The 70280-nt window shown below is 40.8% G+C and overlaps 1 protein-coding gene across 3 annotated transcripts; it reads right to left on the reverse strand.

The window, feature by feature from the left end:
* Nucleotides 1-1820: 1820 nt before the first annotated feature.
* On the reverse strand, nucleotides 1821-53357 carry sgms1a (sphingomyelin synthase 1a). Of its 3 annotated transcripts, none has more exons than XM_084077269.1 (6): nucleotides 53012-53357; nucleotides 17858-18807; nucleotides 14895-15012; nucleotides 11332-11485; nucleotides 9551-9717; nucleotides 1821-7182 (listed from the first exon to the last, which is right to left on the reverse strand). In XM_084077269.1, exons 2-6 carry the CDS (start codon nucleotides 18493-18495, stop codon nucleotides 7006-7008), a joined length of 1254 nt encoding a protein of 417 aa, XP_083933395.1. In that variant the 5' UTR covers nucleotides 18496-18807; nucleotides 53012-53357; the 3' UTR covers nucleotides 1821-7005. The 3 variants fall into 3 exon arrangements, with proteins under 3 accessions (XP_083933395.1, XP_083933396.1, XP_083933397.1); XM_084077270.1 differs by lacking the exon at nucleotides 53012-53357 and adding an exon at nucleotides 33635-33755; XM_084077271.1 differs by lacking the exon at nucleotides 53012-53357 and adding an exon at nucleotides 33664-33730.
* Nucleotides 53358-70280: the final 16923 nt, after the last annotated feature.

Genomic DNA, 70280 nt, shown 5'->3' on the forward strand with positions numbered 1-70280 from the left:
GCACTGTGCCCTCACGCTTCCAAGTCTCAAAGTAAAAAGCAGAAACATAAGATGGCAAAATCAGTTTAACTCTGAATGAGTTGAGTGATAATGGAGCTGTTAAAAGAAGCATGATAGTTAACAAAATAAAAGTACTCAATCCAAACAAATTGTGTAATCACAAAGGAATCCACAAAGATTATTAATCTTTAAAAAAGGGCAGGCGTAGTATGTCAAAGCTCAGCCTATAACCTTTGTCTTTTTTATGATACAAACATGAACTGTGATGAATTATTTTATTTAAGTGTATTTGAAGTTGATTAGGTTGTTGGGGGAGGGGCAAAATAAACAAACCAAATTAAACTAACTTTTTTTCTGTGAGGTGAACTCATGTATATTGTAAACGAAGGCAAATATGGTCTGAATATGACTATGGCTCCATCTGCTGGTCAGACGACAGACTATCATGACATCATCCTTGCAACTGTGTTTGCTGAATGCAATATAAACAGATCTTTTACTTAAAGCGGCACTATGTCACTTTTTTAATGAATAAAACGTAATTGTGTCCAATATGTAAGGTAGGGTATGTTAATACAATATAACTTATACAATTGAGGTGGTTGTATTTTGTCTCCTTGCTCTTCTATTGACATTTTAGACCGTGTCAAAGGTCATGTCTCACCTAGACACAGGATCTAGAAGATTTTGACCTAAAAGGTCAAGATTCAATTTATCCCCTGAGCAAGCAGGCAGGCTCCATTAGCTCAATGGTAAAAGGTTCAGCACTTGAGCAGGAAACCGGGTTCAAATCCGGGGTAGAAGAGGAAAGTTACATAGTGCCGCTTTAAGTAGTAGTTTTTTTAACAAGTAAAAGCTGTGTATCCCAAATTTTACTTGAGTAAAGGTGCAAATTAATTGGCATGAAAATAGATCATTACAGAAGCAAAGTAAAACTACAAAATATTTTCGAACACCAAACTTTTGAAAATAGCACAGATTAAATAGTATAAAATAGTGTAATTAGTTAATGTATGTTTTGTAATAATAATCTAAATCTGCAAAGTAACTACCGGTAGTGACAAAGCTGTCAAATAATTGTGTAGTGCAGTAAAAAGTGCATTACTTGCCTTTGAGATGTAGTGGAGTAGAAGTATAAAGTAACAAAAAACTGGAAACACTGAAGTAAAAGTACGTCAAAATTGGAAGCAAAGTACAGTACTTGATGATTGATTGGACATATATACCACTGATTACAGCAAAAAGGGTATATGGACCTTGTATCTCCATATTTCACCTTTATTTCGTAAATGAATGCCCTACTTCACCATACAAGAGTGTCACATAAAAGTAGTGAAAAATGAATGGTCCTTGGATATACATGGTTTCCACCCGACAGCGACAATATTGAATAAAGGAATACAAGAACGCTCGCCCAAAAACACGCTCGCCCCAGGTCAAATCCGGCGACCTCAGAATGGTCGCCACCAGGTATTCCTAAACGTGACCTCAGTAAAACTATGCCTAAACCTAACCTTATTCCTAAACGTAACCTCAGTAAAACTATGCCTAAACCTAACCTTATTCCTAAACGTAACCTCAGTAAAACTATGCCTAAACCTGACCTTATTCCTAAACGTAACTTCAGTAAAACTATGCCTAAACCTAACCTTATTCCTAAACTTAACCTCAGTAAAACTATGCCTAAAACTAACCTTATTCTTCAGTAAAACGAATACATGAATACAAGAACCGCTGGGGGCGAGCGGTCTGTGAAAATGGGGGCAGAGTGTGTTTTGGGTCGAGCATTCCGGTTACCGAATAAAGACCACAACAGTAAATACTGAATAGTAAAAGGTTTTTATTGAAAAGCCTAAATCGGCAGAATACTCTGTCACTTATCTATCATAGTTTTACAAACATCTGGTATACACACACACACAAAAAAAAGACAAACTGATTCACAGAGAAACATGACATATGACATAAACATTCAATATGAGGGAAAAAACAAAACAAATAATTAAAATTAGATTCCAGCTTGATTGGCAACTACAGGAGATAAACGTGATAAACATTGTTAACAGTACGACCCCCAGATCACATCCCCTAAAAGACGGACTTGTACTGTTGCATCTACCCTGATTTTCATGAAATGTTCAAGCTAGGGCTGGGCGATATTATATGCACAATAGTTTTGACCGAAATAACTAGATATCAATATTGTGACAACAATATCGTATGAAATTACGTACCCATTTTACCACAACATTTCCAAAATATTCCAAGCGTCACAATGTCACGATGTGATGCATGGTTAAGCTTGTAGATCAGCTATTTTCACTTGAGTGTTTGGACAATTGTCTTAAGTATATAATGGGGCTTAAGTGATTCAAACCAGGGAAAAGACAACACTTATGCCATTTCACGATATTTATGATATCCAATATCCCTGACAATATGTAGTGTCGTATCACAATATCGATATAGTCTCTTGTCGGGCGGAAACCTCATATCCAAAACTGTTACTTTTCAGGATTCAAATTCAAAAATAGCAAAAGTAGCAGATCGACAAGCTCAAAACGCGTCGCTTCGCGCCAAAACGTTAATAGGAGATAGGCGGTTTCTGCCCGACAACAGCGATATATTAGCAACATATGGCCCAGCCCTAGATCAAGGTACAGTATCTTATAAGTGCACATGTCCCTGTTGCAGGAACATCCAGTGCTCATACTAAGGCCTTGTTTGTTTCTCAAATCTGATCTTTAGCACTGACTGACTGTCCACACTGTTATTTGCAAGTGATCAGGTTGGATTTGCGTATTTAGACGGCACCATAAACAGCTATATCTACAAGCTATTTTTGGCTAGCGACACCATCTTACAATAAAGTATAAATCAGGCCTCATTGTCCAGACCAGAGACACATCCTTAGAAATCAGGTTTGAAATCGCATTTCAAACCATCTTAGGGATTGGGACTCAAATCTTCATTCACAAAAATGAAGTTTCCATGTGTTTTTTGGCGTTCAGACTTGATGATTAAAATCAGATTTTGGGCTTTCAGTGTGAACATAACCTAAATGAGATGAGATGTACAGTTGGATCAACTCCAGAGAGCTGCTGTTGCTCATGACAGGGAAATGCTATGGACAAGGACACAGGAAGGAATCTAAATTAGCTTGTTGCCATTTTACAGTCGATGGCTTAATAACAAAACAAAAAAAATGATACTTTTCACAAGCTTACACCGAGACGTGGTCAAACCCGTCCATTACTCCCATATCACACAACTTAAAAAACAACATTTCTCACTTATACAGTATGCAGGTTTTCTTTGGGGGGAAACTGTGTTAAGTTTTCAAATTTTGAACAGAACTCGGGCTATATCGGTTGTACATATTGGTCAACACAGTTGGTTTCATCAATTATTTGAGCAAGAATTTAGCCTTTGGATGAGATTTCCACATTAGAAAGTGCTAGGAAATTACATGTTCACTTTTTTAGCAATATTATTATTATTATTTAGACAATTCAGTCATTAGTTCAAGAAAGAATAGGAGAAGCAAAATGTCAACATGCAAGTGTGCTTATATGACCATAAACAAAAGACATTTTCACATTCATGGAAGCTTGTTTTCCTCTCTGTATGTATTACATTTGGCCAGATATATCACCAGCCCTGTGCCACATGCTGCTCACTTGTTTGTTCACTTATTGGTTTCAGGATATTTGGCCAATTACACAAGCAAGTGGTTATATTTTTTGGCATTGCACTAGGTCTGCTACCATAGCATTAGCAAGTTCTCTCCAGCGCTATGTGTGAGGGACTGTGCATTTCCTCATTGACCAGGTCTACTGTTGTCTAAACTGTAGGAAAATAGAGAAAATAATGTCATTACTCACCCTAACAAGGGTGGTTTTGTGGTAGTGAAAGCCTCATCTCTGCAGTGGGAAGCTTCTCAGAAACACCACCTTTGTGTAAAATCCACTTTTTGTCCAGAAAGATCTGTTCGATGTATTTTACTTTCTGCCCAAAAAGTGGATTTTACACAAAATGGTGGGTTCTGAGAGGCTTTCCACCGCAGAGAAAATGCTTTCAACACCACACATATCGCCTTTGTTTTGGTGAGTAGCTAAATGTATATCATTTATTTTAGTTTAAACATCAGTAGACATCGAAAACCTGGTCAATGAGGAAATATATAGTCCCTCACGTAACGTTAAGAGAGAGAACTCGCTATGGAGGGACCAGAGTTAGCATTGCACTTATGAGGCATGTTGAACATATTATACAGACGTGCCTTCAAAACCGTCAGGTAACATGGTAATGTAGTACATGACAAACGCAAACCACAGCTATACACAGCATACAGTACCAGAACCTTCCCAAAACATGCTCAGAAACCTTCCCCGAAGCTTCAGTTTTTAACGAGGACAACATTTCCAGGGCTCAACGTGGTTGCTACATACATTTACGAAATGGCACAAGTACACCGCAAAACTCTGAAGTGTCAACTCTGCGGGTGTTTGCAGTGTATTCAGTCGTCTCTGTCGGGTGTAAACCTCATATGTCCAAAACGGTTACTTTTCAGGATTCAAATTCAAAAACAGCAAAAGTAGCAGTTCGGCAAGCTCAAAACACGTTGCTTCGCGCCACGTTTCAAGCTTGCGGATCTGCTACTTTTAAAGCTTTTGTATGACGCTGTAGGATGATCAAGTAGGGCATTCATTTACGAGAAAACACAAAAAGTTATAATATGAAGATAGGAGGTTTCTTCCCGACAGAGACAAAATGAACTTTGGATACCTCTCTCTCTGGCCCAGTCCAGGTACAGAGACAATGCATAGTCAGTCCCCAGCAGATGATGCTAAAAAGACATTCTGCCAGGGGCTGCATTGATTGATTCACTGACTACCTGGCCAGTAGAGGTGAAGCTGAACTCATTATGGGGGACAAGAGAGGCAGGGGCTCATCATCTCTTTTGGAGTATCTCTTGAGTAAAGCCTCGTAGTTCGTCGTTGCCAAAAAAAGAACTGATTTACTAAGAGGAAGAAGTGTCACATCGGAGTATAAATTAAGCTTAAGAGTTGCTGCAGTGATGTACAAAATCCAGGACCGGAGCAGTTTTGCATAATTTTTCCAACACACTTCTTCTGAAATATTTTGTCACCAGTTTCCATTAACCACATAAATAACCCTAACGTCCACATTCTAGGCATATTATAATAGGCGAATATAGGTGAACATTCGGCAAGAGGTTTAGTGTAGAGGGGGGAAAAAAGGAGGCGACCAAGTAAATACCCCAGTGGGACCCCGGTCAACAAAGTATAACAGGGTTCGAGTGGCTAAGGGATATTTAACAGAGCATATCGGGGCGATTGAAACCAGGTGGTGAGGTTGGATTCCTCAATGAGTAGCAAAGACAAGGTTTGAGCATGGAGAGGACAAGATCAAGACTGGCTGAGGAGGGTCACAAAATGACAAAGATAAAACATTTATAAAAATGGTCAAATTCTCTGAGGACAAGGACGACCGAAGCACAAACCGATACCCCCGAAGCATAAATAAACAGGACATTTCACTCAATGTACTTAACTTTGGGAAGGAAGACCAATCTCCTGGTAAGGCTGGCTTAATTATTCTTACATTCATGCGAGCAAGACTGTTAGCGATCGTTTCGGTACCACCCCGTGCCTCGGTGTGGACACCCCCCGCACACAGGCAGGGGAACACAATACCCCCCTGTGTAGGGATGGGACGATGATCGGTATTATCGTTTATCGTGATATAAAGAAACGCTCACAATAATCAATATCGCAGAGATTTTGATTCATGGTGAAATTATCCTCCGTCATACACTAGGATGAATTAGCTTTTGTTGAGCTGCAAATTCAGTACCACTTAAACTCTCTATACTTGATCAAATGGACCTGTAAAGAGCGCATTTGGTACGCTCTTATTTCCCTCTACACAAATACATTTGCAAAAAAATAGCAGATCTACTAGCTCACAAAATGTGTAGTGGCCTTGTAGATCGGCTATTTTTGGCAAACATTCCCCACAGAATAGGGATGCTGGGGATTCGAGTGGTTAACAAAAGTGGCATTTTAAGTTTTAAGCTAAATTTGATTATCGCGATAATATTGTTAATCGCAATTATTTTTGACGTGTCATTTTCATATCGTCCCATCCCTACCCCTTGTGCCATGGTGTGGACACGCCCACACACAAAGCAGAGGAACACAAAGACAACGGACTTGAACTGTTGTACAATCAAGCTATAAGGAAAGGCACTGGAATAATGCTGTACACCACAATAGATTATTTTGCTCTCAGTTCTGCCATCTTGAAAAAGGTAAAAATCTAAAAAATCTTCTGTTGGACATCATTCATTTTGAAAAATAAAGTTGGAGTACTTAGAAAATTTTCTTTTTTTTGCATTTAGATTTTTGTTTTTAGCAAGTTTTACAAAAGTAATTCACTATAAAAAAGGAAAAAAGGGAACTGATTATGGCATTTTGGTTATTAAATAAACGTTTCACGTATAATTTGATTGAAATAAATCTTACAGGAACATGGATAAGAACTGTTGAAAACAAAGTCAACAAATGAAAGTCCATATGGCCATTAAACTGAATAAGAGTGGAACTAAATGTCAGTTGAAATGCTTTCTCGATCTACTACACAAAGCAGCATACCTGCAAACATGGTTGAAGGAGAAAAACGAATAAAGATTAGTGCCGTTTCACAAAGAAAATTGCCATCAGGAAGAGAGCGACGAATGTAGAGAAATTGTTTTTTTTTAAAGAAACAAAGTAGTGAGTTCACAGTGCTAGCCATTTAGATATGGGGGGATGTGTCTACTGAGCACTAGCGAGGAAAAACGACAGCGCTTAAGTGTCACAAAGCCATCTTTCCCATGGGTGACATTGCCACTGTGGGGAACACTCTCCTCCTTGCCTCCTTTCACACAAGTAGGGAGGAGGGAAGGGGCGAGGGGGAAGGGGGGGGGGGGGGGGGGGGTCAGTGCATCTCTAGTCTGCTGTACTTGACACCACGGGTCCACGGTGACGCTCTCCATGTGAATGGAAGCTGATAGTTCCGTGGGACTATGCCTTTGACGTTCTCCTCAAAGTACTGGAACATCCGGTACCACCAGACTCGGGAGAAAGGGTTGCTCTGCGATGTCTCCTTCAATGACTGAATCAAAACAAATGGGACACATTTATTTTTATTATGCACCAGGACCAAACCAAAAGGCTATTATTATGAACCGGGATGTAGGATATTTTTTAACACGTTTTTTCTTATTTCTCCTAAATGAGTTGTTGACGGTACAGGCGCCCTTGACGAACCAATCAGAGTTGCTTCTCTGTCAGGGTGGAAACCTTATATGTCCAAAACTGTGACTTTTCAGGATTCAAATTCTAAAATACCAAAAGTAGCAGATCTACAAGCTCAAAACGCGCCGTGGTTTTGAGCTTGACGCTGTAGTATGATCAAGTAGGGCGTTAATTTGCAAAACAGCACAAAAAGTTAGAATATGGAGATGAGAGGTTTCTGCCCAACAGCGACGATTTGTAGGAGTGCTGGGCTCACGCTACCATGCTACATCATCAGGCTTTTCATGCAGCGTTTTTCCTAACTGACCAGTGTGATCTGGTCTGGGCCACGGCCACTCTAGAATTCATGAAAGGGGTTTCCGGGTGCCGGCGGTTTTTGTTCCCCCACATGAATGCCGAATCAAGTAGTCTAGTCCACTGTTTCCCAAACAGTGTGTCGGGACCCATGTGTGGGTCGCGGACCAATTTTTATGGGTCACTAGTAAATATCCCTTTTTTTGTTTCCTACATATAAAAAAATATAAAAAGTTTAAAGATAAAAACAATCCCAACAATTTTCCAAAAGTATTTTAAAAAACAAACAAGAAAACAACAACATTTAAGAAGTAGTGAAAATAGCAGATATACAAGCTCACAACGCGGTGCAAAGCAACCTAGTTTGGGAAACATCTCATTTCTCTTTTGGGTCTTGAGCTAAGAAAGTTTGGGAACCACTGGTCTAGTCTCGCCAGTCGCGCTACGAGTTGGAATAAAACATGGATATACCCAGTGATTATTATGCCAAACAAAACGATTATACCAAATAAAACACATGATGATGCCTCTGGCCGAGGGGAACCCTTTTGAAGAAGCACACAGGCACTCTTGGCCTCATATCTGCTCTAGACTCTCAGGAAACTCAAAATTCATTTGGCCCACAGGTTGAGAACCACTGCTGTATGGCCATCCAGATGCCAGGTCAACATGACACTAACGGAACACGTTTTTACACAAACACATGTACGGTCTGTTAACAGTGAATGACTCAGGGGTAATCAGGAGTTTATGCATTGTTAAGCTTGACCCATCTATCAAATTTAACAACTTTTCCCCACCTCCTTTTATAGTTCTAACGGGGCTTATTATGCACGTGACGTTTGTGACACAGTTTGCTGAATACACCCAGGCTGGGTTTTAGCTGGAATGCATGCAGGATTTGTGGCAAGCAAATACAGTGAATGGAGCACATCCCTGAGTCCCAATTCCACACCGCTGTATTGCGAGCAGGCCTAACAGACCACCCAGCTAAAGGCTTGGCCAAAACCATTGAACATAGGGCTGTGAATCTTCTGCTATCTCACGATTAGATTTCGATTCTTGGGGGTCACGATTCGGCAAAATATCAATTGATTTGATTCTCATTTAGAAATGAGATCAGTTTTATCTATTTTAATTCACAACAGTTGTGACACACAGCTTAGCTGTGATGAACTGAAAGTGACTGGCGTTAGTTTAATTTTTCCCCAAAAGCCCTTGAATATGACTGAAGACATGATCATGTTTACTGTGATTATGGTAGGCTTACATTTCATATCACATACACACCATAGAGTAAGAACTCCTGTAAGTTTTTTTTTATCGATTTCTGGAAATTGTGAATCGTTGATCATAAGAATCACGCTTTTTACATGAATTGATTTTTTCCAACACCCCTAATTGAACATATTCAGTTCAGTCTAGTATCGGCGTGTGCAAAACAATAACGCATCCCCAGAACTTTTAAAAAGGCGTGGAATAAAAGGTATTAGCCATTATCCATGTGTTTTCGTTGGGTAATGTACTTTTAATCGTAAATATATTCTTGTATGGCAGCCATTGCGCTTCGACAAGTGTTACAAACTACAGGATTGCTGCCTTTGCTGCCTTTAGAAGGTAGCCACCAAACAGTCTAGTACAGATTACTACAGACTGGCAGTCGAATGAAGTCAGGAGATCAGTTGGTTGGAAGGTGTGAAAAAGAGTTGCTGAATGCACCGACACGGCTACTATGGAGCTAAAAATAGCCTATGGTTTGATGTTTTTTTAAACAACAAGCCTGCTGCTATCCGACGATCGAAGGCCTTTCGACGCTTCCCTTCCACAGTGTACCCATTCAACAGCAGATTTCCGTCCACAGACGCTTTGCAACACTTACCACCGCTGACGTCGGTGTGGTGGTAAGCTACCTTAAAAGGTGCTGAACTCACCTGCTGGTTGGCCATGGTGTGGTACCACCAGAAGAGACGTGTAGTGATGAAGTAGGCCACGACCACATCCACAGTGTAGTGGTCATGAGCCAGCAGAATGCAGAAGATCCCCACTGCGCTCAGGGTCCAACAGAACCAGTGGTACCACCAGAACCGCTTTGGGGAATCTGACAAGTTCAGAAGGAAAAGAATAACAAGGGTTAATAACAATACACCCCAAAAGGAAACAGTCGCTAACAAACCTACGCATCGCAATCATCAATCAATGTCATCTCTCTTCCGTCAATAAATTGGATGGAAGAGAGATGATATTGATTGACGATTGCTAATCCATCTATCGCGGGGCTATTGTCAATAAATGTGATGTCACAGATGTCAACAAGACATGTGGAATGCAGCCAATCTGACGTCAGCAGGGCAGAGCAGCTACGCTGTAGTTACACAAAGCTCTCGTTCTTAAAAACTGCTTATAGAAAAAATGTCACCGTTGAATGGAAATGCTCTGAATATTTCCAGCTTGTCGGATATATCATTTTAAAAAATGGACTAAATTATGTCAAATATCATAGGCTTACAACAGAGAGATACACACACACACACTTTTTCTTTTTCCAGTTCAAGCCCCTACACTGAGTTTAGATGTCACCAGACAGTATCGGCAGGTGAAGATCTCCCGATATGCGTGGCTACGTGAAAGGTGGCTGGCTAAGGTGAGATATGGAACACATGTTGGACTGGTTTTCCCTCATATTTGATGTGAATGATCTGCAAGTTTCTTCACATGAGGGCAGTATGGGGGGGGGGGGGAGCAAGGCTCTGTAAAAGTCTACTATAAATTAAGCATGACAGTGACATTTCCCCTTTCGTTTTAATAAAAAGCCATTCATTCCCCTTTGTCGACACTAGATGTCACTGTTGTATCAACAGGGCTTCTGGTCCAATGGAACCAGCATTGCAACATCAACATTGTAGCTCTGACTGAGGCAGGTTCAAAGATGAGTGAATTATGAACAGTTAACAACTTTTATTGAAAATGACCAAATATTAGGCCAGCAGTTTTAATTAAACGGCAACTTTGATGATCGATGAAATCGAACTTATTGTGTGTACAACTTTCTTTTTACTATGAAACCCTCTTACTGACAGTTCCCTAGGTAGTTTAAGTGATATTTTGTTGAAAACAAGTAAGTTACATCTCCATTATTCTGATATTAATCATCGTTATAGAGTCTTTGTTCAGTACCAGGGGTCTCCCCGTCTCTGCAGCTCTTTAATAAACAGAAAATACATGTTCAGGCGGGTTGCCAATTTCATCCAATCAGGAGAGAGAACCCATTTATCAGCTTCAATTTTATAATGTTCCCGTTCCAATTTTGTCTCTTAATGTTTTGGGTTTTGTTTCATCACTACTATTTTACTTGTTTATCCTGTATCCTATGCGAGTCCTCTCTCCTGATTGGATTAAATTGGTATCCCGACCTGAAAATGCATTTTCTGTAAGTGACTGTGGGATACCACTGTTACTGAATAAACAACTCTATATAGCAATGATTACAATACAATATAGAGCTATTTAAAACTTAATTTAACAAGACTATATCACTTACACCACCTTTAAAGAATTTAACCGCTTAAACCCCAGCATCTGATTTTTCACCATAACAGAAAACAGAAAATACACCAGTATAGAGCCCTGAGGGACTCCACTCAACCATATTGGGTGTAAGTGGTTAAACAGACATAGACCCAAGAGCAGAAGCCACACCATCACTGGTACTCACATTCCTTGATGAAGAGATAGGTTAGTGTTAACATGACGGTGTGCCCGCTGTACAGATAATCTCCACACATAGTGTGAGACCCTGTGATGGACAGACCCCCACCGGCTATCATCTTCATTATCCTCCTCATCTGAGCCTCCCAGTTCCCCAACAGCTGCAAGGAACAAACATTATACATTCATTAAACCCACTAAATCCTAGTCCTAAAATGTGAATAAGTTGTATATATGTTTGACAGACATAATGAGACTTTAAACAGTGCATGTTTGTCCTCAGAAAACATTTATAAAACAGGACAAACAAAAGAACGGATATACAAGCATGCACTAGTTTGCATGCACTAGCTTTTACTTAGAGGACAACTTCACCCATTTTCATCTTCATATAATTGGTCCTCACTAATGGTCATGATAAAAAGGGTAAACAAATCTGTGGTCTGTGGACACTTCAGAAACCCACCTACCAGTGACATCATCGTTAGGCAGGTTTTTTTCTTCACATTTTATTTCTATTAACACGAGAACAGTGGCTTCCATTATAGCATGCCAACTTTAAAGGAAGAGAAAGACTGCAGTTTATATTAGCTTGGATTCCCCAATGATGTTGTCACTGGTAGGCGTGTTTCTCAACTGTCCACAGAACTCCTCTGAGACACAGACTGAGAAGACAAAAATATTATAAAATATTATAGTGAGAATTAGTGAGGACCAATTATATAAATATATGTTCAATGTAGCCACTTCACCCATTGAAAATGGGTGAAGTGAAGTCACCCATTGAAAATGGATGAAGTGAAGTCACCCATTGAAAATGGGTGAAGTGGTCCTTTAATTAAAAAAAGAATCTTCTTCCACCACTGAACACTAGAGATGTGCAGGTCAGCTGCGTAGATGCCAGAACCCCAATGCAGCTTTTATGAGCCTGCCCGCAATCCGCCTATCTATCTAATCTATTTCTAGGAAAGGCTTTTTTTTATGCTTTGAAAACTTGATTTCTTTTTAAAGGGCTCATAAATTTAGCCTGTTTTGAAGCCTACAGGCTACCATGGGCCTAGGCTACTGGATGAATATTTTCTTAGCATTTAGGTCCATTGTTGAATCACAATATTGTGTGTGCGATCAACAAACTTGTATTCTGCATCAACCTTGTACTTTGTCTTACTTTGTGGTATCTTGTTTTTTGTTAGGTCAGGGACTACGAATGAAAATGTGCATTCTTTCCAACTCATATACTGTATATCACACTGCATTCTTAACTATACTGTACTATACTGTACTGTATTTGAATGCCCTGTTCATTAATATGTATCTTCCCACTCAAATAAATGAAATGAAACAGACAAGACATGCTAGATACAGTAAGCTATACTGAACCCATGAAGTAAGAATTGTCTATAGTTGGAGAAATAATCACTGTTTGTGTAAATCATAAGACAAATTGCTGTGAAGTGTGAACATGCAGCTACATGTAATCCATTTGTTTCAGATGTGCCAATTAGACGCACATATTTATTTCCATTCCGAGGTCATTCTGTTGATTAAGTTGTGAATAACCATGTTCTTTGTGGAGTGAAACGAGCTGCATGCCTATTGTGGAATTATGAATTATTGTGGAATTGATGTGTCTGTCTGACTGATAACCTATGGAAAAGCTATTGGATTGCATAGATTTTTGAAAAGGAAACAAAAGGGATCAAAATAATCTTCAAAATATTGAACAAAATGTGGTGCTTTTGGGTTTCTGGGCTGGCACAACTTGTCGTACCAGCAAAACATTGATAGAATTTTTTAGGCGATCAAAAAGATAGGCCTGTACGAATACATACATCCACAATTCTATACTGAATTAACACATATTTCACAAACAAGCTGAAATCGCAGGCTCCACAAAACGCGGGTCCTGCAATCACCAAAGTTCCATTCACACGTGAGAGGAAATGCACGTGTAAGTGAGATGCTTCTGCTTTGTGGGGATGTGAGTTAGAGTTCCCATAGAGATAACCCACTCATCACTACCCCTTCATTGTTTCTCAATGTCGGGTCCAAATGGACACGTACGGATGGATCCCTTTGGTTCCATTTGTACCCTCTCAAGAGTTAACTGAACACTTACTGTGAGTTAAATGAAACGGATGTTGAGAAACGGGTTCACCAGAGTTCCATTCACACTTGAGAGGAAATGCAAGTGTGGTGAAGTCAGTTAGAGTTCACAAAGATAAATAGAAGTGGTGTTGAAATTCCCTTACTCACTTCCGGTTTGACTTTAATACATAGATTAAATACGAACGCTTCACAGAGAAACTTTGGTTTTGTCTTGTGTTGCATATGAAAACTTTGGTTTTGTCTTGTGAGTTGCATATGAAAACGTTGGTTTTGTCTTGTGAGTTGCATATGAAAACGTTGGTTTTGTCTTGTGAGTTGCATATGAAAACTTTGGTTTTGTCTTGTGAGTTGCATATGAAAACTTTGGTTTTATCTTGTGTTGCATATGAAAACTTTGGTTTTGTCTTGTGAGTTGCATATGAAAACGTTGGTTTTGTCTTGTGAGTTGCATATGAAAACGTTGGTTTTGTCTTGTGAGTTGCATATGAAAACTTTGGTTTTGTCTTGTGAGTTGCATATGAAAACTTTGGTTTTGTCTTGTGTTGCATATGAAAACTTTGGTTTTGTCTTGCGCTGCATATGAAAACTTTGGTTTTGTCTTGTGTTGCATATGGAAACTTTGGTTTTGTCTTGCGTTGCATATGAAAACTTTGGTTTTGTCTTGTGAGTTGCATATGAAAACTTTGGTTTTGTCTTGTGAGTTGCATATGAAAACTTTGGTTTTGTCTTGTGAGTTGCATATGAAAACTTTGGTTTTGTCTTGTGTTGCATATGGAAACTTTGGTTTTGTCTTGCGTTGCATATGAAAACTTTGGTTTTGTCTTGTGAGTTGCATATGAAAACTTTGGTTTTGTCTTGTGAGTTGCATATGAAAACTTTGGTTTTGTCTTGTGAGTTGCATATGAAAACTTTGGTTTTGTCTTGTGAGTTGCATATGAAAACTTTGGTTTTGTCTTGTGAGTTGCATATGAAAACTTTGGTTTTGTCTTGTTGCGTTGCATATGCAAACTTTGGTTTTGTCTTGCGTTGCATATGAACCTGTGTTCCAAAGGATCCAATTGAGTTATTTAGTCACAAGCTCTTGCTAATGCTTTTCATTGGTTCGATATTCATAAAACCCGCAGACCACTTCTCTTCCCTTTTTTAAATGTAAAACACAAATAGCACACAAGAAAAAGCCAAACTTCTAGCTCACAACACCTCGCTCAACTTGCTTGTAGACTATTTGGCACAGTATATTGTATACAATGTATATTACATTGCTTGTTTTTTTCCCTATAATATTATTGTTGTCTTCATCACTGTTACTACACTGCTACAAAGTTAGAGGAGCCCAACAAAAAAAGATTGTTCTCTTGTATATCTACACACAATACATCACAATATGAAAAGAACCTTGAAAGGAGTATTAATACCCATTGTCCACTGCAACAGATATACAAGTATGTATATAATATATACCTTTGGAGAACATTTGAAGTGCATCCCGGGCACAGGCAGAGTGGTGATGTACATTGTGATGCACCGATACAGGTAGAGTGTGCCAACAATGAAGAAGAACCGACGGCCGACAATAGACCTGGAGGAACAAAGCATGAGAGAAATGTAAAGAATTCTCATCAGATATTGATCACAGTCAGATGTACAAATGACAACACCGTGACGGTTCAGAACCCTGGGGACGGAAAGTTAAACGGAGCATGAACGCAAACACGGTCTCACTTTAGCTTCCTGAAGCTGAAACGTTCGCCTCACCGTGCGCTCATACCGACAGTGACCGCAAGCGACTAAAGCTTGATTTATGCTTAGTTGCACGCTGGGTGTTGCATGCCATAAATAGCAGATGTACAAGCTCACGACGTGTCACGAATGTGACACGTCGTGAGCTTGTAGGTCTGCTATTTACTGAGCCCGACACCGGCACGCAACTAAGTATAAATGAGGCTACAGCCGGCAAGCAGGTATTCATTTTCATTGGTACTTAATCCACAAATGTTTTGTCTACTCTGCACAAAAACTATATCGTCTCATACCTCATACGTCCAAAACAGTTACTTTCCAGGATTTTCGAGATTCAAATTCAAAAGCAGCAAAAGTAGCAGATCGATGAGCTCGAAGCGCGGCGAGAGGATCTGCTACTTTTGATGCTTTTGTGTGACGCTGTAGTATGATCCAGTAGGACGTTAATTTACAAAAAAAACACAAACAGTTAGAATATGGAGATATATTGTTTAGTCATACTGTAGGTGAAGTGGGGACTAGTAAAATGGACTACCCTATACTCACTGAATGGAAGATCCCCAAACATTTTAAACTAGCCTGTGTAAAAGTGAAATTTATAAAAATGTTGAAATAGGCAGTGCAATTGCTGAATGTTGTCATCAGAATGTCCTACAATGTCATCAGAAACGTTTCTTTTGTACTGCCATCTTTCTTTAGAAGTCCACAAAACTACGTAAGCAACACCCAAAAGCTGATTGATTGCAGCGAAAGTCGTCTCTCAAGCCATATTAATCTCTTCCACAATCTTCTGTAGTCATCTTCAGTAATTCTGGCCAGTAAAAAGGTTTAGAACAGGAAGTCGTCATCTGCTCCTCAGACTCGGAGGGCAATTAGACCAAGTGACAAATAAGCTGCTGTGTGAGCGGCGAACCCTTTTTCTACCCCTTGTTTTTCAGTAGCGGGGGGCGGGGGGCGGGGAGCGGGGGGCGCCCTAGTCCCTACGTCACATCCTAGACGGATAGCTCCGCCCACACTGGGCGAGCGCTGTCAGTGCAGCGGAAGTCGATGCGCAGACGGCTTTGTTGTTGAAGCCCGACTGACGCACGCTCATGAGAAACAGCAGAAATGAAATCTGGCGAAAACAGTTGCGTGCATTAAACTTTAAAGGAAACATGCAGTCTAAATATATAATAAATATCCATTTGCCTAATTCACCACTACTTTTGCGTTTGAAACTTAGTATTTCTCTAAATATTACACTTTCACGACAGCCTAAGTATAAACTGTTATATTAGATGAGTGAAACAGCTGTCTCACCACTACTTTTGCGACTGTGTCTCAACGTGGTTTTACTGGTTAAATTAAAAATAAAATCTGCGTTTGAAACTTAGAATTTCTCTAAATATTACACTTTCACGACAGCCTAAGTATAAACTGTTATATTAGATGAGTGAAACAGCTGTCGATACAGTCAATATAAGTAAATCATTATATGATGATAGCCTTATGAGTAACTTTTTTATAATTTCGGGACATTTTGTTATTTTGCACAACACCTTTGTACAACGAAGTATAAAATAGGGTTGATTAAAGTGTTTAATCAATGTATTTGATAGAAAAAAATCTATAAACATTCTTTTTTAAAGAATGCGGTTCTATGAATTGGTCCATCATCATCAAGATGATCAACATTTTTTTTTGATGATGAATGATTTACTTATATTGACTGTATCGACAGCTGTTTCACTCATCTAATATAACAGTTTATACTTAGGCTGTCGTGAAAGTGTAATATTTAGAGAAATTCTAAGTTTCAAACGCAAATTTTATTTTTAATTTAACCAGTAAAACCACGTTGAGACACAGTCGCAAAAGTAGTGGTGAGACAGCTGTTTCACTCATCTAATATAACAGTTTATACTTAGGCTGTCGTGAAAGTGTAATATTTAGAGAAATACTAAGTTTCAAACGCAAAAGTAGTGGTGAATTAGGCAAATGGATATTTATTATATATTTAGACTGCATGTTTCCTTTAAAGTTTAATGCACGCAACTGTTTTCGCCAGATTTCATTTCTGCTGTTTCTCATGAGCGTGCGTCAGTCGGGCTTCAACAACAAAGCCGTCTGCGCATCGACTTCCGCTGCACTGACAGCGCTCGCCCAGTGTGGGCGGAGCTATCCGTCTAGGATGTGACGTAGGGACTAGGGCGCCCCCCGCTCCCCGCCCCCCGCCCCCCGCTACTGAAAAACAAGGGGTAGAAAAAGGGTTCGCGTGTGAGCGCACAGCTAGGCCTGTCACCATTATTACAGAATCGCTTTATCACAACTATTTGAGATAATCATAATCGTTTCCATGTTGAAACATTTCATGAATTAGCATTTTCCAAAAATAGCAGAAGAGATTGCTGATCTACAAGCTTACAACACGTCACTTTGTGACACGTTATAAGCTTGTATCAGCTATTTCCGCAACTTAAAAAAAAGATTATCAAGTATGAAATTATTACATTTCAGTAAAAGTTATTTGTCATATCTGGCCTGAGCAATTTTTGATTATGAAGCCTGAAAGGCAACCAGATGTAATTTGTATTCATACAATGGCAAAAACAATTAAATCGTAGTAGTCTTTGTATATCATCTTAAGTTTGGTAATGGGGACAGCCCCTACGCACGGCCAACCTAAAACAAGGCCCCCTACCCACCTGTATTTGAGGAGAGCCCACTGTATGAGCCAGAGCAACACCAGCAGCATGCCGTTGATCTCGCAGATGGAGAAGGCCCACTCCACGCGGTTGAACAGGTCGAAGAACTTGTCGGGCAGCGGGGGCGTGTGCTCCTTGGTGGGCACCCGCTCGTGGACCACCGAGATGACCACGGTGGTGGTGACGAAGCACACCACGGCGTACACGAACGCCACGGCTGTCTTCGCCCACTCGGCGGGGAACGACGAGCGGGTCGCCTCGGACGCCGCCGTGGGGATGGGGATGAGGACCTCCTTGCGGAAGCCGTTGAGGCCCAGCGTGCCGTTATGCAGGGGCCTGGTGCCGCCACCGCCGCTGGCGGTGCCGTTGGGCACCAGCCCCGCCATGTGTCCGTTGGCGTGGCCGTTCTTGTGCGCCTCGATGTGCGTCTCGATCCGCAGCGTCTCCAGCCGCTCCAGCAGCTGCCGCCCGCCGTCGGACGACACGAGGGAGAGCGGCGGCGCGCCGAAGTCCGCCTCCGTCAGCCGGAGCAGGGAGGGGCCGTCCGTCTGCCGGAGGGCGTCGCCGTACTCCTGCATGCCCTCCTCGCTCAGCCAATGAGAGACGTCCTCCGCCGACCACGCTCCGACCTTCTTCATCCTGTCCTGACCGACGGACGGGACAGGGGGGAGTGGTGGAGGAGTCAGAGGCGTTCAGGGAGGAGCACGGGGGAAGCGGGGTGGGGGGTTTGGCTGTCTATGGGGCGGCGGTGGGTCCTCTCCTGGTGCAGCGCATGGCGTTTCTGGGGCATTGAACAGTGGCGGGGGCACCCGGAGGGACGCCTCGTTCCTGGGTGTGGGACGGGGTAGGGGGATGTGGCAGAGAGAGGTGTGGTAGAGCTTTGGTCGTTAACGTCCTCCGGTCTCGTTCACCCTCATCACTTCACTGTGCTTTTCCTGTACGCCCGCCTCCTGTTCCAAAAGAAGAACAAAATAACAGTGTCACCATTTGAAAAAAAAATGCATTTTTTTACTTCCACATGTGTGCTGGGCGTAGCCTCCCAACAGGATGCCTGCTGCTCAGAGAGCTGGACGCCACGCCAGGCCCGCGATCCGTTCCTGTTCTGTTCCATGAGTGAATAATAGAAAAGCGTTGCTTCACACACAGGTTGCTTCTTGTTCCGTTACGGGTTTTTTTCTGAACTGCTGATAATCATCACACTTCAATCCCACTTAGCCCGTTAAGACCGGGAACGAACGCGTGTCATTTTAAGATTGCTTTGGCTATTAAAAAATAGCAGATATACAAGCTCATAGTGCTATGACCTTGTAGATCTGCTATATTAAAGAAAATGTTTCAGGGACCTCCAGAAGCAAAGATTTGAGTTAAAAATGTTGTTTCCTAAATATGTATTCAAAGATTTGCAGACATTTTTCAAAAAATAGCAGATCTACAAGCTCGTACCATCTGCTATTTTTGAATAGCGTAAGTATAAAATAATAGTCATAGCTCAAGTCTAAAATGACACAGACGCGTTCCCCGGATCGAATGGGTTAAAGTTCCATTTCCAAGACACGAAGCAGTGCATGCATTATTCACACCATTCAAAAAGCTTTCCTAACGGTTAACGGCACCGATAGGAGCAGTAAAGCGGCGGGCCAGCCGGTTTCCCTCACGTTTGATCCTCACAGCGAGGAGGAAGCCTTTCAGAGGTCAGCAGTAACATCCTCCTCGCTCGTTCACAGTCATACATGGAGCCACTGAGGAACTTGTGTAAACCAGAATTGGAAGAAGAGGCTGCTGCTTCAACAACAGTGGGGTTCTCTCAGTGGAGTTCTGCTAAACCCAAAGTCCAGTAAACAATCCCAAATAGGAGAAAAGGTAGCACACATGGATTAACCCATTCAATCCGGGAACGTATTTTAGATTCTTTGGCTATTCAAAAATAGCAGATATACAAGCTTGTAGATCTGCTATTTTTTGAAAAATCAAGAACATTTGTGCAAATCTTTACAAAATTTACTTTTTTTTTTACTGTTAGAATTTCGAAGACATTTAATGTCTTCGAAATTCTAACAGTAAATGTATTTGTTTTTTAAATCATGTGTTGTTATATCAGTGGTTGTCATCCTTTTTCCCCATCAAAATATGTTGTTCCAGGGACCCCCAGAAGCAAAGATTTGAGTTAAAAAAAAATATATAATAACATTATTCAAAGATTTGCACAAATCTTCAAGATTTTTCAAAAATAGCAGATCTACTCTGTTATCACTCGGTGCCACGCTATGAGCTTGCAGATCTGTTATTTTTGAATAGCCAAAGTATAAAACAATGGTTATGGCTCAAATCTAAAATGACACGGATGCGTTCCCCGGATTGAATGGGTTGAGGCTAAATAAAACATTTGTATGGCCACGTCCTAATGTCATTGTGACAGTGTGAAAGTAGCCCCCCCCCCACGCTAGCACTGTGTTTCCTAAAAAAATAACACAATATGTAAAATGATGATGTTTTAGTGATATTGTTCTACAATACTGCCAACCAGTTGAAGAACTCACAGATTGAGGCTTTAACCTTTGCTTTTACATGAAAGATAAGACGCTTCTGAACATGTTGCTAGTTTGACCCCTTCAAATGCTCTAATATATTAAAACACTAACCGATAATCTATAGCCTTTCTTGTAGATCGGCTATTTCCGCTGCGCAACATGCTTCCATAGAAGTCATGCTGGCTTCTATGGAATCGAAATTACTGAAATCAGGCGGGCTTTAATGACAACTTTAATCCGTCAGCACACTTTAAACTTTAAGTCAAAGGGGACGAAATACAAAAACGCTCTGATGAAGGCTCTTGGCTGAAACGTGTAGCCCAAGCGTTGATTTGTGTGTGTGTGTGTGTGTGTGTGTGTGTGTGTGTGACGTGAGCCAAATAAACAAGTGGATATGAGAGTATTTTGTCCTATTTGACTTACAGTTGGATATGTGTGCTACCTTTTCCCTAGTTTGGAATACGTCTGCTGAACTTGAGTATACTGCGATAACATTGGGTGCTGACAGGAATAAAACAGTGAGACAACAAAAATAATGAACTAATGTAAATCAGATTAAACAAAAAAGAACACAAACAAACACCAAACTCCTAGTTAAAACAATTACATTAAAAACATTGACATTCCTAAGCGTGTTTCTAAAATGTCCTGGGGATATCAGGTAGTCAATATTTAAAGCGCATTGCAGATTATTCCACCAGTTCGGAGCACAAAAACTAAAAAGCAATCTTTCAGATACATCTCTTTACTTTATAGAGTTCCACAGAATACATCCAAATGAAAGCTGCAACAACATCCTTTTTGTTTTTGCTCTTTAAAAACATCCTTTCCAGTCACCTAGTATTGTGTGCAAACCTTAAATACCTGGGGTTCCAAGTTCAAAACCACTATTTACTTTCTCTTGAACAGAAGTGAGGCATAAAGCCCAAAGTTAAGGATGAGGTATTCATCATTTGATTTGGTAAACAACAGAACACACACACACACACACACACACACACACACACACACACACACACACACACACACACACACACACACACACACACACACACACACACACACACACACACACACACACACACACACACACACACACACACACACACACACACACACACACACACACACACACACACACACACACACACAAATCACCCCATCACTGGACACAGCAGGTTGCCAAGTTGTTCAAGAGTCAAGCGAATGTGTAATTCAACGTTAATAGTACACACACTCAAAACAAATGGAAAGGAAAAGCTTTTGAATTGAGCTCCTTCTGACAATGTGTGTCACCTGAGTCGAGGTGCCCCTGAGCAAGACACTTAACTTAAGCCCCAAAGTTTGAGAAGCACTGCCGTACATAGCTTCAACTCCTCATCCAACTAAGTGCTACATCACTTCCACGACTCATCCAATTTCCTGACAACAGGCGTGGCTTTGCGTCGACACAAACCACCCAACATACATCTGCTGCATAGCCTGGGTTTGGTTAAGAACAGTGTTGCCATGTCTGCTTATTTTGAGCGACTTTTGGCTTGTTTTTCTGTAAAGTTTCTTGTAAATATCTGTGTTTTTTTGGGGGGGCTTGTTGTTAAAGTGGAGTTATTTGGGCTTGCTTAAAATGTTTTTGTTTTTTTATTGTTTAAACCAGTTCTAACACTTGCATGTCGCCCAAATGAATGTGTTTCTCCACAGACCCCCATTTAAAAAAGAATAGCAGATCTATATAGGCTTTAAGTGCTCATATTGCCTAGAGTCGTTTCTTTTGGGTTTGTTTTCATAGACCTGGCTGCTTATTTCTCTCACAAAATCTGGCAACCTTGCTTATGAAGCGACGCAGTGAGTCGCAGAGTCGGCGATGGACACAGGATGGCTCCGCTCCGTCTTTTGGGGTGGGGGGGGGTGAGGTTCATTTGGAGGCCAAGGTCGGTGTGTTGACGCTTTGGAAGGTCAGGAGAGAGAGGAGAGGATGGGAGGGGAGCGCAGTGGTCTAAGGAGGAACCCATAAATCAGACGAGGGTGAGGGTCAGTGCTGAACACTGCTAAGCCCGGCCCAACCCCTATGATAAGGGCAAGGTGCCAGCTGCAGCCCTGCCCCTACGCAGCTCTGGTTCCGCAGCAGCTAGCTACACACAGTGGTGGAAAGTAACGTTAAGTACGTTTCCTTTCTGCCGGGCAGAAAAACCTCCCATCTCCATTTTCGTAAATGAACGCCCTACTTAATCACACTACAGCGTCACACAAAAGCATCAAAAGTAGCAGATCTACAAGATCAAAATGTGGCGCAAAGTGAATCCTGAAAAGTTACAGTTTTGGACATATGAGGTTTTCCACCCGACAGACGACTTACTACTATGGTTTAAAACAGTAACTACTGTTACTGTAAAAAAAAAAGGTAGGGTAAGTGATATTCTTTGGTTAAAACAAAAACGTTTTTTTGTTGAAAGGTTAAAGCTCTATATTCTGTTAGTAATGATTTCCATAGAGTGTTTGTTCTGTAACAGGAGTCTCTCCAGCTCTTTAATAAAGAGAAAATACATTTTCAGGTACAGTAGGTGACAACATTTCAGCCAATCAGGAGAGAGTACCCATTCATCAGCTTGTGTTCCAGTTCCAAAATTCCAATAGCTCATTTCTTTGTGTCATCACTTCCAATTTCACTTGTTTAATCTGTATCCTGTCGGAGTTCTCGATCCCGATTGGGAAAAAAAATGGTATCCTGATCTGAAAATGTATTTTCTGTTTAATAAAGAGCTGGAGAGACATGGAGAATCATGTTACTGAACAGCAATGAGTACTATCAGAATATAGAGCTACTTAATACTTTTACATAAGTAATAATCATATATCCTACCTTTGAGTAAAATTTGTATGTACTTTTTTGTGTTTTATTTGGGTATGTCCATTTTCCAACACTTTGTACTTCTATTCCACCAAATCTTAGAGGCAAATATTGTAGTTTTTACTCCACTGCAATTATTTGAAAACTTAAGTTACACATTACTTACTTTGTAGTTTGTAGATCTGTAGATTTTATTATTACAAAACATACATTAACTAAGTATGGCTTATTTTATACTTTGTCTATTGGACAATAGCTAATCGACAACCTCACAACACGTCGCAGCCTATTTTCAAAAACGTTTTGACAAAAGTACATATTTTTATGCCAATACTTCTGCACTTTTACTCAAGTAAACTACATGCTTGTCAGGGTGGGGTGGGGGTCCTCAGTTCAAATATGATTATTTTGGGGATCACGGCCCGAAAAGTTTGGGAACCCTCGATCTAAAGATAACACACAAGTAGGCCCTGTACTCACTGTATGACTCTGTGAACAACACCTCCCATCAGTTCTAGTCCCACTGGAGGTCTGCACAACAATTTGACCCAACAGCCCCACAATGTCTAATGTTAGAATGTACTTAAAAGTACCTAAAGTAAAAGTACTTAAATGTTTGAAAATAGCAGATCTACAAGCTCACAACGCGTCGCGATGCGACGCGTTGTGAGCTTGTAGATCGGCTATTTTCAAATAGCCAAGGTATAAAATAAGGCTACAGTGGTCAATGTATGTTTTATAATGTTATAATTTATATCTGCAAAGTAACTAGCAACTAAAGTTTTCAAATAATTGTAGTCGAGTAAAAGTACAATATTTGCCTCCGAGATGTAGTGGAGTAGAATAAAAGTATAAACAATTGGAAATACTCCAGTAAAGTAAAAGTACCTCAAAATTGTACTTAGTTACTTTACACCACTGCTAAAGGGACAATAAAGAGGGGACGGAGGGGGGGGGGGCCGGGGCGGCTAACAAAATAAACACGTGAATAAGCACAACTAAGACCGCAGCGTGAGCGATGTGCGACGGCCAACGCTATCAAAGCGTGGTCTTGCTGCGTGGGGGGGGGGGGGGAGGACGAGAGCAAATGAAATCACAGAATGATAAAGGAGGGGGGAGAAAAAGACACAAAGAGTGTGAACATGTATCTGTTAGCGGAGTATAAAGACTGATTAGATTAGCTGTCACCGGGGCAGTTGGTGCACCGAGGACCTTTGCACCGTGAATCAGCTTATACAGGGCGGCCGGTGTATTAACAGCCCCTGACACCACTGTACTCAATCAGCAGAGGAGGGAATGGGAAATGGGAGGGAGGGTTCATGTACTGTACTGTACTCGGTGGTGGACAAAGTACTCAATCCCAGTAAGACCTGAGGCCGATTCTACAAATGCCTTCAAAAATCAGTAGTTCTCACACTTTCAAGATTTTTCTAAAATGTTCAAAAATAGCAGATGTACAAGCGCAGTACGGAGTGACGCGCTGTGAGCCACATGCTTTCACAGATGCTTTCCTGGCTTTACTGGGTTAAAGGGCAAGACCACTTTGGTAGAGGTTTGGGTCAAAAAATATTGCTCCATTGATTATAAATTGATCATTCTAAATATACTTCTCATTGACTTGCATTGTACGATAAAACAGCTCTCAAAGTCATACTTTTAGCATGTAAACACACGTAAACAAAGTATAGAACATCACCAAACCCAGCACTGTTTATTTTTTTTATAAAAATGTTAACTTCCTATTGATTTAGCCATTTGATTATATTCCTTATATTATTATATTATTACTACTATTATTTCATCATATTATATTTGAAACCTATTTGATTTAGCTTGATATATTGCAAGAAATGAAATCAACGATATATCACGATATCTGTTCATTTTCAAAAGTTCATTTTTTTATAAATAAGTTAAGAAGTTCATATCGTTTTTGTTTTGGTCAATTCATGTTTCTATTTCTCTCTCGTTTTACTGTGTATTGAGGTGAATTGTGTTTCTTGATACTGACTAAGGTCACACTAACCACTAACAGCTGAAGCAGATCAGTTAATGAGCAACAGTGATTTAGATCACTGTTAATTATCAGAGCTGAGACAGTCAGTTCTTTCTGAACAGAGCACTCAAGTGTACAGTTACCATCCACCACTGCCTTACTTTAATTTATCCAGGTGTAGCAAGCAGACACATCGATGTCAGACACACACACATACAACAACCATACTAAATAAAGAACATCCAACAGAATATGTTGTTGCTGTCGGGCAGAAACCTAACTTTTTGTGTAAAATGCTCTAAATGATCATACTACAGCGTCACACAAAAGTATCAAAAGTAGCAGATCTGCAAGCTTGAAACGTGACGCTTCACGCTACATTTTGAGCTTGCAGATCTTGCTACTTTTGAATTTGAATCGTTAAAAGTAACAGTTTTGGACATATGAGGTTTCTGCCCGACAGAGACAAAGTCAAAACAACATGTGAGTGAACTATCTCCCACATGTGCATAACGCAGGGGACAATATCGCATTTCACTCACAGGCAAATCTTTAGCTATGACTGACTGCCTTCCACATGCAAAGCACAACTGAGAATCAGATTAGATTAGAAACAAAGAGCAGCTCCTATATACAATTGGTTCTCAAAGTGGGGTCTGGGGACCCCCAGGGGTCCTTGGGGCGGGTACCAGGGGGTCCCCAGCTAAATTAGTTAACATATTCACCTGTTTCCTAGGCTGTGTTTTCCACTTCCTGTCGATTTGATCCAATGAAATCCAATGAAACTGGTCAGATGACCAATGATATCCAATGAAATCGACAGGAAGTGGAAAACACACAGCCTAGGAAACAGGTGAATAGCGTCACAATAATTTTAACCACTTTAACCATATTTTATATTTTGGCTATTTTTGAAAAATCATGAAGATCTGTGTAAATATTTGAATATATGTTTTTTAAAGCGAGCATTTGCAACTCAAGTCTTTGCTTCTGGGGGTCCCTGGAACTAAATATTTTGAGAAGGGGGTCTGCGGCCAAATACATATCATTTTGGGGGTCCTTGACATGAAAAGGTTTGAGAACCACTGCTATATACTCCCCCTGGAGCAAAGAACTAGCGTCTAACCACTTAACACGGCAGCCATGTTACTAGCAGGCTGAGGAACAGTTTTTTCCCACAGGCTATCAGACTGTTAAATGACAGTGAAAAGTGAATATGCAATAACTTTGTACTCTGCACTATGCACTTTTTTTGACTGATATTCTTGCCCTGTGTTTACTTTTATTGAGTGTTTTTAAGTTGTATTATCATGTTTTTATGTTTTTTATGGCTTCGACTTAAAGGACAACTTTGTTTTTTTACAACCAAGGTTTATATTTTAGCTTGTAATTAAAGTAAATAAATGATGAGTGTAATTTTTTTTTCATTTACTGCTTTCAATAGTTTTAGCATTTTTTGCGATATTTTTTACAGTGGGCGGGGGCATTCTGTCCGGTGGCTAAATATGCCTTTTTTACACAATAAAAAAGGTCCGGCTGTCTGAGATGGCCAGATGTGAGTTATTGGGGGCTAGAAGAGCTACTGTAAATAATAATAAAGAAAACGGCGGGTTAATGTGTTAAAAAAATACATATTTAGCCACCGGACAGAATGCCCCCGCCCACTGTGAAAACACTGTAAAAAAGATTGTGAAAATTGCTAAAACTATAGAAAGCAGTAAATTTAAAATTTTTAACACTCATCTTTTATTTACTTTAATTACAATCTAAAACATAAACATTGGTTGTAAAAAAACAAAGTTGTCCTTTAAGACTTCCAAGTGGGCCCTGCATGGATCCAGAAAAGGTTGGGGAGGAACCGTTGCCAGCATAGGAGATCCATTTCCTCAGATAAAGGAAATGGAACTTGCAATGCAGAACGTTTCGCTGCTTCTGACAAAAGAAGTTTGGACTAGATTTGGTCTTTTTTTTTCCTTCCCTCTGGAGGTCATGGGCAGTGTGACAAGACCAGGATACCGCTGAACTGCACATCTGTCACGCAACAGAGGACATGCTGCTGTATGTGAATAACTATTACTCCTGCAACACAAAGAGGTTGTTTTAGCCATCAAGAACAGTGCTTCTCAAATTTTTAGGGCCGCGACCCCCCAAAATAATCATATTTGAACTGGGGACCCCCCCTCGCCCCCACCCAGGCCAGGACAAGCACTTGGAATTGTAGGAGTTGAGGCATTACGTTTAGTTTGACTCGGTTCCACAGATATATATTGTGAAAATAGACAATCGGTAAATTGACCGTTAGATCGGCTATTTAAAGAGATGTTGCCTCTTTCTTAGTTAATATTTGAATAGTATACTTTGTCGATGACTTTTGACGCAGTAATGGTCTTATTATTTTTTGTATTCTTTCATTTTAGAGATATTAAAAAGGTCTTAAAAGCCCTTAAATTGTCACTTTAGAAATGTACAGATACCCTTACTGACACGTACTGCATGTTGGTTTGCTTACTGTTGAGTGTGTCAAAACAATGTTGCACATTCAGCTAATCATCTGGGGGACCCCCAAAAATAATTTGGGGACTCCTCTGAGGGTCCCGACCGACAGTTTGAGAACCACTGATCTAGAGCAGGCTTTGACTGTATACATGTCCCCACAAATACAATAGGCCTGTCCCATGTACATATAATTGACTGATCGCAATTATTTAAGAGATCAATGCGTTCCCGGTTCCCGGTTAATGTTGATTAACATTTTGAACCATTACTCCTAAAACGGCTTCATTACCATATTCTTGTCATCTGTGTGGAAAGAAAATCATTACAGGTGCTGCTGTCACTGTCTATGTTTGTTGTTCTTTTTTACACTTATTTTGTAACATTATTTTCAACACACAAAAGGCAAGAGACAATCACTGTCTATATTTACCTAGTATCCTGGTTACTTTGTAGCACTTAGCTTAATTGCTTTCCGTTACCTTTATTTACCCAGGGTAGGTATGCTGACTGAGCATGAGTGTTCTTTTTCAGCAACGCCCTGCACACACACACGGTGTTGGTGGGGGCTTCCCGACACAGACTTTTCCCTGCCGGTCCAGGGGATTGAACCGGGAACCTTTCGTCACAAAACTCGCTCTTCTAACCTTTAGGCCAGTGGTTCTCAAAATGTCAAGACAAGGTCTCCACAAATTGATGGCTGCGTCCCCCATCTCAAAAATATTTTGTGCCAGGGATCCCCAGATGCAAAGATTTGAGTAAAAAAAAATTGCTTTAAAAAAAAAATACATCTATTGAAAGATTTGCACAGATTTTCAAGATTTATCAAAAATAGCAGATCTACAAGCTCATAGCACGGCACGAAGTGACGCGCTATGAGCTTGTATATCTGCTATTTTTGAATAGTCAAAGTATAAAATATGGATAATGTGATTAAAACGATTGTGACGCTATATTAACTAATTTAGCTGGGGACCCCCGGACCCCACTTTGAGAACCACTGCTTTAGGCTACCACTGCCACACTACTTGACCCCATAGTTTGGTGACTTGGCGTTCATACCAAAAGCCTAGAAATAGTCCAAAAAATTGACTTATCTAAAATGTTGGGACTCCTTTTCCTTGTGGATTAGTTCTGGAATGTCCTGGTTACTGAAATCATATTGTAGCTGTCGGGCAGAAACCTCTTATCTCCATATTCTATTCATTCATATTTAACTTTCTTCGTAAATAAACACCCTACTTCATCACGCTACAGTGTCAGTACAAAAGCAGCCAAAGTAGCAGATCTACAAGCTTGCTTGTAGATCTTCTACTTTTGCCATTTTTTTATTTGAATCCTGAAAAGTAACAGTTTTGGACATATGAGGTTTCCACCCGACAGAGATGATTTAGCCTGTCTTTTGGTGACTTAGCGTTCATACCATTTACTCTGATCTTGACCTTTGTAAGTTACTCTGGAAGTCTGGATAAGAGCGTCTGCTTAAAAGCCTAGAATTGTAAATAGTCTAAAGAATTGGACTTATCTAAAAAATGTCGGACCCCTTTTCCTTGTGGATTAGTTGTGGAATGTTCTGGTTCGTGACATCATATACTGGATTCTTTTTAGCCTTGGGAGGATATGATCATGTAAAAACATTATACATTGCCAGACCTGTGCCCGTCGGGCACCGGCCTACTTGGGAACAATGAAAATAGGGAATGCATGCCCCACCCCGTTATGCAATACCTGTTATACCCGTTGTCATAGCACCCGTTTTAACCGTCTGTCTGTCTGTCTGTGTCCCTTTTGTGTCCATATATGGAGATCTCTGTATCTGTCTGTCTGCCTGTATCCCTTTTGATGCACATGCGTATGTGGAGATCTCTATATCCATCTGTCCTTGTCCCTTTAATGCCCATATATGGAGATCCCTGATGTTATCAGTGTGTAGTGGGGGGTCCTATATGGGCATATATGGGCCTGCCCCTATATGGGCATATGGGGGGAGGGGGTTCGGCAGTTGTGGAAAGTCCTTGTGCAGTGGTAAATGTCTGTGGAGAATGTCTGAAAAGTGCAAACTGACTGTGAAAAGTCTGGGGCTGGGGCTGGGGTTGCCATGGCAATCAATCAATTGGCTTCTACCGCCTATCCTACCGACCCGACGCCGGGCACTGCACTCCCTCGGGTCGTCTGCGACGCGTGTCGAATTTGAAGTCGGTCGGTCGAACAGTTCTCGATATACGTGGGGACGTACATACATACGTACGTAGAGATTCGGTGCATCTATTGTAAGAAGATACAAGTAAAGGCTGCACACCGTTATTGCTCCCACTCAAAATATACATAAAGCACCAAAGTAAAAGTACTGAAGTGTTTTGAATCTGTCAAAACTTTTTCCAAAAAAGATTAAAAAAAAAGAACGCATCACTCCATCTCTTATCTAAGATCAAATGGGCAGCACACATTATGTTCCATTTTATGTTGGGTGGTGGTGATCTCTTAACCTTCATAATCATAATCCTGTCAAAGCTAAATGTGTCCCGGAGACAGTCAGAAATAAATGACACATAGAAACAAAAACTCCAACAGGGCTGTCGCTGTCCTGATGGATTAGCAAACTAACAGGACTTGAGTGTGACGACTTGTGACACATCATGCGTCACGCTCCTGTTCCTCTTTGCATTCTTTGTTTTCCATTTCTCTCCATTATGCACCTCCTTAATAAAAGGAGAAAACCCCTATTCATAAACATAATGAGAAACAGAGGACCATGGATAGGAGCATTCTCTTATCCACTTAAACACCTATAGTTGCAGCTCCCCCATGGACTAAGGACTAATGACTAATATGACTCTTGTACTGGTGTCTCTGTAGTCTCTTTCAGACATGCATTATCCAAGTTTTCCAGAGTTCAAACGGAGGGGCTGTATGTATGAACACAACATTCCGGCTCAGTAGGATCGGACATGCAACAGATTTTATGCAGGCAGGACCCTTGACTTAAAGGAGTAGTTCACCCAAAAAATGACTTATTTTCTATCAATTACACACCCCATGAAGCCTTGGATTCATGGATATCTTTTTGTTTTTGTCGCATTCCTAAGCCAATAATTTGATGACCGGCAGAAAGATCCTAACGATGCTAAGTATATTTAAAAAATTGCAGATCTACAAGCTCATAGCAGTGCCGCGCTATGAGCTTGCAGAAATCTTAAAATGACACAGATGCGTTCCCGGTCTTAATGATTTATTGGGTATAAAAATAACACGTGTACCAGAGCTTGAAAAGGTAAGCGAGGAGGGATCATAATGTGTGTGAACGCATCTGAAACGGACATCCTCCTGTTGCATGCTACATGTATGAAGGGCCAACACCGGACAATGTCCCGACCTGATTCCCCGGACATTTTCCAGTGTTCATATGTGAGAGGGGCTCATCTTTTATTCCTCCTGTGTTCTCAAAAGACAGTTCTTTCTGTCTTTTGTATGACTCCTGTAACTGCCCTGGTGACTACATTTCCCTTGTGGGGTCATTAACTATCAATCTGACTTTTTTCCCCCTCTACACCAAATCTCTTCACCGAAAATAGCCGATCTACAAGCTCACGAGTTCAACATGTCGCGAGTTGTGAGCTTGTAGGTCGGCTATTTTTGCCAAAGGTTCGCCCCAGAATAGGAACACTACGGTTCATGTGGTACAGGAACACTTTTTTGTTATTATAAAAAAAAAACAAGGGAGAGAGCGGAAAAGGAAAAAGGCGACAGAGCAATTTGGAAGATGATGATTTGTGTCTGTGGAAAAACTGAGTCTTAGCACACAGGACTTCCCAAGAGAGAAAGAGAGAGAGAGAGAGAGAGCGTTGAACCCTCAACCTTCCCCCGGGACAATTATGTCAAAGCCGACACAAATATAAACACACCACCACCCTTCTCTTTCACAGCCCGGCTTAACGCCGGCGATGATGCTGCGAGGTGAGGTCCACCAACCTGGCCAGCGCTCTGGACGCCAAGAATGGAACCCAGTGACTCATTCACAACAGCTAAGCCACAGACTAATCTTGATGAATTGGAAATCATCTGACTCTACCTCTCATACTCTATTGTGTCTATCTATCTTGACAGGAGTGCTGTCCTGCTGATTGCAACGTATATTGACATCTATATGTCTTGTAAGAACCTAGTCTATTTTATCGATTTCAATAAAAAATTAATAACTTCGATTGTTTTTTTCTTAATTGGGTTCTATACGAGGCAATTCAATGCCTGTATGGTGGAGATATGTATGCAATGAATGCTTCTGTTAAAATCAAATAAACAAAGTTTTTTTTAAAGATAAGATAAGCCACCTTTCAGCCAACGAGAGGCCCTAATTCACACCGGTGGTGTAAACTCCCTATGAGGACACATACGCACCAAATTCATTCTGCCTCAACTAATAGTGGCATATACAGTATGTATGTAGGCATTGATTATATCGTTGCTGTCGGGCAGAAACCTCTTATCTCCATATTTTAACTTTGTGTTTTTTCGTAAACTAACGCCCTACTTGATCATACTACAGCGTCACACAAAAGCATCAAAAGTAGCAGATCTGCAAGCTCGAAACGCATCGCTTTGCGCCGTGTTTTGAGCTTGCAGATCTGCTACTTTTTTCTTGTTTTTATTTGACTTCTGAAAAGTGACCGTTTTGGACTTATGAGGTTTCTACCCGACAGACGATATATCAACATGCATAATATACACATCGCAAAAGAAATATAAATATAAATAATCAGAGATATAAAGAATGTTTTTGCTTGGAATAGAATTTAGAAGAGCATGTTTTAAGGGGAGCGGTGAAAAACTGTATTGCCAGGTTGGTGGTATGTATATTCATAGGTAAACCAAGAACCTATCATCAGTCTAAACAGTAGAATATCAAAAGCTGTACATTGAAACTATACACACTATAGGATACCAGGTCTACAAATGAACCTGGCATCATGTTCTCCCCGTGTCTCCTAGGGTAGTTAATACCCTCACAAAAACATGTAGTAAACCTGGTCACTATACTGCCTCCCCCTGGTCAGCCGGGGCGCCTGATGGAGGAGAAGGGAACTGGTTGGAATAACGTGTTCCTTCCACGCGCTATGTCCAACCAGGGAAACTCCCCCCTGTCGGGTGATAAGAAGCGGCCTTCAGCTTGGGCTCTCCCTAGGCTGGCAGAGGGTAGGTAGTGCCCAGGATTACATAGGCAATTGGCACTGGGTGAAAAAATGTGGGTTACAAAATCGTGGGATAAAAATTATTAAAAAAAAAAAAAAATGAACCTGGCATCTGTCTAATAACATGCTCTCTAAATGACATTTTATCATTTGCATAAGCCTGCAAGGTCGTCAAGGCTAGGGCAAGTGCTGCTTCAGTGAAAGCCTTCCCCACATTAAGAGAACACACACAGTAGTACGGAGCCCTGAGGCCCTCCGCTCAAACATATGGGGTTTAAGTGGTTAAATTCAACAGAGGCCCCGATTCACTCTCTCTACAGAGTGTCAAGAATACACACACACACACAACAGAACCATGCTGGCCCGTTATACATGTAGGCAATGTTACAGAATACCTGTTCTACTGGCTTAATGATTACCTGTGGCCACATGTCTGTACCAGACGGTGGAGAGGGTGTACTTGGCATCACAATGTACCAAAAAGTAAAGAACTCACAACAAGCTTGCCTTGTACATCTGCTGAATAGCTGACGTATAGAATGTGGGTTTTGCATTCATAATAAAAATCTGCAAAGTAAGTTGTAGTGGACTAAGTACAATATTTACAATATTTGATGTAGCAGAATAGGCATCGTAAAACTTAACACTCAAGTGAAGTACCTCAAAGTTGCACAGCAGCACTTGAGTAAATGTACTTAAGTTACTTTCCACCAACTGCTTAATAATTACCTGTGGCCTCGCCTGCCAACATGTCTTACCCGTTAACCCCCTCAGTCCTCTAGCGGTGTAGTCATTTCCTCTTCATCTCTAACCTGCTCTATAGCAACATGTGACTGGAAGAGGAGAGGAGGAAGAATAGCTCCACTGAACAGAAACCAGTTCTCCACCTCTCCCATTCCCCTCCCAGGCCTGCGCCACACACACACACACACACACACACACAGAGCAACAATATCTGGATGTACCGTAACACCGCCCATTCTCTCCAACAACCCTCCACACCCTCCTTTTATCTCTGCTCTCTTGATCCCTCCTCGCTGCTTACCTTTTCAAGCTCTGGTACACGTGTTATTTTTATACCCAATAAATCAAAAGGCGATTATTATCGCATTTATCTCAGTTTTTATTCAATTTGTTTCCCCCCCCTTGTAATTCTCAGCTTGTTGAAATAAACAATTACTGACACATTCTCTTGGGAAAAAAATGTCCCATTGTGCTGGTAAACGTTTGAATAGCATTTGATTTGTTTGAAAGCTGCAACATAAATCAAGTTTTGGTTGATTGATTGAACTCTCACTCTCTCTCCTCTCCTCCCGAGAGATGGCCGGCAACTGCTATTTTCACTTTAAAAAAAACTATAATAACCTTTCATTAATCGTAATAGAAGCAAAAGTTTGAAATAATCGTGAGACTGATTCACAGACATATCAACCAGACCTATTCCTTCAGAGAATACGTTTTTTCCTGATACATAGGCCCAGATGTTGTATAAACTGAAGCCACGTGGCAACCAACCTTGCATAACCAACAAAACAATGACAGTGATGTGAAAAAAAAATGAAACTAGTAAAGCACACGTTCTCAAAAGAAACTCTTTCAAGGGCATCCTTTGTTTGCCTTTCCTCTTGGCCCCCTTTGGGTGTAGACCTTTCCCTTTGACCAAGCTGTATTTGACACAGTAGTCTCCCATTACAGAACTTTATCTTTTGAGACCGGCTATGGTTGAACATATCACTCTCACCTGTATCACTTTACACCTTGCTTTCAGAATGCCGTACACGTAGACGACACAAGGCAAATATTTACCCAACTTGACGCGAGCCTGGTGTCCGTTAATCCATTAAGACCGGGGACGCATCCGTGTCATTTTTTAATTTCTTTGGCTATTCAAAAATAGCAGATATACAAGCTCATAGTGCGGCACTGAGTGCCACGGTACAAGCTTGTAGATCTGCTATTTTTGAAAAATCATTGCTCTTTTGAAAATTTTAGCTAATCTTTGAATATATATTTCTTAAGCTACATTTAAAATGTAGTCGAGTTACAAACTACATTTGTAACTCAAATCGTAGTTTCTGGGGGTCCCTGGAACTGAATATTTTGAGATGGGGGGTCCGCGGCCAAATACATAATTATGGGTGTCCTTGACCGGAACGATGTTGATAACCACTGATATTATAGCAACATGTTTCAGAAAACTGTTTTCAGATTTAGAAGACATTTTGTAGAATCGGCCTCAGTTCTGAATGAGTTAAAAGGTACCAGGGTGAAAAATTAACAGTATGTTGACTAAATGAGAATGAAAACCTCACTCTGGTAACATTACCGCACTGGTTTTCAAAGTGGGGTCTGGGGACCCCCAGGGGTCATTGAGGGGGGTCCGAAGCAAAATAAGTTAACATAGCAGCAGAATCAGTTTAACCACTTTAAACCTATATACATATTACATACATACATCGGCTACATTGTTTGAAAATAGCTGATCTACAAGCTCACGGTGTGTTGCGAATCGAGGCACTGTGAGCTTGTATATTTGCTATTTTTCCAAAGATCAACATTTTTTTTTTTTTTTAAACAACTCTACAAATCTTGTATGGAGGACCCTGGCGTTTTTAGATGGGGGTCGGCAGCCAAATACACATTAATCTGGGGGTCCCTGACATGAAAACGTTTGAGAACCACTGCAATACAGAACATACACTTCACCAAAGCACTGAGGTTAGGCTTATTTTCGGATTTTCAAAACCTCACATCCTGTGGAAATGTAGTCATCATGATATCCTCCTAATGGCAGGAAATGAAATAGATTTGCATTTATGTTACTGTACATCTATACATAGTAGCTGTGTTGCTTAAAGGACGACTTCGCCCATCTTCATATAATTGGTCCTCACTAATGCTCTGTTTTGTCTGTGTCTCAGAGGAGGGCTGTGGACAGTACAGAAATCTGCCTACCAGTGACATCATCGTTAGGCGGATAGGTGGGATTTAAGATATATTATTACATTTTGTATTAACGCGAGAACTACAGTATGGCTTGCATTATAGCATGCTAACTTTCCAGGAATAGTAGTATATATATACAGTATAGTATATAACTAGTTACAAAGTGTCTTTGTTATAAGTTGTAATAAACATTACAAACATTTATAACAAGTGTTATGAAGCATTGTAAGTGCATTGTAATGCATTATGATGCATTACAATGCATTATAAATGTGGTTATAACACATTATACACCGACCTATAAATATAAAACAAACTGGGAGTACCAGTGACAACCAGGAACAGACTGGGTGATGACCATGAAGAGTGTGGTGACATCTGGAGAGACAGAGGACGGCCGGAGAGACGGCGACCCGGGGTGGAGAGGGTTGGCAGCCCAAACCACTTCTTCCGTGAGGAAGAACCAAAAGCTACAGGCTGCGGTGAAACCTGCAGGGAGGGTTTAATCCATCAAGGCAGAGTGAGATGTTTGTGCCCAGCAGCAACGACGACGTTGCAACGCACAGAAAATCCCCTACTTCTGTTCAGGCGGAGGAGGAGCCAGGCCCTGAGGCAACCCACAGTGCCTAGAGCCTCCTAGTGTCGCCAACACCAGCTGCAACATCTCAACTAACCTGGCCTAGCATCGGCCGGACTGATGGCGTGGATTCACTCACAAAGTGTGGATCTGCGTTGTCGGTCAGGCTAACCCTAACCCCTAATTAGGCAGTAGCATGCCACTTGGACACAAGCCGGGGTCTGATCAGCCTCGGTCGGGTCGCCTGGAGGAGGGTGTCTGTTGCAAGACCCAAAACACCCAGTAACTCCAGGTAACAACACAGATGATGTGTCCAAGTTTGTGCATCAGTTGATGTTTTATTAACTAAAGTCTTACCAACTTTTTTTCATATTTCTATGATTAATAGTTCTTTTACTACATTTACTATTCTGTATCTGGCCTGTGATTCATTACTGCTGCCACTGACAACTGAATTCCCCCCGCGGGAATCAATAACGGACCATGACCATCCATCTTCAGAATACAATCAAAAGACAAATTCTGACAGCAAGTTTTTTTTTTACCAAATATGTTGACACATGTACACCAATTATACTTAGACATAACATTATGCAACTACATTTTACGCTGATGACAACTGTTTAGGTAGCTTAACAACAAGTTAAGGCACCCCAACGCAGCAGACCAGAGAAGAACAGCACAACAATCTAAGAAGCCCTGGCCTGTAGTCACATTGCACCCACCCAGTGCAGGCCTCTGTGCATCATGGTTGCAAAAGCTACTAAGTCTACTATTGCACTGTTTCCCAAACTCTGAGTCTGGACCCATTCGTGGGTCGTGGACCGACTTTTATGGGTCACGAGTAAATATCCCCTTTTTTATTATCATTATTATTATTTCAAAAGATTTTCAAAAAATTCCACAAAAAAAAGGCTTCATTTTTTTAAAAGAATGTCATATATAAATACAAGTATATATAAAGTCGTGAAAATAGCCTATCTACATGCTCACAACGCAGATATTTTTAGGTCCCAGGGAGACATAACATTTCTCTCTTAGGCCTCAAGCTAAAACGTTTGGGAACCAGTATACTAATGCAGTGTGGCACGCTTGATTTACTTGAGTATTTCCATCTTTTCATATGCCTACTTTATACTTGTCCTCGACTACATCTCAGAGGCAAATAACATACTTTTTTACTCTGCTACAAATATTTGACAGCTTTAGCTAGAAGTTAATTTGCAGATATTATTACAAAACATACCAATTAAGCTTCATTTTATAATTCGGCAAATTTTCGGATTAGCCAAAGTATTATTTTTGAAAAGGTTTGACAAATTGTGCAACTTTTGAGTACTTTTACTTTATTTAATGTAAGTATATTTTGAATACAAGTAAAACTTTTGAACACAGGACTTTTTAAACAGAGCATTTCTACATTGTGGTATTGTTACTTTTACTTGCGTAAAACAAAATCCAAGTCCTTCTTCCACCGACCACTGTCTGCTAATATGTCCAGAAGCCAGCATAGAACAGGCTGTCTTTTGTTGAAAACAAACTGTTTGGGGGAAAGATACTCGATTCAAAGATGCTTTGGCTGCACAGTGGAGGAGGCAGACGAGATGAATAAAATGCTTGGAATGTGCAGCATGTCACTGATTATATTGCTTGTGTTTTGACAGAGGACCAAAGGTATTGGCCTATGAACACGAGCACTGTCAGTTTGTTTTGGACATTGTTGACACATCCCTGCTGCGGCTGGAAGAAGTACTCTATTTTTTAAACAAGGTAGAAATACTGTACTTTCCACCCTTGTTTGTTTTACACAAATCCCCACTGCTGGTGGAGAGCCAACTTTATATCGTCGCTGCTGGGCAGAAACCTCTGATCTCCGTATTCTAACTTTTGTGTTTTTTCGTAAATTAAAGCCCTACTTGATCATACTACAGCGCCACGCAAAAGCATCAAAAGTATCAGATCCGCAAGCTCGAAACGCAGCACGAAGGCACACGTTTTGAGCCTGTCGATCTGCTACTTTTGCCATTTTTGAATTTGAATCCTGAAAACTAACAGTTTTGCACATATGAGGTTTCCACCCGACAGAGACGTGAAAATGTGTTCCAAGACTAGGGCTCAAGATGGTTCTTGAACACGTTTGTGCAACAAGGTCGTTATATAGTACCGTATATTGTTCTGTGTACGTTTTTTTTAACAGTAAATACTGTGCATTGTTCTGTAATCTGTATACGACTTTTTTTTGTTTACAGTACGTATATTGTTCTGTATAAGTTGCTTTTGACCCGGTTTGTTTGGCCTTCACAACACCAGGCTCATCTGGGATAGAAGGTACCAAAGGTTCAAATTATAGCCTACTGTTTGCTAGTAGAGTATAAGCTTAAGATTCAATCTGATTTCAGGAATTAGGTCTACGTACAATGTATACTTTTCAATGTGCCACGGGCTCAGAGTTACAAACTGCCAGGTTTCCAGCTTCTTATCTTAAAAATGTAGCTATAGGTATGAGATATGGAAATGTTTATGGGTGTCTTGTTAAACTTCCTCCTATCTACCTCATCCATACTTTCGTTTGATAAAGCCATGTTAAAACTTCTGTAGAAACTTGTATAGTTATAAGTTCAAGTTTGCCCATAATCTTTTATCAGTTGCTTGCATATTTGCACTATTAAATTGTGAGAAAACTGCATTTACTTACGCATCTGAACTGCATTTATGCCGTGTGACTAAAGTAAATAAGCAACTGAGGTCATTTATAAAACTGCCAAAAAACAATGTCGGCATCGGTACAAACAACCTACAGAGATCAAGTTGACAGAACGATGTGGCCTTTCAGAGCAAATAATTGCTTCTTTTTTTCTTTTTTTTACATGAAGCTTTTTTCTTCCCAGGTTTGCTTCTTCAGGATGAGTCAACTAATGATGACAACAGCTTGTGACACCATTAACCCCAACCAGTATTATAGTTTCTCAATAAAAGATTAAACTGTCTCCCCCATTCATATTGACACACAGTTCTCCTCCATGACTCACACGCGCACAAACACACGCACACACAGGAAAAGAGACATTGTTTGATGTCAGGTATGAAAAGGCTGTTAAGAGAGCGATAAAGCATGAATCTGTATAGAAATCCTCACATAGCATAGATTTAATCTACATCTACATAATGGCATTTTAAAAGTTCATAACCTATACACTGACGTATGCAGGGAGAGAAAAAAGTATTCCTGGTCACCGAGTTCGGTATAGGGCAGGGCAGTTAAGCACAAATATATATAAACCGATATTTAGAACCAATAACCGACTTAATCTGGCTTGTGTAGATTCATCGAATAATCGAGAAGCAGTTTTGTTTCCTTTTATATTTCTTATACATCAACGAATTGACATGAAAGATTCTAATAGATATTTTATAATCATCTAAATAGATTAGTGTTGTAAAATGGTGGCGTATAATAATAGTGAAAATCGCCGAACTACAAGCTCACAGCAACACAAATAGTGGAAATAGCAATGCTTTGCGAGCTTGGAGATCTGTTATTTCCACTACTTCTTAAATAATCGTTCATTAATCATACGAGGAAAAAGTTTGAAATAATTGTAACATTGATTTGATGTCATATCGCCCTGCCCTAGTACAGTACTTGAGATAACAGCAGCAGAGTACATTCATTCATGTTTCACTTTCACAAAAGGACAGCACTGATCATTAATATATTAGCTCTGATGTCTGACATCATCGATGTTTATGACATGCTGCAGTGGTTCTCAAAGTGGGGTCCGGGGACCACCAAGGGTCCTTGAAGGGGTTCCAGGAGGGCCCCCAGATTTTCTGATTTTTTAAATAATATAGCATCCACAATCAGTTTAACCGCTTTCAAACCATTCAATCTGGGAACGCATATCTGTCATTTTAGATTTATTTGGCTATTCAAACACAGCACAAGCCCATAGCGCAGCACCGAGTGCCATGCTATGAGTTTGTAGATCTGCCATTTAAAAAAGAATCTTGAACATTTTGTGCAAATCTTTGAATATACAGTATATTTTTTAAAGCGAACATTTGTACAAAAAATTGTGCCAGCGACCCCCAGAAGCAAAGATCCCCAGTTTGCTTTAAAACGTATATATTTGGGGGCGCTGTGGGCGATGGGGGCGTGTTCTCTCCTCTGTGTCATCAGTGCCCATACCTTAGGTGGGGTTGGTGAAAGGGCCTTTCTGTGTGGAGTTTGCATGTTCTCCCCGTGTCCCCTAGTGTAGGTACCCTCACAAAAGGTAGTAATCTAATCTACATGCAGTAATCCTGGTCTCTATGCTGCCTCCCCCTGGTCAGCCGGGGCGCCTGATGGAGGGGAAAGGAACTGGTTGGAATAACGTGTTCCTTCCTACCGGGGAAAGTCCCCCCTGTCAGGTGATAAGAAGCGGCCTGCTCACTCCTCATGCATTGAAGGAAGCATGAGCTCAGTTCGGGGCTCAGTTCGGGGCTCTCCCAAGGCTGAGGGAGAGGGAAATAGCCGATCTAACAAGCTCAAAATCTGTGGCCAATTGCATAATCAATTTGACATGACAAAAGTTTGAGAACCAGTGCAGCATGCAGCATGTTGCATAATGGCATCTGCCTGATTACAGATATCTGAAGTACTTCACTGACCTCAGGGGAAGGAACATCACAAACACGTAATCTTGGCTGACAACCAGACAAAAGTTCAACTTGATAGAATAGCACAAGAAGAGACACGTGGGACTAACAGGCTACTACTGTTATCAACCAACTGCACCAGGCTCAAGTGGCTTGTGGCTCTTTTTCCACCACAAGAAAAGAAACCAAGTGAACCATGATGATGTGCCATCTAACGTATTTCACGGGTTCTGGAGTTGGTCTCTGTCGGGTGGAAACCTCATTATGTACAAAACAGCAAAAATAGTAGACACGGCGCATTGTGACACGTTTCGAGCTATTATATCTGCTACTTTTGATGCTTTTGTGTGACGCTGTAGTATGATCAAGTATTAATTTACTAAATAACACAAAAAGTTTAAATATGGAGATAAGCGGTTTCTGCCCGACAGCAACGATCTTATTCAATATGCCACAGCTGAGTTTCAGGTAAAGTTCTCAGAATCTAATTTGGGTCCTGCTCAGGAGCTACAGTAGGAACTACTAATAACCTCTCCATTCCCCCCCCCCCCCTTTTTGTGAGCAAAAATAACCGATCAACAACCTCACAACGCTGTAAGCTTATTAGACCGACTATTTTCGCTTCTTTTATGAGGTTTATTTTTATGATGTACCTCTCCAGGGACGATTCTTCCGATTATAATGTAACCAGGCCCGGCGACAACAGGACCATCTCGCCGCCTGAGTCAAGACTGCCAGTTAAAAAAACAAACCTTCTGGTACTTTTTAATTAATAGCGTTTTGGCGTCAAGCCTTCCTCAGCGTGTTAAGAAAGTGGTCAGTGGTGCTGTGTGTACCGGGAGGGACTGATAAGACAGACAGACAGACAGACAGACAGACAGACAGACATTAGCCTCGCGTAGCCACACTATATCACTGCGTGGATACAGTATGAGTCTGGTGCTATCATGAGGACGTTTTTTTCCCCAAGGGGCGGGATCAAAACAATGGCCCTCGACACAATTGGTTAGACCTACAATCAACTACCAATTGCAGTCTCCCATATTCGAATACTGGGCCCTGATTGGTCACCCACGTCTTCTGGAGCAGGAAATGGATTCTCTATATGGAGCGGTGCCAGAGCCAAATCACAGAGTGCTTTTTTTTGCACTCGCAGTTTCGTCTGGTCCCAGGCTAGACTGACATGACAAGGACTTCAGCTGCTGTCGGTAAAAACTAATAATTCGAAAAAAATATCTCGCCCCATACTTACGCACCCCCCAGCCCCACCGTTGTCAGCTAGCGCCAGGTCTGATGTAAACATGTAAACAAAAACATCACAGAACTTCAGGTTCTGGAATGTTATAGGTTATGTAAGGTCCTGGGTGGGTTACCCTGCGCAGTCTAAAAGAGCCATCAATCATCAGGGATAAGTGACCGGCAGGAGTCTGTGACAAACCGCAGTACCAAATGTACATTTGCCCACAATTGGGGGTCTGATTTTATACTTGGTTGCGCATGATATCACTGTACGCGTTGTGCGCTTCCCATTTTCAGTGCGAGACACCTGCACGCTTATGCTACTAAGTATAAATCAGGCTTTACTGTTGCATTACACAGTCCCTACATTACCATAGTTTATTACACAGCTTTGTAGCATACTTGATTGTTAACGGTCAATAAAAAAAGGCATGCTGCGGCCTGTTATTACTCGATAACAGACCGCTGTTTTCTATAACCGACTGCTGCTCTGCCTCTGTTTACACTGTGATAGGAGGCTCCTCAGCTTCACCTTGTCAGGGGGGTTGGGGGGGGGTTTCCTCCCCAATGACCGCCTCACACTATACATTATCCCTTACGTAAACATGCCATGTGATTACCAGTCAGAGCCAGGTATGTTTTCAAGACTTCAAATAGGGTTGTTTTCCACCAGGGTTGCCATGTCTGGTTATTACAAGCGACTTTGGGCTTGTTTTGGGGTAAAGATGCTTGTAAATAATGGTGGTTGCGAGTTGCGTTTTTTTGGGGGGGATTGTTTCCAAATTGTAGTTGCTTATTTGGGCTCGTCACTGTTGTTAAACCAGTGGTTCTTAAACATTTTCATGTCAAGAACCCCCAAATGAATAAGTATTCGTCCGTGCATCCCCATCTGAAAACATTTTGTGCCAGGGACCCCCGTACCAGATTTGTGTTGTTAAAATGTTTCAAGATTCTTTTGAAAATAGCAGATCTACAAGCTCACAATGCGTCGCGATGTGATGCCTTTTGAGCTTGTAGATCGTCTATTTTCAAATAGGTTTAAAGTGCTCATGTGTTAGTGGCTTCTTTTTGGCTTGTTTTCATAGACCTTGTTGCTTATTTCTCCAGCACAATCTGGCAACAGTGTTCGTCACTCACTCACTCGTACAAGTGCAACCAGTGGAATGTTGGTGAAGTTCCACTTCATGATAGTAGTTGGTGGGGAAAGTTAACGCACGTTTAAAAAAGTTCATAATAAACAAGACATGTTATGTCTTTACTGTACCGAGACAAATATAATAAATGAACCACGGCTTCAAAACCGAATACTAACCCGAACCAACCTTTGTTTTGGCCTTGGGGTGGTCTGGGGTGTGCCGATACACTAATTTCACAATACGATAAACAATATTGGGCTCACGATATCAATACAATATATGGCACTTTTTTATTATGAAAATATATGGGGGGGGAAGCAAATGCAAACAAATACTTCTGTTTTTGCATTATTGAAAAAAATATTTAAAAAACACCAAAACGATACATATCGTCACGAAAACGTATCGCGATATATCGTGGGACGATATATCGGCACACCCCTACTTTACACCCCTAGAATATACACAGGTTAAAAAAGGTAAAGCAAGCAGGAAAGGAGAGAGTGTACAGAATATGAATGAAGGGGGAATAATTTAGGAACCAGGATATATACAGAATACAAAGTAAATATACACAGTGTAAAGTAACAATATGTGCCAAGTACAATATGTACAGGCTAGGGATGTGTCCCCAAACAGAAAGAGACTATGTGTATGTGTATTGGTTTAGGCCATTAAAACCGGGAAAGCATCCGTGTCATTATAAGATTTCAAAAATAGCAGATATACAAGCACCAAGTGCAGCACTTTGAATATCATTTTTTTTAAACAAACATTTTTACCTCAAATCTTTGCTTTTGGGAGTCCCTGGAACAAAATATTTTGAGATGGGGGTCCACGGCCAAATACATATCATTGTGGGGGTCCTTGACATGAAAAAGTTTGAGAACCACTGATATAATATAACATACGTCTTTTCAAAAAACTGTTAGTATTTAGAAGACATTTGTATAATCCCCAGAAGCAAAGATTTGAGTTACAAATGTTCACTTAAAAAAATACATACATAGTCCAAGATCTGCACATTTTTTTCACGATTTTTCAAATAAATTGCAGATCGGTGCCACGGCTCGGTGCCACGCTATGAGCTTGTATATCTCCTATTTTTGAATAGCCCAAAGTATAAAATAAGGGTTATAGCTAAATTCTGAAATGAAATGACACCGATGCGTTCTCGGATTGAATGGGTTGACCCATTAAAACCGGGAAAGCATCTATGTCATTTTAGATTTTTGCGGCTTAATGGGTTACAGGGATAAAAAGGAAGGCACAAATCAGAAGGTCTCTGCCTAGTGGAACACTTCTAGGCTCTAGAGAGCGGAGCTGAATAGCACAACAACTGTGCTTGGCTGGCAGGTGCTGTGCGCTAATGAGAAACACACCTGTGTGGCCTCATGAGCCAGTGATTAGCATGTTAGTCCTGCACCCCCCCAGACAACCCCCTCCCCCCCCCCCCCATCCACCCCTCCAAGGACCAGGCCCTCACGCCTGCCAGCAGTCATGCCACAGATTTTGTGAGAGAAATAAGCAACTAGGTCTATGAAAACAAGCTCAAAACAAGCGACTATAGGCCACATGCGCATCGGATATTTGAAAATAGCCGGTCTACAAGCTCACAAGCTTGTAAACTACCGCAACTACGAATATTTACAAGCAACTTAACAGAACACGCCCAAAGTCGCTTATAATAATCAGACATGGCAATACTGCCTGCCAGCTCTGTTCTAAAGCTATGTGCAGCAGCGCACAAATGAGAAATGTATACTTCAGAGTGGGCTGGGCAATTAACCGAAAACATATAGCAAAAAAATTACATTTAGAACCCATAACAGACTTAATCTCGCTCATGTAGGTTAATCAAATTATCGAGATATATATCAACTTCTAACTGCTAGATCTGCTAATTTCACTATTGTTTTAAAGAATCATTCATTAATCATAAGTAATCGAGGAAAAACTTACACTTACAAATAATCCTGATATTGATTTGAAGTCATATAGCTCAGCTCTACCACCAGCTCTGTTCTAAAGTTATGTGCAGCAGACAAATTATTGAATTATATGTCAGAGAGCAGATACAGAACGTTAGCACATTACAATATGCAACTTTCACCTCATGTTTTCAGTCTTTCATCTACTCCACTCATAAACTGCAAAAGTAACTGTGTTACAGCATCTAACAACATTAAAAAAAACAGCAATGACATTGCATTTTTTGGGGCATCAGCAGACTTTCCTTTCAACAGTCTCTTGTGGAGCTTGAAGCAAGGAAAAACTAATACAATGCTGCTCCTAACAAACTGCCTACAGCAGGGGTCTTCCAACGTTTTTCAGGCCAAGGACCCCCTAGCTGAGAGAGAGAGATTAAGCAGGGACCCCCTCTACATATTGTATAAAATGATGTTGCAGATTAAAGTAATTTTTTACTTGGTCTGCTCTTTTTTCCCTCTACACGATACCTCTTGGCCAAAAACAGCCGATCTACTAAGCTCACAACGCCTCGCGCTGCAAGGCGTTGTAGCTTGTAGATCTGTAGAGCTTGTAGATCTGCTATTTTAGTCTAAAGTTCTCCTCAGAAAAGGGATACTAGGGTTCAAGACAAGTGCTTAATGTAAAAAAAATCCTATCACACAAAGATTTGGCGGCCCACCTGTAGTAACTCTGAGGACCCCCTCGGGGTCCCAGACCCCCTGTTGAAGACCCCTGGCCTACAGCATTTACCTAATACACCCCACACCCCAATAACATGGCCTGAGTTTACTGTATTGAACTTGTTACTGACATATCATTATTATATCCTTGCTGTGAGTCAGAAACCTTGCATCTCCACATTGTAACTTGTTATGATTTTTTGCTGAATATAACAAAAGAAAAATCACTGAGGAGCGAGCGGCACGGTCATGTGACAAAGTATAAAATGAGTCTTTAGTTCTCTCACACTTGTACTTTGACATCAACAGGCTGGGTTATAGGATTAGGGTTAACGTTAACTGGCTGGTATTTGCAACGTTGCAACTTCCGACAGCTTTCTTACTTGTGAAAGTTGCATTCAAATCCTGAAATACGGTAGTATTACTCTAGGCCTAAACCACTGTATACTGAAACCAGCCTTAATATAGCATCCTTGTGGCTTTCCACTATTTCCATATCTAGGTCAAGCTAAAAATGAGAGCATAATATTAACTATAGGTTTCTCTGACCTAAAAAAGGAACATTTTTATTTATACTACTCGAGAGTTTGAAAACATATCAAAACCGATATCTAGACTTGCTCATGTGGATTAATTGAATAACCAAGAAGCAGGGTGTGATTTACCACTTGAGCCCTGTAATATACTTAGTTGTCCAATGGTGGCGTGCAAAACATTTTGAAAATAGCTGATCTAGAAGCTTGTGACACGTTGTGAATTTGTAGATCAACCATTTCCACTTTTTTTTATAATCGATCAATAGATATCGATTTGAAGTCAAATCACCCCTAGCCCTAATATGATACTATGATATTACTTTTAATTATATGGTCAATTGCATCCTTTCAATGTGATGGTAACCAGACACCCTGAGAAAACCAGACAAACAATAGAATCCATGAGAGGGTCAAAGTTTCACTGAACAAGTCCGGACAGGGGGATCGCCACCTCAGGTGTGAATGAGCCAAGCAAAAGAGTGTCACTGTCAAATCCTCAGTGTTCATTTAACTCTGAGGATTCTCCTGCACATCCTCTGTGTTCATTTATGCATGTTATAACTCCCGAGTGTTCAAATGTAACCAAAGGGACCCTTACAGTTCCATTAGTTTACATGTGTACACTCGGAGTTAAAGTAACATAGAAAAAGGAAGGCTTAACCACACGTAATCTCTTAAAACAGATTCAGCAGAATATGTCAGCAACCCACTGGCACTGCCTTAAACATGTAATGTTGTTGTTGGTCTGAATAAACACAGAAGCTTTGGGAGGAAGTGGACTAATAAAGTAAAAGAACTCTTTTACCAAATGAGTTCCCAGATTGAACCACACGTGAACCCTAGTGTCCCTATTCTGGGGTGAACATTTGGCGAAAATAGCAGATCTACAAGCTTGTGTTGTGTGTAGAGCAGCAATATTTTTGGCTAAGAAAGAAATGCTAGCAGATCTAGCATAGAGCCCTGGGGAACCCCGGGCAAAAGTATAGACGTAAGTGGTTATGTTTTCCCTAACTAGAGCAGCCTGCAGGACTATAAAGCCTGATTTATACTTCGCTGTGGGCCGGTGTCGTGCTTCGTAAGTAGCAGATCTACGAGCTCACAGCGCGTCACATTCGTGACGCATCGATTCGTGAGATACGTATATCTGCCATTTACAGCATGCAACACCAGCGTACAAATAACTATACATACATTGTCGCTGTGGAAACCCAAAACCGGTTTACTTTTCAGGAAATGGAAAAAATGACCTGTGTTCCAATGGATCCAAAATAGTTAGTCACAAGGTCTTGTTAATACTTTTCAATGGCAAAGAATAGGCTCTATGCACAGCAGTCATATTGGGAATGAATTGGGTCCCTTCCTTACTTCCTTCACAGGTGTTACCAATGATAGTAATTAAGGCTCTGTTCCATTTAGTGTGGCATAGTGGTTGTCTTATTTTCAAGGACCCCCATAACTCTGAGGGTGTACAAATGGAACCAAATGGACCCTTACGGGTCCATTTGGTTCCATTTGTACACACCCACCATAAGGGGGCATTTGGGAACCAAAATGGAGTGTTTCTAGTGAGCCAACATGCACAACATCAGCACCCTGACCAGAATGGAACAGAGCCTCATTAGTATCATTGGTAACACCTGTGAAGGAAGTAAGAAGAGGCCCAATTTCTTTCCAATATGGCTGCTGTGCATAGAGCCTATTGCCGATCTACAAGGTTTTAGCCCGACAGCAATGATATGCTGTTTGTAATTTTTACACAGCTGAAAAACATCTCTACAGTATAACTACCATTGATATACTTTTTGGTGATCTAACGTAGAGAAACTTGAGCACAAATATCAAAAAATCTTTGTTTAACTGCAAAGAAATAGCCTGAAAACCAGTAAAGCCTGATGTATTTATTCATTCAAGCATGAAACCTAGTCAGCCCAGGTATTTGTAAACTGGCATTTAGGCTAATCATTAAACAGCCTTATTCTTGAAACATACAAAGTAGGCTACATTGAGGGCTGGTAGCCTAAATTTACTAAACACACAGTTGAAGGCCACAGGAAACTGGGGCATCATGTGAGTGGCAGAAGTACTTCATGTGTTTCCAATTATGGACTTGCGAGACTACAAGCCGTTTTATCCTGGCCTTCCAAAGGCAGACCTGGGATAGAAATAGGTTAGTTAATTCAACTAATCCAGTGGTTCTCAAACATTTTCATGTCAAGGACCCCCAAATTGATATTTTGTGCCAGGGACCTCCAGAAGCAAGGATTTAAGGTAAATAAGACCTGAGGCCGATTCTACAAATGCCTTCTAAAATCAGCAGTAGTTCTCACACTTTCAAGATTTTTCTAATATTTAAAAAAAATAGCATATCTCCAAGCTCATAGTGCGGCGCAAACGGACACGCTATGAGCTTGTATATCTGCTATTTTTGAACAGCCAAAGTATAAAATATGGTTATGCTATTTTCGATTATTCGAAAAAGGTAATCAATACAATTATCGCTGAGAAAATAATCAATATTTGGGCGCCCGCTGGCCTAGCGGTCCAGGCGCATACCACATATGCTGGTAATCCAGTTTGACAGTGTGTCGCGGGTTCGACTCCCGAGCCCGACGACCTTTGCTGTGTGTCACCCCCCCATCTCTCTCCCCATTTCCTATCCTATCAATAAAAGGCAGAAAAGGCCCCAAAAATATCTTTGAAAAAAAAGAAAATAATCAATATTTGTGGCCCTAGAACCGGAGGCTAGGTTCTTGGTGTCACCTGTGATCCTAGTTTCTTCAGGCACTACGCCGTCTCTCTGCTTTCTATGCATGTGATTACCTTGCTTATTGTAATTTAATCAGAGTGTCTGCTAAAATCCTAAATTGTAAATGTAATTATCAGTGTATATATACTGTACTGTAATGGCAGAGACAATGCCACCACATTAGCACAACAATATAGGCAGTACAAAAAGGCTAAATTACGAACTTTCAAATGGACTGTAGCAGTAGTCAATATGCTGTGTGTGTGTGTGTGTGTGTGTGTGTGTGTGTGTGTGTGTGTGTGTGTGTGTGTGTGTGTGTGTGTGTGTGTGTGTGTGTGTGTGTGTGTGTGTAACCTCAGTAAAACTATGCCTAAACCTAACCTTATTCCTAAACGTAACCTTGGTAAAACTATGCCTAAACCTAACTCCTAATCTTTTTTTTTTCCCCACGATTTTGTAACCCATTTTTTCACCCAGTGCCAATGCCCAAGCTATAATCCTGGGCACTACTCTCCCTCTGCCAGCGAGGGGAGAGCCCCGAACTGAGTTCATGCTTCCTTCATTACATGAGGAGTGAGCTGGCCGCTTCTTATAACCTGACAGGGGGGAATTTCCCCCGGTTGGACGTAGCGCATGGAAGGAACACGTTATTCCAACCAGTTCCTTTCCCCTCCATCAGGCTGACCAGGGGGAGGCAGTACAGAGTTCAGGATTACTGCATGTTTTCTGTGAGGGTACCTACCCTAGGGGACACAGGGAGAACATGCAAACTCTACACAGAAAAGCCCTTTCGCCAACCCCACCTAGGGTATGGGCACTGATGACACGGAGGAGAGAACGTGCCCACAGCGCCCCCGGCGGAAATCGAACCCAGGACCTTCTAGCTGTGAGGCAACAGCGCTACAGAGTAGTACCGCCAGCGCCACTGTGCCCCCTTACTCCTAATCTTAACCTCAGTAAAACTATGCCAAACCCTAACCTTATTCCTAACCTCAGTAAAACCACTACAAGGATACGATAAACGCTGGGGGCAAGCGGTCCACGACAAAAAGGGGGCGAGTGTGTTTTGGCCAGCCTTCCGGTTACTCTACATTACAGTACAACATTGACATGAAAAGGCCTTTTTTCCAGGAAGAAGTAGATAAGCCAGAGTGTGTGAAAAAACTGTTTTGGGGGAGGTGGGGGGTTGACAGACTGACAGACAGCTGGGACAGTTGTGCTTGGGCCAGGCACAAGCTGGGATTCAGCCCTAGCAGCTAGCTAGGCCTGAATCCCAGCTCTGTCCTACAGCAAAGCCATTGTCTCAACCACCAGTACAAACACTGACTTCACTTGTCTTGTCAGAGATGAGCCCTTTTTGCTTGTTCATAGTCCGACATGCTTGGCATTGGCAATGAAGCCTTGCTCTGCCAACTGAACTGGAACCGCTGACAACAATAAAATCTATTCACGGCATTAACATTTTGGCCCCTTGACACCGTGCAACGCAATTACACCCGACTGTGTCAGCGCAAGTCACTTCCTCATAGAGCATTTCCAGTATATTTGGATTACTGTCTTTGAACTATGTACATGGATAAGTCTTGTCCTTAAGTTCACACTAGGGAGCAGTATCCTATATATAAACACACAATATAGACACAGACTGATAGACAGAATTACAATTTAGGCATTTAGCAGATGCTGTTATCCACAGAGACTTAATAAGGAAGGTAATAATTGCATACATAGACTGCAGAGAGACAGTGTAGTGGTGCCTCTAGTCTAGATAGAAACTATAGGATCCAAGGTAAACCATAAACCTAGCATCAACAATATACGGTACTATCAAAATAACAATATACCAGCCAGGTAAACAATGAACCTATGGCATCCACTTAAATAACATGCCATCTAAATTACCTTCTTAACATTGTGGTTAAGGTAACAAACCTAACAGATCCATAAGACACATATGCGTGTGTGTATGTATGTATGTATAGTTTGGTAATCAGGTCACCCTCTCTGTTCTGGGCTACAGTGAATAACGACAATGCTACTACTAGGCCTCTTGAATGTAATGTTAACCCCCAGAAGGCTTTAAGATTAAGACACTGGATATGCAGGTAGGCATGTTCATGTTTACATTCTAAAGGACTCAGAGAGGCCAGCAAGCTGATGGACAAGTTGTCCATGTCTTTCATCCAGTGCAAGTGTAGTGCAGCCTCGCACACACCAGTGTGTGTGTGTGTGTGTGTGTGTGTGTGTGTGTGTGTGTGTGTGTGTGTGTGTGTGTGTGTGTGTGTGTGTGTGTGTGTGTGTGTGTGTGTGTGTGTGTGTGTGTGTGCGCGCGCGCGCGCGCACACACACACACACACACACACACACACACACACACACACACGTAACATTATTGTGTGAAATAACATTATGTCAACTGACAACATGGGGCAGTTGATTGATGCTTACATCAGAATAAACAACAAACGCACACGCACGCACGCACGCACACGCACACACACACACACACACACACACACACACACACACACACACACACACACACACACACACACACACACACACAGCAACCAGAGCAGCGTTGCATTGTATGGCTGTACCGGGGCTTAAAGAGCTTATAGCCTAAAAATAGACAAGCATTGAGCAAGCTGGCGTCTTCAAGTCAATATCTAACGGTGCTAGCTTGTGCCGAACGTTATATTTGTGCTCTTCTTGGCTTGGTTTATGGACGAAATGACACTATGAACCCAAGATGTTTTGACGTTATCATACACAGTGTTGTCCAGTGGGATTGCATTGTGATTAAAAAAGGGAGCTAGCTTGGCTTGGTCAATAATACACACTATGCTACAATGACACCTAAGTAACGCTTAATTTATACTCATTTATTAAACGCCCACAAATATAACTGATCTACAACCTAACAACCTGTTAGAAATATGTTTTTTTGGGGGGGGCAGCAAGCGACACCATTGTATTTTAGAGAGAGTATATACATTTAGGCTTTGACGTTACACACACAAATATAAGAGAGGCGCGACTAGCTTGCCTTCTTCGGCGTCGTTTGCCCACAACAACAAGAACAGATCTACAAGCACTGCACTGAGCGAGCAACAAGACCCCCGACGCGTTGTTATAGCTTGAAGGTCTAGTTCAGGTCGGCAAGCGACGCTGGTATATGCAGTATAGCCTTGGATCAAGACCATCATAGATGCATTTAATCGAGTCTAAAATACATCTATGACAGTCTTGAATCCAAGGCTATATATGCAGCAAAAATTATATATATATATATATATATATATATATATATATATATATATATATATATATATATATATATATATATATATATGCTCTTTAGTTGACCCATATGGCTGTATTATTACTATATGCAGCAAAAAAATGCTACAACCACTTAAACCCCCATATAATATATAAATATACAGTATATATATATAGGCTGTTTAGTTGACCCTAGGGGTCTCCATATGGCTCTATTATAGATCATCTAGTTGATTTCCCTATAGTCTACACGCCGAATATCGATCCACCCACAAGAACAGGGGCAAATGTCCATGTTCAGTGGGGTTCAAACTAAGTGGGTTAAGTTTATTATTACAGTTGACACACTTACCTCTCTGCACCGCATCAACAACACGACATCATCATCATATCATCACATCACATCGCGGCGACTTGTGGCTCTTCTTCGCGCGGACAGTGAACAGAGGAATGTGGCGGCCGTTTGGCCGCTTGCTTTAATAAGAACTGGAGCTTTTTTTTCTTCTGCTCGTACCCGGAGGTTTAAAGATACACACGCAACAACGTTAAGGGCGTGTGTTCTTGTTGTTGTTTACATAGACGGAGAGACACAGATGATGCAAACGCAACGGTTCACTGCTGCTTCGTTCTGCTGCTGCTTTGCTGCTTCCCCCGAAACCCAACGACTAGCATGCACACACATAATGTAGTGTAGTGTGTTCCCCCTCCTCCTCCTCCTCCTCCTACTGCGCCTCCTCCTCCTCTTCAGACAAGTCGGCTCGTGTTTTCATGGGTAGGTGGGTTTTTGGGTGACTGTCACTTTAAGTACAGTGGTTCTCAACCTGTGGGTGGATGTGGGGGGGGGTCCCCACATGATGAGTAATCAACAAACTATACTATAAAAACTGATCAAGCATTGGCCAAATTGTCAGATAATAACGCATCGCGTTGCAACGTTGCAAGGCGTTGTGAGCTTGTAGATCTGCTATTTTCCACAATATGTATCTGTGGAACCGAGTCAAACTAAATGTAATGCCTCAACTCCTACATCCTCCAAGTGCTTGTCAGGGTGGGGGTTCAAATATGATTATTTGGGGAGGTCCCCATTTCAAATATGATTATTTGGGGAGGTCCCCAGTTCAAATATGATTATTTTGGGGAGGTCCCCCCAGTTCAAATATGATTCACGGCCTGAAAAGGTTGAGGGCCACCTCTGCTTTTAGACAAGTCGGCTCGTATTTTCATGGGTAGACGGGTTTTGGGTGACTGTCACTTTAAGCCAAGGGGGCAGTGTTGCCATGTCTGCTTATTATAAGCAACTTCTCTTGAGACGAGTCGGCTCGTTTTTTCATCGCTAGGCAGTAGGCAGGCTTTTGGTTGACTGTCGCTTTAAGGCAGTGGTTCTCAACCTGTGGGTCGAGAACCCCCCAGGGGTTTCCCCACATTATTTTTAGGGTCCCCAAATGACACCAGCGAAGTGAGTATTTAAGGACTTTTAAGACCTTTTTTAATACCTCAAAAAAATAAAAGAAAAAATACCATTACTGCATCAAAAGTAATCAACAAACTATAGTATAAAAAAGTGACTGTCAAAACTGATAAAAAGTGACTGTCTGTCACTTTAAGGCAGGGGGGCAGTGTTGCCATATATGCTTATTATAAGCGACTTGGGGCTTTGTTTTTCTGTGAAGCCGCTTGTAGCATTATTTTATACTTACAGAATTTTTGAATATACAGATATTCAAAAATATGTTCAAATTATTTTTGAAAATGTTTGAAAAAAATATGGAATCATTAAAATAAAACAAAAGAAAAACAGCACAAACATTCTCTTGGGGTTCCCCCTGGCACAAAATATTTTCAAAAGGAGGGGGGGGGGTCCACGGCCAAATAGATCAAGCTACAGATCAACTTGATTGTCCTTTAATATGAAAAAATAATTGAGAATAATTGAGAATGGCTGCTTTAAGTGAAGCGAGGGCGGGATTGGCAGATGTCCCCGTCGCCCTGGTCACCATCCAAGGGTTGAACCATAGACTGTAAACACCGACATGGATCCCATTCTCCAGAGGGATGCTCCGTGCTGTCATTGGTTGGCTGGTTGTCCCGTACAACCGCCGGCGTTTCAAAACAAACAGCAAACAGCAAAACGCGTAAAATGTATTATTACACACTGTCATACAAAATTATTTTTAATACCACGTGACTTTGTCAAAAATGTTTTTTTTGTTTTTTTTGCTGCTGAATGTTTTCCACCCATTTATGTATTTGTTTATTTAATCTTGCCCAATCATTGTAGCTCTATGGTTGTTGGAATCAATGAATCAAGCTCGTTTTGTGGAGACATCTATTGGTGGAGACAGGAACAGCAAGCACACATAGGACTACCGAAATGAGAAATTAGGAATCATTCATATTTTTAACTGTAAAAAAGGAAAATAGATTCAAATGATTTTAGAAGTAAATGGGATAGTCTACTTCTAACATTTGAACAAAATTAACTAGGGGGTGTTATATTCTAGAGCAGTGGTTCTCAAAGTGGGGGTGAGGGGGGGAGCTCCAGGGGGTCCCCAGCAAAATGTGTTAATAATATAGCATCAAAATCAGTTGAAACACTTAACCCTATATACACTATATACATCAGTGATTTGAAAATAGACCCCCATCTGAAAATGCTTTGTGCCAGGAACCCCCCTAGAAGTGAAGCTTTGTGTTAAAAATGCAAAATTATTCACACACTTTTTTTTCAAAAATGTTCAAAAATAGCAGATGTGCAAGCTCGCAGCGCGGCACAAAGTGACACGCTGTCAGCTTGTAGATCTGCTATTTTTGGATAGCCAACGCTAAAATGATACAGATGCTTTCCCTGTTTTAATGGGTTAACCTCTAATTGCTCCGGATGAGCAGGTTGGTGCCTTGCTTGGCTGCCTCCACCGTCCGTCGGTGTGTGTGTGTGTGTGTGTGTGTGTGTGTGTGTGTGTGTGTGTGTGTGTGTGTGTGTGTGTGTGTGTGTGTGTGTGTGTGTGTGTGTGTGTGTGTGTGTGTGTGTGTGTGTGTGTGTGTGTGTGTGTGTGTGAATGGGTGAATGTAATGCACATAGTAAAGCCCCTTGGATAAAGGGCAATGCGCTATATAAAATTCACAATTTACCATTCTATCACATCATGGTCACCGACCTCGATTTGGCCTTGGACACATGAGAAAGGAAGGGAACTACTACTGGTGGTAGAAAGGCAGTGTATAGGAAGATCAACCTCGAGCTCAATGCCAAGAAGATAAACATGCTAGCATCCAACACAGAAGACAGAACCATCACTATACTGCCATGGAGACAGTGCTTTTGATTGATTGATTGATTTTTTTATTAGGCAAAAGAATGTAAAACAACACAGTTACATTTATAATGCTTTTGTCTAAAAGGTCCGGCCAAAAAAGTCCTTGCGGGCTTGTTTCCGTTGGGGTCCTTGAATTAATTTCATAGACATATATGGTAGCAACCAAACAGTTCAAAATCAACATAAGAATACAGAGGAAAAAATATATACCATTATGTACAAAAATGCTCGAGGGTAGTTGAGGATTTGCCTCGATGGAGCAGGATCTGAAGGTCTGGACTCTGGAGGGCACTCGCCTGGAATGCCTTGTACGGGATGAAGAGAGTGTGGAAATCGGAAATGGGAGATGACCTCAGGTGCGGCTATACAGTAGAATCGATACTGCTGTACGGGGCCTGGGGTCGAGACATGGACACTCACAGTACAGCAGCAAAAGGCCATGGATGGCGTCTATGGGGAGTATTGTAATCGTATTGTCCCCGGAGGAGGGGGAATGACTTTTCTACATGATTGATTGATACTACTTTATTTAGAAAGACATGGTAAAAGTACATGGACGTACAATTCACAAAACAAGGTCCTCTAAACTGGATCGCTCATAAAAGCACGTGGCTTATTTAAAATGAGATCCCTGTGCACTCAAATCATGATGACATTTAAGAAGACATACAAATATACACTACTATGCAGAACATCATACAATCAGCTTACAGGTTACTGGTATGAAAAACAAGAAATATGTACAATAACATCCACCCAGCTGATGATGGCTGCTCAGATTTTGAGGAGCACTTGTTGGGGTTCAGTGTCTTGCTCAGGGACACGCAGGGCAAGCCAAGTTGATTTCCAGGCGGCCTCTTTATCACTCAGCTGCTTCCGTACACCATACACCGGAGGGAAACTCCAGGAGAAACGTGGACCTCTACGGGGGCCTCCGTGTGTCACGGACAGGGTCAGAGATTGAATGATATGGCTGGCTGGGCACTGTGAACAGGCACCCGGAACGGATGGCGAGCTCAATGGTGTACACAAAAATCGCAAAAATAGCCAATCTACAAGCTCACAACCATTGTGAGCTTCTAGAACAGCTATTTTTGCTGTTAAAAAAAAAACATAAGTTCATTAATTGTAATTGAGGCAAAAATAATCATGATAATGATTTGAAGTCATATCGCTCAGCCCTAGTTCCAGCCAATACATCCATGGTTCCTGCATGTCAGGGGAATTGGTAGGGTATCCGGAACGCGTGCCCCAAAACACAATCGCCCCCATTTCTTCTGCGGACCGCTCGCCCCCCAGCCGTTCTTGTATTAGTTTTACTGAGGTTAAGGTTAAGAATAAGTTTAGGGTTAGGCATAGTTTTACTGAGGTTACGTTTATTAATAAGGTTAGGTTTAGGCATAGCTTTACTGAGGTTACGTTTAGGAATACGTTTACGTTTAGGCATAGTTTTACTGAGGTTACGTTTAGGAATAAAGTTAGTTTTAGGCATAGTTTTACACTGAGGTCACGTTTAGGAATAAAGTTCGTTTTAGGCATAGTTTTACTGAGGTCACGTTTAGGAATAAGGTTATAGGTTTAGGTATAGTTTTACTGAGGTTACGTTTAGGAATAAGGTTATAAATTTAGGTATAGTTTTACTGAGGTTACGTTTAGGAATAAGGTTAGGTTTAGGCATAGTTTTACTGAGGTTACGTTTAGGAATAAGGTTAGGTTTAGGCATAGTTTTACTGAGGTCACGTTTAGGAATAAGGTTAGGTTTAGGCATAGTTTTACTGAGGTCACGCTTATAGGAATACCTGGTGGCGACTGTTCCGAGGTCGCCGGATAAGACCCAGGGCTAGCATGTTTTGGGGCGAGCGTTCTTGTATTCATTGGAAGAATACAGAAGGGGAACAAAAGAAGAAAAAACACTGGGGAAAAAGCCCTGAAGAAGCGTGAGGCTGAAGTGATTGTTAAATTGGGGAGAGGAGAAATGAAGGTGATTATCCGGAGGGCTGAGGTGGTTCAGTGACGTCAGGCTTTGTGGGATGGGGAGGATAAAGCGACACACATGATATTATTGATGATATTCAAAAAAGAAAGTAGAGCAGGAGGCTTAAGAGGGATGGGGAGGCCATGGCAAGGCTGAGAATGGGTCACACGCTCCTCAATAGCAGCACACCATTTAGGGTCGGGAGACGCAGTGATGGACTAAGTACTCACATGTTTTACTTAAGTAAAAGTATCAATACTGCAAAGTAGATAATACTACAAGTACAAGTCCTGTATTCAAAATGTACTTGGGTAAAAGTGCAAAAGTATCGGCATCAAAATTACTTAAAGTACCAAAAGTAAAAGTAGGCTACCCGCATTGTGCAGAATGTCCTATTCACAAGTTCAAAATGTATAAAGAATCTTTTGAAGATAGCCGATCTAAAAGCTCACAATGCGTCTCATCACGAGTCACAACGCATTGTGAGCTGCTATTGTAGATCTGCTATTTTCAAATGGCTGAAATATATATAGGGCTGAAATGGTTAGTGTGTTTTGTAATAATAATCAAAATCTACAAAATAACTAGTTACTAAAGTTTTCATATAATTGTAGTGCAGTAAAAGTACAATGTTTTCCTCTGAGATGTAGTGGAGTAGAAGTAAAAGCATTGAAAATTGTAAATACTGAATAATTTAAAATACCTCAATTTGACTTGAGTACATGTACTTAGTTACTTTCCATCCCTAGGTAAAGTACACCATTTAAGGTGGGGAGAAGGGTGCAAAGTACACCATTCAGGTTGGGGAGAAGGGTATCAGGGGAATGTATGTGGTGCCCAGCACAAGAAGCAGTTCATCATGTCCTGTTTGAGTGTCCCAGATAGAGAGTAGATCAGGGGTTCCCAAACCTTTCAGCTCGAGACCCAAAAGATACATTTGGTGCTCTCCCCGGGATGCAAACGGGACCCATACAAATGTACATCATGAATTAATAACTATAAGCCCATTAAAAAAATAATAGAAAGTGAAAATCGACAAGCTCACAATGCTTCGCATCACTCTTTTGAACAACGAAGTGGGGCATTCATTTACAAAGGAAACATGAAGAGTTTAAATATGAATATACAAGGTTTCTGCCTTGCAACGATATACAAATGCATATGAACAGTAAAAATCCATCCTCTCGGTCTCACAGTGATTTGTAGGTGAGTCTCCAGTACAAATGCAGTCTTTGAACACTAGGTGGGGCTGTTTTCTTATTTGTGTGTTCTGAATTAATAAGTCACCCCTGTTAACGCTTTAGTTCTGACTTGACCTTTAGTGGCACTCCACTGGCTGTGCTCCAATGGTGGTGCGACCCAAAAGTGGGTGTTCACAAGATGACAAACCCAAAGTTTTAACAGGCCAATACTGTGTTTAATGTATTGCGTTTGAGATTCAACACAAAAGTGCAAAACCAGTACAGAACCATTGCTCTGGTGGTTGGTACAGCATATACGTAGGCCAAAGGGGTGCAGTAATTATGGTTGTTGTCAAGGCAATAACCTTGTATCTGCACATTTCATCATTTATTTATTCTTTCAGAAATTAATGCCATACAGTTTCACACAAACGTACCAAAAATAGCCGTTTTTTGCTAAAATTGCTATATTTTTGAAAGATAACTAAAAATGGTTAAGTGTGTCAGTGGGTTCCATAAATAGAACTAATGAAAAGTATTAACAAGAGCTTGGGACTAAATAATAAAGACGTTGGAGCCCTAGGAACACAGGTTAATTTGTGCAATTTGTGCAATTTTGTAAATAATGCTATCGGATATACAAGGTTTTCACCAGACAGTGGCTTTATTATACTCGGCAACACACCAGAGCTCCAGTGACTACAAGGACACAGGTTTCAACCCCATAACAACCAACATGCTAATCAGTTACATGTCCTGGCAGCATGCCCTTGGGCTTGACAATGAACCCTTACCTGCTCACTGTTCATTACTCTGGCTTAAGACTAAGTTAAAGGGCAAGACCACTTTGGTAGAGGTTTGGGTTGTGTATTTACCTTGCCATGATGTAACTCAAAAGGTGGACAAGAAATCAAAAATAATTGCTCCATTGATTAGAAATTGATAATTCAAAATATGCTCCTCTTTGACTTACATTGCGCTGAAACAGCTCTCAAAGTCACTTTTTTAGCACAAAATGTTAACTTCCTGTTTTTTTTTCCAGATCCGGATCCACGGATCCAGTCTTGCCCTTTAAATATTCTAATGTAATTTATAATGTAATGCAGTGGTTCTCAACCTTTTAAATTTCAAGGACCCCAAGTTTAGGCCACAGCACGGACACCCCATTTGATACTTTTAAAATCACCCATTATGACCCGTGGTGGTGATGTAATCAATGTATAAGTGTTAAACACGGATTTGTGTGAATTCACTTGGGTCTTAGTTTTGTGAGCTGAAATGGCTGCAAAGCTTCTGTGAATAGTTCTATGTTATTAGTGATTAGTCCTAGCTTACCTTTTCCTATAGATATGGTGCAAGCTACATTTTAGTTTTTGTGCACATGAGTTTCCCATTAAGACTAGCTCCTTGATGGGTCAATACACAGGTATTTATTTAAACTACACAAATTGTATATTCTTGAGCACTTATTGTGTGCAAATGTAGTGTAGACTTTAAGTTGTAAGTATTTAAGCTTTGAAAGCAAGGTAAGCATATACCTTGATTCAATATTCTGTATATCTCTGCTGTCGGTCAGAAACCAGCTAACTCCAAAATGTTCACTTTTCAGGAAATGAAAAAACAAAATAAAAAATAAAGATACTAATGTATCCGGTAGGAGACACAAAGAGTCTCCTTTGTGTCTCCTACCGGATACATTAGCATCTGTATTATTATCATCAAATTATTGGCTCATACAGGAATGAAAAATCTCCATGAATTAAATGCCTCATGGGGTGTGTAATTGATAGGAAATAAGTCATATTTTGGGTAAATGGTAAATGGTGCATTTATATAGCGCTTCTATCCGAAGCGCTTTACATTGATTGTGCCATTAACCCATTCACACACACATTCATACACCGATGGCGGAGGAAACCATGCAAGGCACCAACCTGCTCATCGGGAGCAATTAGGGGTTCAGCGTCTTGCTCAAGGACACTTCGACACTAACTCTAGGGGAGCGCCCCAGCCCGGGATCAAACTGGGAACCTTGCGGTTTTCCAGTTCACTCTACCCGGCCACTCTACCCCTGAGCCACTGCCGCCCCCGCCCCGATCCTGCATGAGGCCCAATCAACCTATCAAAAGAAAGGCTCACATGTGGAATAAAGTTCTCAGTCACCATGACTGATTTCAGATTTTAAGATTAAAGCATATTAGAAGGGGTCAAAATAGCAATAGAATACATGTTCAGAAGCGTCTTCCATACAACTCTGGTCTCTGGTATTTTATAAACGTAAAAGGTTAAAGCCTCAATCTGTGATTTCGGTAAATGGGTGCTGCATGTAGAACAGTAGGGAAAGGGTTTGGAACAGGGGTCTTCAACAGGGGGTCCGGGACCCCTAGGGGGTCCTCAGAGTTACTACGGGGGGGCCTCCAAATCTTTGTGTGATAAGATATTTTTTGACATTAACCACTTGAACCCTGGCATCCCTATTCTGAGGAGAACTTTAGCTAAAAATAGCAGATCTGCTATCGGCTATTTTCTGCAAAGAGGTTTGGTATAGGGAAAAAGAGCAGACTAAGTACAGAGTGAAAGGTATGGTATTGGCTAGTGTGTTGTGTTAGTAGTCTAGGAAACAAAGCACTAGTGTAGAGGACTCCTTTCACACTGTTTCACAAATCACCGATTGGGCCACACAAAACGTTTCTGTCATGAGATTTGTTTTTGCTTTAATCCCTAACCTGAATAATTCTCTCCAGTCACATATCCCAGTTAAATAAAACATGACATTACGTTTGGTTATCTAGCGTAGTCATAGTGTTTATTCTCTCATCCAGCAACTAACTAAGCTGCACTTATGTCACAAAGGAAGGAGGAGTGTTGTCTTGTATTACGAGGTCACTGGAACACGTTTCCTGAAATGTTACCTTACACATAAAGACTGACATATAGCCATCTTTGTCCTTTACTTTTCTGTACAAACACAAAGCCTTAGTACTTAGCCTACATATAGACATATTATTTACTCCTGGGTGTGTAGTCTGACTGTTTTAATTACCTATTATGTAGTTGTAGTAAGTACATAATAGGCCCATGGCCTGAAGGCTCATGGCCTGGAGCTCTTCTGAAAAAATGAGGACTATGCTATGGCCATGCAATCAACAGCAAGTCAACTTGCATTCAAGAATACAACTGACGATTATTTAACTTTTTCTGATCAATCGAATAATCTATATTGTTTTCAATATTTTCTAAATTGTTTATATATATATATCGATGTATTGATTAACCACTTAAGTGTTACTTCATCGCACTACGGGGTCCTGTAAAAATTGTGAAAATAGCTTACATACAAGCTCACAACACATTGCATCGCGACACGTTGTGAGCTTGTAAATCTGCTATATTCACAACTTTTGGAATGTTTTGGAATGTTTTTCACCACTTTTGTGCACTAATGTCATGCAGCAAGTACAGGATAAGAATGAAATTGGGTGTTCATACATGAAACAAATAAATATGGAGTTTCTGTCCAACAGCGACGATATGTAAATGGATTAAAATTCAGAAGGAGAAGTATGAAAAGTAGCAGATCCACAAGCTCAAAACACATTGCAAAGCGTGACACTGTAGTGTGACAGTGACACTGACACTGTAGTGTGATCAAGTAGGGTGTTCATTTACAAAAAAACACAGCAAATATGTAAAATATTAAAATATGGAGAAAATAGGTTTCTGCCCGAGCAGCAACGACATACAGGTATCATCATCAGTGCAGACTCCTCCTGCTCATCCTAGCAGTGCGGAGCGTTATTTTAGGGCGTGCAACACCATCATGAGGCTCAGTATAGATGAGGCTTTAGGGTCAAACATGAGGATGATAGTCTTCTATTTGCATCTGGGTCATCAGGTGGGTTGGTGGAGAAACGGGAGATGGAGATGAACACTTATGTGGGTCAGTGGTTCTCAAACCTTTGTGGCTTCATTGTAGGGAGGCAACAGTTATACTTAACAACTTAAACCCCATGTGGGTAACCGGAGTCCCTCAGGGCTCAATACTGTTGTATTTTCTGTTTTCTGTTATTGTGGGGAAAGCTTTCGCTGAAAATAGCCGAGGCAGCTCGTCGTGCTGTGAGCTTTATGTGAGCTTTATAATTAACAATCGATTATAAATAATCATTGTTAAATAATCAAATAATAATTGATCCCTATTTTGGGGCGTGTCATTATAAGCAAAATGATATTTCTTTTAATAATATTGAAGATAGACGATCTACAGGTGAACTTAAAGTTAGTGTAAGTGATGTATTTTGGTTAAAACAAGGTTTTGTTGTTGAAAGGCTATGTCTGCAATTTACAACTGGATCTAGACACGTCTTCTAGCTTGCCCAAAAAAATGACCCTCCACTGTTTTTTCAGTAAGTGTTCATGATTTCATGTATAGTATTTTATTGTATGTCTTGATCAATTGAATACACAGGACCACAATGGAAACAAGCCCTCAGGGCTTTTCGTGTTTTGTAATCCTTTTAGCATTATTGCATAACTGTACCTCTTTTGCAAACTGTTATTAAAGTATGAATCAATCAATCAACAGCTCTATATTCTGATAGTAATATAGAGTGTCCAGTAACAGGGGCCCCTCCGCTCTTTAATAAACAAAATGTATTTCCATTTTTCTTTGTGGATTATTGCCACAAATCTAAGCACTTCTTCTACCACTGATTACCACTGAACACTAGCATACATATACACACTCTGTATACATGGCAGAGAATAGATTAATATCTTAGCTCCCCCCCGTGTTCAGTGTCAAAGTGTCCTTGAGCAAGACAGTGACACTGAACCCTTAACTGCTCCCGAAGAGCAAGTTGGTGCCTTGCATGGTTTCCTCCGCCGTCCATGTCGTGTGCGTGTGTGAGAATGTAATGCACATTGTAAAGAGCTATGGAAGGAGCTATAAATGCACCATTTAACATTTAGTGCAGCATTCACACTGAAAATTGGAAACTGCTGGGTGGAATAGATTAAGCAATTCCCCCAAGCAGTGAGAATAATAGATGAAACAGTTAGCACAGTTTTTCAAGACCTTCATCTTGGCTGTTTTGTTGCTGTTGTCGTTCACATGTGGTGAAATCCTGTTAGCAGGTCTCTCAATCTCTTTGATGAGCCAATCGTTGTGTCAATGTGATCTATGGCAGGAATAGAATAGAAGCACGACAACTAGCTATACTTAAGGCCTTTATTTTACCATTCAGGTGAGAAGAGACAGACATGCAGCAAGTGGTCTGTCTGTTTGAGAATTGAACAGGGGACTCGCTGTCAGGCATTGGACCCATATGTATGGTACGTGCCCCTCTTTTTCTGTAGTCGACCCCCCAAATAATCATATTTGAACTGGGGACGCCCCACCCTGACAAGCACTTGGAATTGTAGGCATTACATTTAGTTTGACTCGGTTCCATAGATAAATATTGTGAAAATAGCCGAACCACAAGCTCCCAACGCCTCACAGTGCGAGGCGTTGTGATATTTTGACAATTTAGTCTTAAAAGTTATTTAATTGACACTTTAGAAATGTGCCGATACCCTGTATACACTTATACGGTATGTTGGTTTGTTTACTGTTGAGTGAGAAAACAATGTTGCACATTAAGCTAATCAACTGGGGAACCAAAATTATTTGGGGGGGTCCCAAGTACTTTTACTCCACTGGTCCCCAGTTTGGGAACCAGTGGACTACTGAGCACCGTGGGCCTATACTGGGCCTCGGCCCGCAGGGGCCAAAGAGCTCAGGGGGCCCATAAGCCAGAGCCTGTGCAGGAATTCTTATAGTTATTAAATCAACATTTCTTGTCAAAGGGCTTAGTCTTTCATGTCAATTACAGAGCCACAACGGTCCTTCTGAAAACTGTAAGTAATGTACTAAACATTCACTTTGAAGATGTCACTAGAGACAAATCACCATAGCATGTAACTGAGTATTTAGTGTGTCTTAAGGCGTGATTTATATACTTCGTCGAGTCACAACGCGTCAAAAATAGCTGATGAACAAGCTCACAACACGTTGCATGCATGGATGCATGTGCAGATTGTAGATCAGCTATTTTCAGCGCCGCGACTACATACTACGGAGCAAAATTATGCCTTAGTGAATATCCTTTTGCAGTTAATTGTGTGTATGTGCGCTGTTGATCCTGTTGACGTAGAGGTACCAGTCAGTCAGTGTGGGGGCGGGGCCTTTCACAACCATGAGCATCTAGTAGAGATAAGATAAGTTAATACCTTTATTGATCCCGCCAGGGAGATTCAGTTGCTAAAAGGCACCAGCACAGCAGTTAAGATACAGATCACAGGGCAAATCACAGATTACAGAGAAAGTAAGAGTGTTGAAATGGCTGAAGTAAACGTAAATCCACGAGCCCTGACAGGGGAGAAGAAGACCCAAGCCATGGGGTTTTGTGACTTAAGTTTTTTTTTTTTTTCCATCAGCCTCCACACACCCACACTTAGTTCCCTCCCTGTACGCATACAATTCTCTCTCTCACACACACACACACGCACGCACGCACGCACACACACGCACACACACACACTAATTTAAATAATCTGGATGAGTTTGAATAATCTGGTTGAGTTTGTAGAACTGCTACCTTTTTTCTTTTTTAATCCTGAAAAGTTACAGATTTGGACATTTCTACCTGATAGACGATATAGGCTACAACACTAATACACCCTCAACAAAGCTTACATTATTAAGAACCATGTTTCATGGTGTGAGACAGGATTTTTGGACCCAAGTGCAGAAGCGACGACACAGAGGCAGAGCAGTCTATATTCAAGGGTATTTATTAAGAAATGAACAGGAAACACAAAGAGCAAACTGGGAAACTGACAGGGCTGGATTAACACCTCTCAGTGCCCCTGGGCACTGGAACTGCAATGCATTCACACACGCGCACACACACACACACACACACACACACACACACACACACACACACACACACACACACACACACACACACACACACACACACACACACACACACATATTTGGATATAAGCACATATATACGCACACTTAAGAGATTAAAAAAGAATGTGGTTGGTTCCATGTGTGTGTGCATACCATGTATATTATTTCCATAGGACTGGTTTATATATCACACATACCATATCACACATACCATATGAGGGTGCACACACCCTCACATGGTATGCACAACCACATGGAATCAACCAGATTCTTTTAAACTTGTTCTCCAACTTGCAGGTGTTTTATAGTGAGATAACACTATCGTGAGATGGAGGATGGCTCATGTAAGCAGTCACACCTGGCCTGAGTCAATCTACAGCTGGACTCAGAGCTTGGGTATGGCTGCGCACCTGTTGTGCATCAAGGTAATCGAGGCACAACAGGATCAATCAGTCATCTCCACAAACTCTCAGGCCAGGGAGAGCCACTGTCCAGACAGAACAGAACCATCTGCTCTCCCGTGGAGACGTTGTTTTTAATTTACAAGTGATGAAAAAAGTACTCACATTTTTTACTTAAAGGTAGGGTAAGTGATATTTTTTGGTTAAAACAAAAAGTATTTTGTTAAAAGGTTAAAGCACTATATTCTGATAGTAATCATTGATATAGGCCATAGCAGTGGCGGCCATTTTCTGGTTCCACTTCAAAATATTCATGCATTTTTCCCATTGACATTTTTTCTGTGATTTTTTTTATTTTTATATTTAACTATATTTAATAAATACCCTTTGTTTTGCCGTTTTCAAAAAAGTTTTTTCACAGAATCAAACGTTTTATGGTCATGATTCACCAGGACCCTGGATGGCTTGATTCTTGGCTTAATTGAATTGATATGAATATTTTTGGAAATGTCAATGGGAAAAATGCATTGAGTATTTTGAAGTGGAACCAGAAAATGGCCGCCACTGCTATGCCCTATATGTAGTTGTATTCAACGCATGTTCAGGAGTAGAGACCTCCCTCTGCTCAACCTCTGCTCAACTTGGTAAGGCAATCACCTTACCAGGTTCAGCTGCGCTGCTTATCTCTCAGCCAATCCACGCTGCAATCACCACAGTATAAATACACCTGCGATTGTATCACCTACCTGTTTGATTTTGCTGCTCGCAAATCTAAATTCCCTCCTCCTCCCCAACCACCTCCTTTCTCACCAATTTTGCTCATCTAACTTCGTTTTTTCTCCATCCTCCAGGAGCCCCAGGGCGGGGCAGTGTCGGAGCGAAGGCGACAAACCGCTCCTGAGCAGACAGACCGCTCCTGAGCTGCGGCGGTCGCCTGGCTCCCGAGACTATACCCCCACCCTGAGTCTCGCCCCGCCTTGGGCTCCCCAGCAATACACATTCATTTCATTGTATTGTGTTCAATAAATGCTGTTTAACTTGAGCAGAAGGTGTGGTCTCTTACTAGTGAAAGTGTTTGTTCAGTAACCGGAGTCTCCCCGTCTCTCCAGAAAATACATTTTCGGTAGGTGTCAAAATCTCAGCCACCAATTATATCAGTACCAATTTTTAAGCTTCATTTTTATAGTGTTCCAGTTCCAATTTTGCATGCTCATTTCTTAGTGTCATCACTTCCAATTTCACTTGTTTAATCTATATCCTGATTGAGTTCTCTATCCTGATTGGATAAAATTGGAAATGAAACTGAAACTGAAACAAAAATGAATTTTCTGTTTTATAAAGAGCTGGAGAGACAAGGACAGGAGACTCCTTTTACTGAACAAACACTCTATAGCAATGAGTACTATCAGAATATAGAGCTATTTAACACTTATTTTAAGCAAAGAAAATCACTTACCCTACCTTTAAAGGACAACTTTTTTCTTTTTACAACCAAGGTTTATGTTTTAGAGAGTAATTAAAGTAAATAAAATATGAGTGTAATTCTTTTTAATTTACTGCTTTCTATAGTTTTAGCAATTTTCGGGATCTTTTTTACAGTGGGCGGGGGCATTCTGTCCGATGGCTAAATATGTCTTTTTTTACACAATAACCCGGTGTTTTCTTTATTATTATTTACAGTAGATCTTCTAGCCCCCAATAACTCACATCTGGCCATTAAAGACCACAGGACCTTTTTTATTGTGTAAAAGACAGAATGCCCCTGCCCACAGTAAAAAATATCGCGAAAATTGCTAAAACTAAAGCAGTAAATGAAAAAAAAATAACACTCATCTTTTATTTACTTTAATTACAAGCTAAAATGTAAACCTTGGTTGTAAAAAAACAAAGTTGTCCTTTAAGAAGAAGTATCAATACTGCAGTGTAGAAATGATCTGTCACAAGTAAAAGTCCGGTAATACAATTTATTTGAGTAAAAGTACAAAAGTATTCGCATCAAAATATACTTAAAGTACCAAAAGTAAAAGTACTCATTATGCAGAATGTCCCATTTCAAATGTATAATAGTCTAGATGGACAGTAGGATAGGGTGGATTTTTTTCAATTTGGACCCAAGGAATAAAGTGATTATTATTAAGATTCAAGCACATCTTCACTCTATTAGGCTACAGGACAAAAACAGCACCAAAATGTTCAAATCACATACATATTTCAGTTTTTACTAAATACTTTCTCTTACTGATTGCATTTTCTTAATCCTTGTGTGTATTTTAAGATTCTGACATGTACCAGACTGAAATGGGGTTGATCTTTAACCCTATATTACACCCAAAAAGGGAAACATACTGTACCAAATCTCTGGAAGTATACAACATACAAACAAACAAACAAACACATATTCCATACAATTTGGACTCAATTAATTAATTCAAATTGGTATTATTAAGCATATCTTGACATATCTTGGCAAAAAAAGAAAACAACTGAGTCAACAATGTTCAGATTACAACTATATTTGTCTTTTTACTAAATACTTGTGTGTGTGTGTGTGTGTGTGTGTGTGTGTGTGCGCGTGCGCGTGCGTGTGAGTGAGTGTGAGTACACACGTGTGTGCGTCCCTGCATTCATGACCTGCCGTGTGAAACATGTTCAACAATTCTTATGAATGTGTGGTGTGGTGTGACAGCCTCAACAGTTGGACAGACGACAGCCAAGGTTTCGAGACATCAATGTTCACTTTATTTTCACCAGTAGCCATACAGGATCACATACGCTGCTTGCCATGCTGTGGTATTAGATCTCACGATCCTGTTGCTGCAAAACTAATTCACAGGGGAGAGCAGATAGTTCTCTTCTGTCCGGACAGTGGCTGATGAAAAATATATATATCGCTGTTGTCGGGGCAGAAACCTCTTAAGCGATGTGCTTTGAGCTTGTAGATCTGCTACTTTTGCTATTTTTGAATTTGAATCCTGAAAAGTTACAGTTTTGCACATATGAGGTTTTTTGATAGACGATATACAATAATACACCATCAACAACGCTTGCATTATGCAGAACTAAATAAATAATAAGAATACACAATAGTAACCATGTCAGATAGTGTCCATACAACTGGTTAACCAATACTGGTGGAGATGAGAATTGTTTTGTGCAACTAATTCAATAGACATGTTGGATACCTACTAAGTAGCCTATCAGTCTGGGTGCATTTCTCCTTTCCGACATGTCGCCTTTCCGACGTTGACGAACCCTATACCTAACCCTAACCCTAACCTTAACCGCACGCGGAAGCCACTAGTCGGAGTGGTGAGATGTCGGAATGGAAGGAGCACCCCATCAGTCTTGCCAAGGAATTCCATTGAAAATTGTACCATGCAATTACAGTATTCATTACTCCTAAGAATGTTTCATTTCACTGTCCTGAAAATAAGTATTAGATGTATTTTTTTATATATACATTTCAAACCATAAGTAATCTGAATAATATTAACGTTGTCACAGGCAAATTGGTTAATTACTTGGGTATCTCAGTTATTTGTGTCAAGGTCCGCTCCTCGGCCTGCGGACTTTGACTGTCCTTTTTAGTTTTGGACTTATTAGGCCTATATTATTAGTTCCTGTTGTTCTGTATTAGTCTTGTATTTCTTTACTCTGTTGTTGGCTGTGTATCTTGTTTTATGTATGTTCTGTGCCTTGCTGTCTGCCCCTGTAGGTCTGTTCCTGCTTCGTATAACCAGTCAGGTGATTTGTCAGTGTTGCCACCTGTGTCCTCTTACTCCCCCA

Source organism: Gymnoscopelus microlampas (genome assembly GCF_963454915.1).
Source record: "Gymnoscopelus microlampas genome assembly, chromosome: 13".
Taxonomy (NCBI): domain Eukaryota; kingdom Metazoa; phylum Chordata; class Actinopteri; order Myctophiformes; family Myctophidae; genus Gymnoscopelus; species Gymnoscopelus microlampas.

Coding starts and splice junctions, on each gene's coding strand:
- sgms1a (XM_084077269.1), bottom strand. CDS start 18,495: ATGAAGAAGGTCGGAGCGTGGTCGGCGGAGGACGTCTCTCATTGGCTG. Junction 11,486..14,894: donor ACTTCAAATGTTCTCCAAAG/GTATATATTATA, acceptor TGTTCCTTGCAG/CTGTTGGGGAACTGGGAGGC. Junction 7,183..9,550: donor ACACCATGGCCAACCAGCAG/GTGAGTTCAGCA, acceptor GTTTTGATTCAG/TCATTGAAGGAGACATCGCA.